Raw genomic sequence first — 72,089 nt, 5'->3', positions numbered from 1 at the left:
CCATCCAGATTACCAAAGATTAGAAACAGGTTACAATCCCGAAGCTGTTACAGTTTCCGAGCTTGCTGGTAGTTTTTCATCTGCCAGTGAAACAGGCGAAGAACCTGAAATTTCAGAACCTGTTACTCCAACTCCTAGTGTTCCTGATTCACCAAGAATAGAAAGAATAATCACCGAAAATCTTCCTGTTGGATTAATTGCTATAGAAGAACTTGTTCCAGAGGAAGAAATAGGCGTTTCTGATTCTGAAGATCTAATTACCCTTGATCTAAGGGAGCGTGAATCCATCTTTTACAGTCCTCCTAGAAGTGAGTCTTGGTACCTTGCATTAACCAATTTTTTAGACAACTCAGTAGGTTTTTCTACACCTCGTACTCCGGTTCCACCCAGAGGAATTCATTCTCCTGTAAATATGTCTGGTCAGTCGTCTGTGTTTTCGCAAAGTCCTGAATCATTTTTACATGGCGGTCCTTCTGTTCCTACTGGGTATCAGTCACTTTCTGGTACCTTTGCGGGAGCATCTCCTCAACCTGTTGATCATGGGTTATTAGTTGGAAACAGTGGTAATGTACCATTGAGTATAGGTGAAGTTTATATGATGTCAGGTTCAACTCCCATTAACCAACCTCAAGGTGGCCAATTACCGCCTGGGGGGCAACCTTCGTTAATGCCTGGGGGGCAACCTCAAGGTACTTCATTTGTGACTGGGGGGCAACCTCAAGGGTATCAACCCCAAGGGTATCAACCCCAGCCTCAATACGTACCCCAAAGTCAACCTCAGTATCAGTATCAACCTCAAGGATGGCAACCTCAAGGATGGCAACCCCAAGGGTATCAACCCCAAGGGTATCAACCTCAAGGATACCAACCTCAAGGTCAAGGTCAACCCCAGTATTCGTATTTACCTCAAGGTTATCAACCTACGGGTCAATACCCTGGTCAAGGTTATCAACCACCTCAAGGGCAATCATATGGGACTACACCTTACAGTTATCAACCCTATCCTCAATACGGCTATGGATCTCAGTATCCTCAACCTGTTACGAGTCAATACCCTGGAATGTTAACATGGGATCCGTCACAGGGTCAACAGATGTCGCAACCAAGTATACAGTCGGTACCTCAAGCAGGACAACCTGCAGTTCCTGGTCCACCCCAGCAACCGCAACTTGTCCAGTCAAGTGTTCAGACCCCTGTAACTTCTGTAGTTACTCAGCCGCCAATTGCACCGAGTACTCCACCTCACACGGCTGCAGCAGCTACCGCTTCATCTACCATGCTTACATCTGGAGTATCGGCAGCTCCGGTTTCTACTGTCCCTGTAACCGTTCCTCAGACATCTGTACCGTTGTCTGGACCCACGGTTCAAACCACAGTCCAGATGCCTGCAGGTCAACCTGGTACAAGTACGGTTGTTACTACTCAACCTCAATTTGTTCAACCTCCGTACCAGGGACAGTATCAACCTGGTCAAGCTGCCCAACAACCGGTTTACCAGTATCAACCGTATCCTGGGTACAATTATCAACCACCTCAGCAACCCCAGTACGGTCCGGTTAATCCTGGTTTTCCAGGAGGATATAATATCCCCAATGCGAATCCTGTTCCTAGTTATCCTGGATATCCTCCTCCTGGGGCTGGTATTGTGACTCAGAGTTTCCGAGATCCTAACCGGCAGTTACCATTTATTGCGACTTTAGATTTACCCGACTTGACGCGCCTAACGAACGATCCAATTCAATATCTTCCGTTCTGGCCGCCAATGCCAAATAAGTTGCCCAGCGATATACCCAAGTTCGAAGGTAAGTCTGGAGAGGATCCGTCTAATCACGTGATGACTTACCACCTCTGGTGTGCATCAAATTCCATCTCAGATGATTCTATCCGCTTACGTCTTTTCCAGCGTACACTCATTGGTCTCGCAGCCAAGTGGTACATTGAGTTGCCACGGGCTTCTTTTTACAACTTTAGCCAGTTAGCTACTTCATTCTTAACTCATTTTCAGTTACCAGTCAGATACGATAATGGTACGGAATTATTAACTTCGCTAAAACAATCGACATCCACGTACATTTCTGATCACATCCATGAGTGGAGACGTCGAAGGAGATTAGTGAAAGTTTTTATCCCGGACCAAATTTTAGCTGAATGGTTTGTAAAATCATTATTACCAAGAATTACTGAAGATGTAGCTAAGGCCGGCGTAGTTACTGAGGAGCAAGTCATTGCTCAGGCACAATACCTTGACTTAGTTTACACTCAGTCGGGTACGTTACACGAGAAAATTCCGGATCTTCCAAAGTCAAACCAAATCGCTGCTGCTCCTTCGGGATCTCATGCCGCTGATGGTATGATCGGTATCGTGACTACGAAGAGTAAGAAGAAGTCTTCCAAGACCTCCAATACTCCAATTATCACTTTGCCTGATTCTCCGACAGGAGAGTCTTCTCCTCCTGAACTTACCGCCGACATTCACGCTGTAGAGTCATCTACGGCCAAATCCAAAAACGGTGGAAAGAAGAAAGGAAAGAAGAAGGCTAAAGCAGACAAGGCTCCAAAGGAGAAAACGGAAAAGTCGGAAACTAATGACGAAAAGCGCAAACCTCGTTATCCTTGTCTTATTTGTGAAGAAGATCATTTTACGAGAGACTGCCCTCATCGGGCCGAGGTAGTGAAAATAGTTAAAGGTTCTCCGACTCCTGCTGTGTTAAAGAATCCATTCCCCGAGCAGGAAAATAAGATGATAGGTTCTTCTTCGAATGCCAGTGAAGAACCCATTTTGATGATGTCTCATGTCAGGATTGCGACTCGATCGCAAGATTATGGTAGTAAGGCTCCTGTTGATGGTAAAGAAGCAGAATCTTCTAACTCTAACCCATCAACCTCAGCTCCTGGTTCCGATCCACTACAGATCGAAAAACCTAACCCAGACTTAGTGATTAAGCCGCCCGCCAAGGGTGTACTTCGAAGGTCGCTTTCAATCCACATGCGAGAGCAGCCCAGAATTACAACATTGTTGAAGATTTAGCTGTTTCACCTTCAGCAATGTCGGCACTCGAAGTGCTGCAATCATGTCCAGCGCAACGAAAATTGCTTTTGTCGGCTATTGGAGCTGTCGATGTTCAGGACCCGAACCTAATGATCTTTGATCTAGAAAGTAGTACACCGCGTCTCCCCCATCAAATGGCTTTCCAAATTCCAGTGATAGTCAAAAACAGGCCTATTCATCGGACTGTGATTGATGAGGGAGCTTCTACGTGTATTATGTCGATTCAATGTTGGAGATCGCTTGGTTCTCCTTCGTTGAACCAATCCCCCACCATCCTTAAGGCCTTTGATGGCCGTGGGTTCCGTCCGTTTGGTATTCTACAAGAATTGCCTATAGGGGTCGAAGGTAAAACCGTTAGTCTGGATGTGGAAGTGGTTGATGCCCCTCTAGACTACAACCTTCTTTTGGGTCGAAGTTGGTCATATGCTATGACAGCGGTCGTTTCATCGGTCTTCAGAGTCATTAAGTTTCCACATAACGGTAAGATCGTGACTATTGATCAGCTGACATACTTTTCATCCGACCCAACCTCTTTAGAAACTATCCAGCATGTTGGTAAAACGACAATCCCTTATAGGGACATTGGTGTAGGTTTAGTTAAGGATTCCGGTTTACTGGGAACTTTTCCTCTCCCTCCACTCAATGCAGACCCTTCGTTCGCAACAATTCATATGATCACGTCAGAAAACATTATTTATGATGATCCTTGGTATGTTCCCTCTGACTCTGAGCTAGACTCACTCGGTGATGTTATGCCGTTGAGTCCGTATGAGATTGCTTATGAAGCTCTTATGTCTTTTACCGACTTTCATTCAACCGACCAAATGAATGTGGTCAGTGAAGAGTCACTTTTCACCTCACCCTTAGAACGGATAACGTTTCCCGAAGAAGTGTCATCTGACGAACAACTTCGCGAAATCCTAAGTGTAGATGATCTACCATGGGACGATCTCCATCACAGATCTTCGTTTTTACCTAAGGATGATGTCTTTGAAAATGATTTTTCATCTATCTTTACCGCTGAATATGTCAAAGACGCTCAGGATCCAACGAAACATTCTGATTCAGAGCTGAATTTAGGGAATATTTCTCGTACTATTCCCATTGATATTTCAGTGAAGCCCGGAATCAAGGAGAACATTCATATAGGTGCCGCATGTACTGACGAAGAAATTGAAACTTACAAGGCCCTATTCCAAGAATTCCGCGACGTGTTTGCCTGGTCCTACGAAGAAATGCCAGGAATCGATCCTGCCATTGTTGTTCATGAAATCAAAACCTACCCGGATGCTAAACCCATTCGGCAACGGTTGCGTCAGATTCACCCTCGAAAAGCAGCTGCAATCAAAGCCGAAGTCGAAAAGCTGTTGAAAGCAGGTTTCATTTATCCGATCCCGTTAACGGATTGGGTATCGAATATTGTTCCCGTCAATAAAAAACAAGGAACAATAAGAATCTGTATCGATTATAGGGATATCAATCGAGCTTGTCCAAAAGACAACTATCCTACGCCTTATATCGATCAAATTATTGATGATTGTGCCGGAAGTGAGATGTTTTCCTTCATGGATGGTTTCTCAGGTTATAATCAAATCAATATTCTACCTGCCGATCAACCAAAAACGGCATTCATTTGTCCATGGGGGACATTTGCTTATTGCAAATTACCTTTTGGCCTTAAGAATGCCGGTGCTACTTTTCAACGGGCCATGTCTTATGCATTTCATGACATCAAGCACATTGTGCAACCCTATCTCGATGATTTGCCTGCTCATTCTTTACACCGAGCTGATCACCTTGTCCATTTACGAGCAATCTTTATGAGGTGTAGGCATTATCGAATTCGGTTGAATCCCCACAAGTGTGTTTTCTGTATAGAAACAGGTCGATTGCTGGGATTTGTTGTTTCCAAAACCGGCATTCGCGTCGATCCCTCGAAAGTCGAGGCTATCATCCAATTGCCTCCTCCTTCGAGTTTGCGCCAACTCCAAAGTTTGCAAGGGAAAGCAAACTTTTTACGCCGATTCATCCCTAACTACGCCGAGGTCACTAAAGGTTTTACACGGTTGTTGAAACAGAATGTACAATTCTTTTGGGACGAGATTGCTCAACAATCTTTTGATGCACTAAAACACGCGTTGACCCATGCACCGTTATTGCATCCTCCCAACTACAACCAGGACTACTTCTTATACCTCGCAGCTTCGCATTCCACCATTGGAATGGTGTTAGTTCAAGAAGATGAATTCAAGGCAGAGCATGTGATATATTACCTTAGCAGAACCTTAAATCCAACTGAGTTAAAATATTCGCATGTGGAGAAATTGGCCCTGGCAGCCGTTCAAGCTGTCCAGCGTTTTCGTCACTACATTCTTCTCCGCAAAACTACTGTTATTTCGGATTGCAACCCTATGATTTATATCTTGACAAAACAACTGCTAGGGGGCAAGTACTCTAAATGGATCGTCATCCTGCAAGAGTTCGACTTGGAGTTTGAGAAGTCCAAGTCTAAGAAATCTTTAGTCTTCGCGGAATTGATGTGTGATTTCCCGAGTGCTGACACAGAGACTGTGGCAGAGGAGTCCATTGCGGACGAATCTTTGTTTCTTATTAGCACTGTAGATCCGTGGTATGGGGATATAATCATCTATCTCCAAACCCAAACCTTTCGGCCTGAAGCTTCCAAGGAAAACCGTCGAAAAATTCGGTTTCAATCCCAGCAATACAGAATTATTGGAGATACACTTTATCGCCTGGGGGCAGACTTAGTTTTTCGACGTTGTTTAACTCACGATGAGGCTGAGAGAGTTTTGAATGATTGTCACTCTGGAGCATGTGGCGGTCATATGTCTGGGTATGCCACAGCTCAGAAGGTGTTGCGCGCTGGCTATTTCTGGCCGTCTATGTTTAAAGATTGTATCCTTGCCGTCAGAAAATGCCACAACTGTCAAGTGTTTGATCGCAAGATGCGCGCTCCACCTGCTCCTCTCCACCCTATAATTGCCGCTGGTCCATTCGCCAAATGGGGCATTGACTTTATTACTTGTAACCCTCACTCGGCCGGGGGGCATGCGTATATCATCCTTGCGGTTGATTATTTTACTAAGTGGGCCGAGGCGATGCCTACATTCGACGCAAGCGGCAAGACAGCTGCACTTTTCGTATTCAATCATATCATAACTAGGTTTGGTGTCCCACAAGCAATCATTACGGACCATGGAAGCCATTTTCGAAATGTCATGATGACTGAACTTACAAGCCAGCTTGGTTTGCGCCACGATAGCTCTACACCTTATTATCCGCAAGCCAACGGTTTGGTTGAGTCAATCAACAAAGTTCTAGTCGTCATGATTCGACGGATCATTGGTATCCATCGAACGAATTGGCATAACATGTTATTTTCGGCACTATGGGCATATCGAACTTCAGTGAAAAATTCAACAGGTTTCACCCCTTTTCAGCTAGTTTATGGCTTAGAAGCTGTGTTACCTATTGAGTGCGAAATCCCATCACTTCAAATGGCTGTCGAATTACTTCCAGCTACTTCCGAAGAGGAGAAACGGTTGTTATACTTAGCTAAATTAGATGAGACTCGACGTGACGCTACTTTAGCTATCGAGACTCACGCGAAACGAATGAAAGCTCAGTACGATAAAAATGTAACCCCTCGAAGTTTTTCGGAAGGAGACCTAGTACTATTATATGATCAAGCAAACGATAAGCTAGGTGCTGGAAAATTCGTTCCCATGTGGCATGGGCCCTACATTGTAAAGCGAAAGCTAGCAAAAGGGGCTTATGAGTTAGTTGATTTTGATGGGGACTCTTTGGGCAAACCCAGAAATGGACTTTACCTAAAGAGGTATTATGCTTAAAATGGTGGATGGAGAAATTTTTAGATAGGTTAGATTTCCTTTCTAGCTAGCAAGTGTGTTAGTTTAGTCAGTGTGCTTAGCTTAGCAAGTGTGGTTTTTCGTCATTATTTTGGCTCATCTTGGTTTTACTCTTGATATTGTAGATGTCGACGCCTCTCCAAACATACATTGGATTTGCTGATGGTGCTTGTCGTAGTACACGGAATATCTCTTCCGCAGCTTGGGTTATCTATTCGCCCTCTGACGAGTTAGTTTCTATGCATGGGGTAAGCCTCGGTCAAACAACGAATAACATTGCAGAATACAGTGCAGTGGTTGAATTATTATCCGAATCTATTTCATTTGGAATTCGACGTTTGATAGTGAGGTTAGATTCTGAACTTGTTGTATTACAGCTTAATAGAGTTTATGCCATTAGAAATCCTGTGTTATTAAGGTTGTTTTTGAGAGTGCGTCTCTTGGAACGTGAATTTGATTACATTGAATATCAACATATTCCAAGGTCTTTGAATACATTAGCAGATGCAATTGCTTCTCAAGTGTTGGACAGACATTTATAATAATCATGCAAGTAAATTTAAAGACATTTCATCATACATGTTAAACAAGATAAGCCGATAATAGTGATATATAGATATAGATAGAAGTGTGTCCAAAAATATATACATCGTCTTCGATCATAGGTTTAACACACCTTATGATCGGCAAAATGATAGTGCAAAAAGTCAAAAATGTCACATGTGACTACAAAAGTGACTAGTCAATCACTGGTGGTGCTCTCTGTACGACACCACTGCGCGGGCTATCTTGCGCAGAAATCTCCTAAACGGTCCAGGGACTGCAACCACGAAGCGCTGAAGCCTCATTGGAATGTCATCCATAGTAGTCTCAGGTATATCTGCCGTGAGACGCTCTAGATCATGCTCCAAATCAGCTAGTACTTCTGCTGTCGCATCCTGTAAGGCCGGTGCCGGTGCAGCTGGATGTCGTCTGTCGTAAGGCCGGAGATTGGCTGGACGCTGTGGTCCAACATCTGCATTTTTAAAATTTTACTGTTACTTTGAGACGATATATATGAAAAATAAAAAATACATAATTAGAAAACTTGTGAAAATGAAAGTACCTCTGTCATCCCATTGTTCTCCCTGTGGAAGAACCATGTCCGGATCACCTCTGAAATCCATTCCGGCATATGGAAAGTCTTGTATCACAAAAAGCTGGCCCTCTAGCCAGTCGAAGTAACTGTCAGAGAATCGAACCACTGCAGCACCCTCGTCAGGATGCCGGGCCATCACCGCAACCCATCGAACAAGCTTTGGCTCCCGAGGACCCAAGTCATCAACAGTGAGTTGCTGAGGGATCAGCATAGGAACTCTCTCCAAGGCAAAGCTCACGACTAGGGCCCATATCCAAAAGTCTTTAGTCGTCCGTTCTTTGCCTTGGTTAGTTGGCTCTTCATATGAGCCGACACAGCTTCGCACCAGTTGAAGATGGTGCCTTGGTAACAGTCAACTGCCATCCGCATTTGGGATCCGGAAGCAATGTGCAAGGCGGCCGCGCCACAAATCCTAGTGACCGTAAATGCAATAACTCTAAGTTCCGCCAGAGCGATGTGCTTTATCTCCACGCCCTTTTTATGGCGAGTCCCTGGTCTGCACCACTCCTCGCGGAGATCATCAAGGGATTGGCCACCCGGCCTGGTCCCCGCAAGGTTGAGTTGCTCACCTCTGTTTGGCAAGCCAGTGAGAAAGTATACATCCGAGGGCTCTATCTCGAGCTGGTGCCCTCCAATGTAAAAGCATTGATCTTGAACGTTCCATCGCTCAACTAGCCATTCCAAAAATCTTACCTGGCCCCTCATGCCCGGTATGGTCCAATATTTGTACAATCCACATGTTCTTAAGGCATCCAGAGAGGGTTGGTGGTTAATCGCAGCTTCATCGTCTTCTACGTGCTCTCTCTCTCTCCAGTCTAACATGTTTTGGGCCCTGCACATCAAAAGAGTCAATTAGAAATTAATTTGAGAAAATTTGGTGGTTTTTTGAGAGAGTTAGGGTTTTGAAATGCGCCCTTTGCGGAAGACGCACCCCGGCTTTTTAGCACAGGGCGTCCGGACGCAGCTCGCCTGAAGGCGGACTGCGTCCCCAGACCTTTTTCCCGTGTGAGAAAAAGTCGGGGGACGCGGCTCACCCGAAGGGCACCTGCGTCCGCCGAGGGGCGCATTTTGAACCCAAAACCCCCCCAAAAAATGAAACAGAGACCAAAAACAAAAAACTAAACGGATAAAAATGAAGAGTGGGATGTGTAAAATACCTCGGTGAAGCGGCGTTCGATTCCGACGGTCAGATTTTCCGCAGCAACCACGGGAAGTTTCTTGTCAAAAGCTCCTTTTTCAACCTCAACAGTGAAACGGTAAAAATGACATGGTAAAAGGTCTTTTTATAGGTTTTTTGGATGAATTAGTTCATTTTTTACCATGAAAAGATGTTTTCAAATGTATTTTTGCCTATTTTAAACAGGTATGAGTAATGTGTCGCTTTTGTGCAGGACAAAGGGATTTCAAGGGAAATTGTAATTTTTCACAAACAAAATTTCAGAGTCATCTTTTAAGCCCTTTTCTGACTCCTAAAACATGAAAAGATCGCCGAGTGTTTCTTTTTCACTCGTTAAAACGGAATTAAAAGACGGTCCCCTTTTAGCTCTTTTCTGACCGTAAAATCAGGAAAAGATTGCCGGGTTTTTGTCGTTTCAAACTCGATAAGGAAATAAAACGACGTGTCTTTGATCGCTTTTTACTTTTCAGGTCAACGATACTATTATGAAAGTACTCCTTGGTCGCAAGATCAAGCGGTTCCCCCAGGTATTATTTTATACTTTTTCGGGCTTGAGGGACACAAATATACGAAAAAGTTCAACGTGGAGTTTCCTTAAGTTTTTCAGACTCTCTAAAATTGAAAAACGCCGAGTTTCTCCTATACTGGGCTCGTTAAACTTTTACAGTGAAGGACCTGTTCAATTACAAACAGGAACGAACCACTCCTTCCTAGGGTTCGCATTTAAACTAGGTTGGACTCGTCCGAAGGATGAGCTTATAATCAAGCATATGTTATCCTCCTCAAGCTTGTTAAAAATAAAGAGGTACTTGCCAGAAATGGTGGGGAAAAAAAGAGAAGAATGAACCTATTTGTCACCTTTTGCCTCAGAAGAAACTTTATTACCGCTCTTGAACACGACACTTTTCATTCACCTGGGTTGGGAAATCTTTTACCTCACAGTTGACTAAATCACTTTGAAAATCTTTAACCGGGTTCAGGGATCAACTTTGAGTTATTCGTCACCAAACCATCTGTTGTGTCGTTATGTGTTCAAGAGGTCTGCAAGCAAAACTTTCATCTGCAAAATACTTGTCATCCATTGACCATCCCTGAGTCAGTCCTTACAGCAACATTTCTTCAACTTGAACAATGATTTCGTGTTGCAGGCTTGCCTGCAACGGGTCGCTTTCTATCGACATCGACACATTATCTAGAAAGATGACTTAGGAATCGACAGTACCTTGAAGTCTGCATGCATCAATGGCAGGTTTCTCGCCTTTGACGTCAGTTTACATCATTGACTTTCGATCAGAGGATTCCGTGAAGTGTTCGACATCAAAACATCTATTCACATTTCACGGGTTGTGCTTGGTACTTTGAGAACCATTGACATTACTGGTGGTTTCTCTCACGCTTGTTAACAGTTTACATCATTGACTGGTAATCAAGTGGTTTCTACCATGTTCGACATCGAATCATTTAATCACATGGCTAGAATCGTACCAATTCGGGAAGTAGAAGTGAAGACCCTGGATCTAGTTTCTACCATCCAGGCTGCGAGGAGTTTTGTATTCATTATCTATGTAGACTAATCATAAACAGATGGCTGCGTCCATACTGTGTCTACAAAAGTCTATAAAAATGATGTACTGCAAGATCATTCCTGTATCAGAATAGTTAGTCCATTAGTTAAAGTTTTGAATCTGAGTATGGGAATGCCTACCTCAGTGATGATATAATCTTATCCATGTATTTTGTGTTGAAAATTGCAGGTTCCAACCAGGCCATCCACAAGGCAATCCTTGAAATGATAAAGCGCTTCACCCTTCCTAGAATTACAAAACCCTATTCTATTCCAGGCTTCGCACTTTAGGGGGCAATCTGTTACACTAAAAAATGTCACCTTGACTACTTACAGTTAGTATGGCTCAAATCAACAAGTCATGCTACCCTCTTAGGCAAGTCTCATGCCTCTGTTATCCATCTCAAACTCAAAGAAGAGAGAAAGTCTTGTAAAAATCATGTTTATCTCTGGGGTCGCAGGTTCTCTCTAGCCTTACCTGCGGGGACGCTGACCATGTTCACAAAATCTGCGTCCATGGACGCTCTGTATGTTAAGGGACAGGTGCGTCCCTCTGTAAAAGGCAAAATGCGCGAGTTTTATCTTGAAAAAGTTACTTGTGGTTACTTCTAGAACATTCTAGAGGTCGGTTTGATGAAATGGATGCGCCTCCAGTTGGTTCATGTATCTCTATTAAGGGGGAACTTATCCCATCAATAAGGGAGCTATCCCACCCATAGAGGGGGATGATCCCATTGATAGTGGACCTGAATAACCTCTTTACAGCACTATAAATGAAGGCATTGAGCCAGAAGGAGAGGAGGTTGGAGCTATACATTTTCTTTGGGTAAATGCTGCAGGATTTAGGTCTTCCATTAGAGCCTTTGTGAGGAGAGATTGTCTTCACTTGATTCTACTTGGGAGAGGGTGAGCTTTGTCAAAGTAGAGGAAAACCCTTGATGGACCCTGGGAGGAACTTGCACAACACCAAGGCCAGGTTGTAAGAGTTTCTTTGTTTCGTTATTAATACAAACTGGTTTATTTTTCTCAATAGCTTGTGTTAATGAGTTATTTCATGTGTTCCTTGGTCTGCATGTTGAATATATGTTTTATTATATGAAATGCAAGTGCTTGGTAATTGTTTGATTGTTTGTGGTTGCAGGAATTGACTTGAAGGAGGAGCTCATCCGGATCGTCAAGAACGGACTTCAACAACAGCGTTTTGGAATAAGGTAAGCCTAAACACTTGTAGTTTTCATGTTGTAAAAGGTGTATTTAGAGAAAGATCACTCCATTTTGTCTTGTTTGTCATTAGAATGTCTTAGACTTCTAGGAAGGTCAGTCGTGTCCGCACCCTTGACAGATTCCGTGTGACAAATTGGCGACTCCACTGGGGAATCCATTAATGAGAGAGTCTTTTCCTTTATATGAACTTTGCTTTGAGAAAATCATTTTTATTTTCTGGTTTTTGACTGTGAGAATTAGTATTTGGGTGGCTTAGCTGTAGCTTTAGTTGGCTTTAGTTTTTCTTCCTTTTTCCAGAAAGACGCAGTCTCTGTGTGCTGCACAGTGCGTCCTTGGACGCGCTGTTGTCGACTGCACAGTGCGGGGTCGCACCTGTGACAACTGCTGGCCTGCGTCTTCCTGTAAAAGTTAAGAAAATTCCATTTTTGCCTTAAATTACTTTTAGATTTTGTTTTTCTTAGTGTTTTCCGCCCAGATCCTTTAGTACCCTGTCAAGAATTCTCACCTGAACTTGTTTTGTGAGCTTTGAGTGTTTTAGTGGTTTTCAACGAAGTTTAGACCTAGGGTTTGATTTTTGGTAAGGCTTTGTAGTGACTTTGAGCTTAGAAAGTTGTCCAGCCTTAGATATCTCTGGTTAGTCAACCTTCTTAGAAGTTGAGCCTGCCGTAAAGTCTCCTTGTTTGAGCAACTTGTCATTTGAGTTGTTTTGGGTCAAATTTCGAATTGCTTGTTTTTAAAGTATTGATTTCCATTTTCAAAAAGGACAAAAAGATTAGAATTTTGTTTTGACTAGTTTTTGGTTCTGCAATAAGCTAGTCCTTGATTTGATTGTGATCAAGTAAAACACCTTAGAAATAATCATTGTTAGTTTTGGCCTCGTTAAGATTGCTTAGAGTAAATTTGCCTTTAGTTTGCTTATGAGTGCATTTTCATAGATTTTAAGAGTTGTTAAGATTGATTTTTGGTTATATTAGATTTATTTGCTTTATTAAAAGAAAAATACAAAAACATCTTCTTAAAAGTCTTGTTTCAAGTAGCTTTTTGTTTTCAAAAGAAGAAAAGAGTTTTTTCGTGCATGTAAAGAGAAGTTATGTTTTTATGCTTGGAAAAGAAAAACGAATTGTTTCTTTGATTGTCTTCAATTAAGAAGTTGCTTTTATAAGGATTGCATTCTCTCAACTTTTTAGTTAAGCAATTCATCGAAAAAGTAAAGTAGTGGATAAATCATTTTAGGTGCATTTTGTAGTGGTTTCGAGTCGAGTCAACATACCACTAGTTTCACTTCCATCACCTTTTGACTTAAGAAACAACCTTAAAAGTAACGCTTAAATTAAAATCAATCTAGTAATCTTTATTTTTCTAGGGCTCTGAAGCACCAACATAGCTTAGGCTAGGGTCTTGGAGTAGGTGAGTACTTAACTCTCCAAGACTACAAAACCAAACAGATAGTCTATCTTGAGTAGAACAAATCCAATTGTTTCAGTTACATTCTGGGAAAGCTCCTCTTAAAGGAGAAACACGAGCTCGTGTCCGAACCAGTGAGGGGATCATTCCTCCCTCGTTGGGAACGACGCCAGGCAGTACGTATTACAAACGGTAAACCTCGGATTAACCATTGTCGAGGAGCCAGGGGTCACTTATCGGTAAACCTTGGATTGTTGTCAAGGAGCCGGTAAGGGGATTGGAGCTTGCTACTCTGCCCTTGCGTGCTGTCGGAGTTTAGACTGTTCCCCCAGGTGTAATTGTTGTGATTGGTAACCTTAGTGGCCATAATATCTAGGATTCTACCCAAGGTGACGGTGGAGGGAAGGTCCCACTGTACCTGGAGCAGACGTCGGTTATACTCACTTGGATTTTCTGGGGGGTTCGCTTCACTTCGAGACGGTTAAAGTGGAGGAACTTGGTCCAGTCTATTCATTAAGCAGGTTGCCGGGGTAACTGTTCCACCCACTATTTCTGTACTGAATCCTGCGAGGTTGGGCCTAATCACCAACTAGCGCTTTTGGTCCGGAAGACTACTGTTTGTGTGTGGTTTGACGCTCTAGATTATTTAGGCGTGTGCTTCAAATTTGATTGGTTCTTTAGAAGACTTTAGGTGGTTTGATTTGAAATTTTTTACTTTGTTTTCGTGTGTTGTAGTTAAAATCTTTAATTGTGGCGGAATTACCGAGAAGGTCCCGTCGTATTGCGGGCCAGTCTCCTGAAGTTGTATCTGTGGCCGAATTGTTGAGAAGATCCCGTGAACTTAGGGGTTCACCTCCTCGAGACGACCCCAGTTATTTAGAGGGTTTAAAGGTCCTTGTAACTCCTAGTGGCAGTAAAGTAGGTTCACCTGAAGAAGGAGAATCTTCTTTGGTAGTCCATCCAGATTACCAAAGATTAGAAACAGGTTACAATCCCGAAGCTGTTACAGTTTCCGAGCTTGCTGGTAGTTTTTCATCTGCCAGTGAAACAGGCGAAGAACCTGAAATTTCAGAACCTGTTACTCCAACTCCTAGTGTTCCTGATTCACCAAGAATAGAAAGAATAATCACCGAAAATCTTCCTGTTGGATTAATTGCTATAGAAGAACTTGTTCCAGAGGAAGAAATAGGCGTTTCTGATTCTGAAGATCTAATTACCCTTGATCTAAGGGAGCGTGAATCCATCTTTTACAGTCCTCCTAGAAGTGAGTCTTGGTACCTTGCATTAACCAATTTTTTAGACAACTCAGTAGGTTTTTCTACACCTCGTACTCCGGTTCCACCCAGAGGAATTCATTCTCCTGTAAATATGTCTGGTCAGTCGTCTGTGTTTTCGCAAAGTCCTGAATCATTTTTACATGGCGGTCCTTCTGTTCCTACTGGGTATCAGTCACTTTCTGGTACCTTTGCGGGAGCATCTCCTCAACCTGTTGATCATGGGTTATTAGTTGGAAACAGTGGTAATGTACCATTGAGTATAGGTGAAGTTTATATGATGTCAGGTTCAACTCCCATTAACCAACCTCAAGGTGGCCAATTACCGCCTGGGGGGCAACCTTCGTTAATGCCTGGGGGGCAACCTCAAGGTACTTCATTTGTGACTGGGGGGCAACCTCAAGGGTATCAACCCCAAGGGTATCAACCCCAGCCTCAATACGTACCCCAAAGTCAACCTCAGTATCAGTATCAACCTCAAGGATGGCAACCTCAAGGATGGCAACCCCAAGGGTATCAACCCCAAGGGTATCAACCTCAAGGATACCAACCTCAAGGTCAAGGTCAACCCCAGTATTCGTATTTACCTCAAGGTTATCAACCTACGGGTCAATACCCTGGTCAAGGTTATCAACCACCTCAAGGGCAATCATATGGGACTACACCTTACAGTTATCAACCCTATCCTCAATACGGCTATGGATCTCAGTATCCTCAACCTGTTACGAGTCAATACCCTGGAATGTTAACATGGGATCCGTCACAGGGTCAACAGATGTCGCAACCAAGTATACAGTCGGTACCTCAAGCAGGACAACCTGCAGTTCCTGGTCCACCCCAGCAACCGCAACTTGTCCAGTCAAGTGTTCAGACCCCTGTAACTTCTGTAGTTACTCAGCCGCCAATTGCACCGAGTACTCCACCTCACACGGCTGCAGCAGCTACCGCTTCATCTACCATGCTTACATCTGGAGTATCGGCAGCTCCGGTTTCTACTGTCCCTGTAACCGTTCCTCAGACATCTGTACCGTTGTCTGGACCCACGGTTCAAACCACAGTCCAGATGCCTGCAGGTCAACCTGGTACAAGTACGGTTGTTACTACTCAACCTCAATTTGTTCAACCTCCGTACCAGGGACAGTATCAACCTGGTCAAACTGCCCAACAACCGGTTTACCAGTATCAACCGTATCCTGGGTACAATTATCAACCACCTCAGCAACCCCAGTACGGTCCGGTTAATCCTGGTTTTCCAGGAGGATATAATATCCCCAATGCGAATCCTGTTCCTAGTTATCCTGGATATCCTCCTCCTGGGGCTGGTATTGTGACTCAGAGTTTCCGAGATCCTAACCGGCAGTTACCATTTATTGCGACTTTAGATTTACCCGACTTGACGCGCCTAACGAACGATCCAATTCAATATCTTCCGTTCTGGCCGCCAATGCCAAATAAGTTGCCCAGCGATATACCTAAGTTCGAAGGTAAGTCTGGAGAGGATCCGTCTAATCACGTGATGACTTACCACCTCTGGTGTGCATCAAATTCCATCTCAGATGATTCTATCCGCTTACGTCTTTTCCAGCATACACTCATTGGTCTCGCAGCCAAGTGGTACATTGAGTTGCCACGGGCTTCTTTTTACAACTTTAGCCAGTTAGCTACTTCATTCTTAACTCATTTTCAGTTACCAGTCAGATACGATAATGGTACGGAATTATTAACTTCGCTAAAACAATCGACATCCACGTACATTTCTGATCACATCCATGAGTGGAGACGTCGAAGGAGATTAGTGAAAGTTTTTATCCCGGACCAAATTTTAGCTGAATGGTTTGTAAAATCATTATTACCAAGAATTACTGAAGATGTAGCTAAGGCCGGCGTAGTTACTGAGGAGCAAGTCATTGCTCAGGCACAATACCTTGACTTAGTTTACACTCAGTCGGGTACGTTACACGAGAAAATTCCGGATCTTCCAAAGTCAAACCAAATCGTTGCTGCTCCTTCGGGATCTCATGCCGCTGATGGTATGATCGGTATCGTGACTACGAAGAGTAAGAAGAAGTCTTCCAAGACCTCCAATACTCCAATTATCACTTTGCCTGATTCTCCGACAGGAGAGTCTTCTCCTCCTGAACTTACCGCCGACATTCACACTGTAGAGTCATCTACGGCCAAATCCAAAAACGGTGGAAAGAAGAAAGGAAAGAAGAAGACTAAAGCAGACAAGGCTCCAAAGGAGAAAACGGAAAAGTCGGAAACTAATGACGAAAAGCGCAAACCTCGTTATCCTTGTCTTATTTGTGAAGAAGATCATTTTACAAGAGACTGCCCTCATCGGGCCGAGGTAGTGAAAATAGTTAAAGGTTCTCCGACTCCTGCTGTGTTAAAGAATCCATTCCCCGAGCAGGAAAATAAGATGATAGGTTCTTCTTCGAATGCCAGTGAAGAACCCATTTTGATGATGTCTCATGTCAGGATTGCGACTCGATCGCAAGATTATGGTAGTAAGGCTCCTGTTGATGGTAAAGAAGCAGAATCTTCTAACTCTAACCCATCAACCTCAGCTCCCGGTTCCGATCCACTACAGATCGAAAAACCTAACCCAGACTTAGTGATTAAGCCGCCCGCCAAGGGTGTACTTCGAAGGTCCGCTTTCAATCCACATGCGAGAGCAGCCCAGAATTACAACATTGTTGAAGATTTCGCTGTTTCACCTTCAGCAATGTCGGCACTCGAAGTGCTGCAATCATGTCCAGCGCAACGAAAATTGCTTTTGTCGGCTATTGGAGCTGTCGATGTTCAGGACCCGAACCTAATGATCTTTGATCTAGAAAGTAGTACACCGCGTCTCCCCCATCAAATGGCTTTCCAAATTCCAGTGATAGTCAAAAACAGGCCTATTCATCGGACTGTGATTGATGAGGGAGCTTCTACGTGTATTATGTCGATTCAATGTTGGAGATCGCTTGGTTCTCCTTCGTTGAACCAATGAGGCCTATTCACGGGTTGTGCTTGGTACTTTGAGAACCATTGACATTACTGGTGGTTTCTCTCACGCTTGTTAACAGTTTACATCATTGACTGGTAATCAAGTGGTTTCTACCATGTTCGACATCGAATCATTTAAATCACATGGCTAGAATCGTACCAATTCGGGAAGTAGAAGTGAAGACCCTGGATCTAGTTTCTACCATCCAGGCTGCGAGGAGTTTTGTATTCATTATCTATGTAGACTAAATCATAAACAGATGGCTGCGTCCATACTGTGTCTACAAAAGTCTATAAAAATGATGTACTGCAAGATCATTCCTGTATCAGAATAGTTAGTCCATTAGTTAAAGTTTTGAATCTGAGTATGGGAATGCCTACCTCAGTGATGATATAATCTTATCCATGTATTTTGTGTTGAAAATGCAGGTTCCAACCAGGCCATCCACAAGGCAATCCTTGAAATGATAAAGCGCTTCACCCTTCCTAGAATTACAAAACCCTATTCTATTCCAGGCTTCGCACTTTAGGGGGCAATCTGTTACACTAAAAAATGTCACCTTGACTACTTACAGTTAGTATGGCTCCAATCAACAAGTCATGCTACCCTCTTAGGCAAGTCTCATGCCTCTGTTATCCATCTCAAACTCAAAGAAGAGAGAAAGTCTTGTAAAAATCATGTTTATCTCTGGGGTCGCAGGTTCTCTCTAGCCTTACCTGCGGGGACGCTGACCATGTTCACAAAATCTGCGTCCATGGACGCTCTGTATGTTAAAGGACAGGTGCGTCCCTCTGTAAAAGGCAAAATGCGCGAGTTTTATCTTGAAAAAGTTACTTGTGGTTACTTCTAGAACATTCTAGAGGTCGGTTTGATGAAATGGATGCGCCTCCAGTTGGTTCATGTATCTCTATTAAGGGGGAACTTATCCCATCAATAAGGGAGCTATCCCACCCATAGAGGGGGATGATCCCATTGATAGTGGACCTGAATAACCTCTTTACAGCACTATAAATGAAGGCATTGAGCCAGAAGGAGAGGAGGTTGGAGCTATACATTTTCTTTGGGTAAATGCTGCAGGATTTAGGTCTTCCATTAGAGCCTTTGTGAGGAGAGATTGTCTTCACTTGATTCTACTTGGGAGAGGGTGAGCTTTGTCAAAGTAGAGGAAAACCCTTGATGGACCCTGGGAGGAACTTGCACAACACCAAGGCCAGGTTGTAAGAGTTTCTTTGTTTCGTTATTAATACAAACTGGTTTATTTTTCTCAATAGCTTGTGTTAATGAGTTATTTCATGTGTTCCTTGGTCTGCATGTTGAATATATGTTTTATTATATGAAATGCAAGTGCTTGGTAATTGTTTGATTGTTTGTGGTTGCAGGAATTGACTTGAAGGAGGAGCTCATCCGGATCGTCAAGAACGGACTTCAACAACAGCGTTTTGGAATAAGGTAAGCCTAAACACTTGTAGTTTTCATGTTGTAAAAGGTGTATTTAGAGAAAGATCACTCCATTTTGTCTTGTTTGTCATTAGAATGTCTTAGACTTCTAGGAAGGTCAGTCGTGTCCGCACCCTTGACAGATTCCGTGTGACAGTCTCTACAGGTATTCTCTAAAGCGGGGCAAGTAAGAGAGGAGTTGCAAACTCTATCAAGGGAGAGAGAAATCAAGTAAGGAGCCAAGCGGAAGATCCAGGTTGGTCCCCTTTGCTTTTCTCTTATCTATCATACATAAAGGAAATCGCAAATTGCTTTGATTGTTTGTTTCTAAGATAGCCACCCATCTTAGTGGGACTAGTAGATCGAAAAGACACTAGTTTTCCCGGAAATAGTTGGTAATCAGATCGTGTCCTCACATGTTCGACTTTAGATCACATATTCACATGGTTAGACTCGTACTTGAGCAAACGAATGAGATAGAAGACCCCAGATCTAATTTCGTCCATATGGGCTTCGATTTAAGGAAATGTACCAAATCGTTCGTACAATGGCTTTACATTGATGGTCATTCTGATCATGGGTCTATATCTATAGATGATTGTCTACGTAATTGTAATGAAAGTTTATATGTTGAGCATGGGTATGCCTTCCCTCAGCAATTCACGAGAAAAAATCAAAATATCATGATATATGTATTGTAATTGATGCAGGTCACCATCCACTTCGGAACCTCCTCATCACATCGTAAAGAATTTCACTCGACATTAACATTTTTCGACTTCATGATTTAGGGGGTAGCTGTTACAAATCCATTTGGGCACATCGCTACCATCATCTAGATTAGTGTTTTGGGGCTCATCAAACCCTAATTTCAATTGCTACATGCCCTAAACAAGTCAACCTTTTGAATGCCTCCTTCCCAGACAGTTTCATGGCCTAAAGACATCCTGAAATGACCTCTAGAGGGACCAGTGTAGGTAGGCCCATGCAAGGGTGTGCTGCAAAGCAATTAAGTCCATGCCAGGGTGCTCTGCAGAGCACTTAGGCCCTCTTTTACCTTCATTGGACGAGTTTGAGCGAAATTCACATAGGGTTTGGGGAATATTCTTATCTTCTGGAGCCTTCTAGAAGATTCCCACACTTATCATCTCCTATGAGCTCAAAAAGGGATGAGGAATGAGTTAAGATACATCTTATCCTCTCATACCTTCCTCCATGGCACTAATTCTAAGCATGGAAGGCCATTCGATAACCTCATTGATGAAAAAACCTCCTCCATCTTCCTATAAATTGAGCACTCATCTAAGTGATGAGGGGCTGGACTTTGATGAATTTTAAGGAGATAATGTTAGTTTTAGAATTGAGACTATTGTAAGTGTTGTTATGCTGCCAGAATGTCATGCTTATGATGTGATGTGGATGGAACCAAAGCTGGAGGAATGACTTCGAATCAAGCTTCATGGTTGTAATTCTTCCTTTTATTCAATAAAGTATTTACACCTTTTTCCATATGCTTATCTTGATATATGATGCTTATATGTGTGAATGTATCTGATTCCATTTACTTGTAATCAATAGAATTTTTGCTTTGATTGGTTCTTTGTCTTCTGTTGATGTTTACAGGTACTTATCAAGCGTGTTAAGTACGGGAAGGAGCGATGATATTGATACAAAGGAGACAAGAGGAAAGGGAAAGTACAAGTAGGTCCTCTCATTCTCTTTGTCTTGTATATTGTTTATAGAAAAAGTTCAAAGTGCTTTAAACTGTTGTTCTAGATATGGCTACTTATCTAGGAAATTAGTATTTATCTATAGATACCAAATTCTTCATAACAGAGCTTGAGCATCAACACTCAGTGAAGGATAACTCCCTTCCATCTAAGCCCCATTTCTTCTTTCCTGACATCTTTGGTGAACCTACCATCCATGATTTTGCATGTGTATCTTCATCCATGGATGTACCCATTGTTGATCACTCACCAAACACACCGGATGTCAGTCCATCATTCGACAATGAAGAGGATGAGTTATTCATTGAAAATCCACTTAATCTTTCATCTGTCTTTTCCGGAAACACAGAGGATGAATTTGATCGCTTTTAATATACCCCACAGTTTGATTCATCTGATCATGAGGATGTCGATGAAATCATTGATTTTTATGATCATGGCTGTCGTGATCCATTTTCTCCCATATTCGATCATGATCATGTTTCCATCATAGTTGATTTTTCAAAGCCACTGGTTTATGATGATCTATTTGATGATGAATTTGAAACACCCAAGACTATCGAGGCACTTCAGCATGAGCTGATGGTTATGTCAGTCCATCACTCTCTTGGGGTTAGTTTCACTTCTGATTAGGAAACTGTTTAATCACGCGAGACTCCTCATCACTCATCTGTATTCATTGAAGATCAATCTCACACACAAATCATGCTTCCACCACTCGAACTGCACAATCCCATCGCTCATGCATTGGAGGAATCTTACATTGCAAGCACACATGCATGATGCAAGTTTTCTTTGTTTCTTTTGTTTGCTTGCATCTGTCAAGAGTGTGCATGTGCTTCAAAGCTACACGCAGTGTCGCACAACATCGTGGTAAGTCCACAGATTGCTCTTCATACACTTGCACTCACTTATGTCCCATGGGCATCTTGGAGCACGAAGTGTGGTTCTCTTCATTTTTATATCTTTCTTGCTTGCTGGTTCGCATAACTGGGTTTCTCGCGAACCAAGCCTTCACCAACATGGGTCAACCAATGCCCCAGTGGCTGCATTAGAAATATCACTTCATGTGATCAGGCCCATGCACCATTAGTTTAGGAGTAGGAGTAGTAGTGTTTGCTTTCGGTTGGTTTGCTCACATGCTTGTTTACTTATTTCTTTTATTCGCTTGCTTGTTTTCCTTCTTGTTTACTCACTTTGCTTTCACTTTTACTTATGCTTCTACTTTGCTTTATTGTTTGTTTGCTTGTTTTCGTTTGTAGGTTAGTTTCACATAAAATAATGTATGGCTTTTGAAACAAGTTGGGTAAAATACAAGAGGCCTTGTGCAGCTATCACTACTTGGTTATCTGTCATCTTGCCTCTGTATGAATATCTTGTTACTTTTAGTCCATGATACGTCGAAGGAAAATACGTACTATTCAAAGTGAACCTTGGTGAAAACACAATGCTTGTGCTCTAACCAGTGTCACCTACTCTAGTCAGTTGTTTTTAGGTTAACCCTTGTCAGCTTAGTCAAGTAGAGTAAGGTGATGGGAAAACCTTAACAAGCACGTCAAAGATATAAAAAACTACTTCTTTGTTGGAAAAACCTTTTCTGCTCTCAATAAGTCAGGATCCCTCTTCTACCTCTAAAATTAATAATTGTTATTCACAGTTGAAAGTATGAAAAATGAAAAAATGAAAGTGAAAAAATTCAAAATGAAAATGAATAAGGCAAAAGAAGAAAAAGGCTTCCTACGCAGAGAGGTGATGCAAGTAACTTTGTCGAGGTACTAACTAGGCTCACTGGCAATGGAGCAAAGATTGTGTTCCTATGTGACTCTAGTGGGGTATTGTCTAGGCCTGCTGGCAGCAGAGCAACACCAAAGATGAAACTAAGACTCTAACGACTATATTGTGTGTGCACCAATATACCTCTCAACCCCAATCGAAACAATTTTGTATCCTTGGCTTGGAATGTCTGTCAATTGACCAAGATTTTGGCAGATGCTACATCTTACAATCAAGCTAGTGTGAAACCAAGACGAACTGAGAACTGAACAATACTTCTAGAGGTGTTAGACTTTCTTTTCATGAACAAGGTCCATTCAGAGAGCTGGAGTTCTATCAGTGTGTTGTCAAGTCTTGTAGCGGCTACAACCACCCTCCAAAATTTTTCCTTAGCTTCGTTTTGGAGCCTCCCTACCAACCTTTCACAATACCATGTCTTTCTTCGTCAAGTACACAAGCTTCAGTGTTTTTATTGCATAAAGATAGCCTGTTGATCAAAACTTGATGCATTCCCCTCATAGGCTGATCACCTGGACTTGGTCCAGCAACAGGCTGAGCAGATCCCCCAAGTAATTGCGCAATTCTATAAGGAAACTAGCCTTCCCTCCAGAAATTGTGCAATTCTATCTGGCAGCCTGCTGGGTTGTAGAATTGCGCAATCCTGCAAGTTAGGCTTCACCCAGAAAACTACGCAATCCTTCCCAGCATGCCTTCTCAACCCAGGAATCGCACAACCCTGGGCAGGAGTCAGGTGCTCTACCTAGAAATTGCACAAATCTCTTGGGCAACTAGCCTAGCTCCCATCCATAAATGCGCATTTTCTCCCAGCAGTTGAGCGGCCTCATGCATGAGCAGTTGAGTTAACCAATTCAACCTGGGACCAAGGAAACTTGACTTTCTTTTTCCAGGAATAGAAAAAGGAAGCATGCAAAAAGAATCCCTTGATTCATGGAGCTATTTCTAGCAGCCAGAGGTTACATGCAAAGTTTGTTCTAGAAACTTTCCTAGATTTGTGGCATGTGCATCATAAGCTCAAACTTATTTATTCAACACATCAAATCTCATTCTTTCACATTGATCTTGGAGCTCTGACATACCACAGCACATCCAAGACTCTTCGACAATCCAGCTCAATTATTCACGAGTAATTGTTCTCAACCTGTATTTTTCAGCATTTTTTTCGCTTTTTGTGTTTTTGCTTGTCCGAGTGTTGTTTTCTTGATTTATTTGAACGCTTGCTATCATTTACATTAATTCTATATTATACTAGCACTGTTTCAGTTTTCATTGCTATATCACTATTGTCGCATGCATGAATATATTTTGTACGAACAGACGTCGATTCAGCGACTCGCTTCACCAACATGCATGTTAATATTTTTACTGAATCTTTCATTCAATGTTTGCATGTGCAATCAATCACTTATGCTTTCACTTATTTTCACCATGCATTCACTTTCATATTTTCTTTCACTTTCCTTTCAGCGAGTCTGGGCAGCCTTGGCTTGGACTCTGCCTCACCCAGACAGCATTGAGAAATCTGGAGAAGGAAGGCTCTATCTTCCTCTCCATAAATACACATTTATTCCTAGGTGCTATCCTCCAAGATTTATTTGTGCATTTCTGAGGAACAGTGACTGTAGGCCTAGCAAATTGCAGAATGCATTCCCTGAGCATGCAGTCATTACCAATTGGAATTGTGCATTGCGCAATCCCAGCAGTCAGCCTCGATTGCGCATTGTGAAAATTCAACAGCCAGTCTTGCTTCCCAGATAGCCCACACTTCCTTTTGTGCAGTTTTGGCAACCAGTCACCTAGTCTCCTAGAAGAAATTGCACAATCTTTGCCTATCATTCCCTAGGTATGTGTTAAGTCATTCCCTGAATTTGTTTTGGATTTCGCTTACAGATTTTTTGCCATGCATGTTGCTTTTTCTCCAGATCTTTCAGGTGTCCATCCGCCTCTCAGTAGTATAGGATTAATGACCTCCAAGGGAGCAGGATCAAAGGACACTCACGGAAGTGCAACTAGAGAAGTAGTTGAGTAGGTGTCTACATGTCTACCGATCTATGAAGATACCAAGTACTTGTGGACAAGGAAATCAAGCTGAAATGGAAAGAGGTCAATGAATCATTTGCAGGAACGTTTGGGGACAACCTCAAAGACTATCAGGTGTATGTGAACATTCACGAGTCCAGCTTGTACCATATTGCATGCAGGTATCCTACGTTCCCATGCGTGGACATGATACATTGGATTGTCTCACACACTGCTCCCGAGACGATGACTCTGAGCAGTGTCAGCAGGACGAATCTTTCCACCTTATGGGCATAGGATTATGATGAGATGTATTAGATGTTGAAGCCCCTGTCTATCATGGAGATTCCTTTCAACGTACCCAGCAACATCGCCAACTCCAGATACATTCTAAAGAACTCGGTAAAGGAGTCAGTTAGATTCAGGATGACACCCAACCAGATCTATAAGACGAAGATACTACGGAATGCATATCAACACTTGGTCATATTTTCATGTCGACTATGTGGCCAAGAAAGCACAGAAAACTTCCCACAAAGTTGGCTAATTGCGCTGGACCAACTAGACAAAGATGGTAAACCATGTAACTAGTCTATCATGTTGGCTCATCAGCTGAAGGAACAGGTAACGAAGGCTCGACAGTCACCCATAGGTATGCAAGTAGATATATACATGTCCGCCTACATCTTAGATGCAACCTGTGCCCGACAGACGTTCTCGGGCTTGGAGTGGGCATGGTCACCGGTGAAGACTATTGTGAACACATATTGTAAGTTATTGTCTGAATGTAGCTTCAGAGCAATAATTACACAGTCGTCTGATCATTTTGTCACCCCAGTTTACAAGATGATATTCGAACAGGATTCACCTTACATGTCAAAAGAAGCAGTGGAGGCACTAATAGACATTTCTTATTGGTATGCCTCACCGTTCAACACCTTCATACGAATGTTCAGCGCGAAGACGAATCTGCATGTTCTACCAAAGTTTTCCTTGGACATACTCATCATGTAGGAAGTAGCATATCACATCTTGGCAGGATTGACAGCTAGACTACACTAGAAGAAGAAGGCCCCTTAGCCCGCCCTTCCGTTGTGGATTGGGTTATATGATATCTGGAGTTTCAAGCAAGCGAATGTTGAATCAGAACTAATGAAGAAGTATCCATTCGACATCTAAAGCTATAATCCATATGACCCACATTGTATTGTGAAATGTCACTACATGAGAGTATAGTTCAACTAGATCACGTGGCATTTCATTGGGTGGAGGAGGACCCATGGAGATATTGCTACAGTTTATCCAAACCCAATGAACAGGTCGACTTCGATGTGGAGTGGTTAGTGAAGCAACATGAAGCAGCATCACGGAGAGCACAAGCACCAACACCAGTAGCAGCAGAGGCAAGCATACCAGTGCGCAACAAGGGTAAGAGGAAGCTTTTCGATCACATGGAGGAAGAGAAAATCTGCAAGTTCTAAGCAGATCCACTAGTAGAGAAAGCAGTTATGGCTATAGAGGCAAAGAGGCAACAACGCGACAAGTGAATCGTGCAAAGGCATAGGGATAAGAGGAGAATGGAAAAAGAAGAGAAGGAGTTGCATGAGTTGAAGGAGCAACTCCGGAAGGAACAAGAGTTGTGCAAATAGGAGAGGGAAGTGTAGCAACAACATGTACAATAGGGGGCACAACATGTGAAAATAGATGAAACAACGCCTGTACAGGTAGTGGATTCATCAGAACAACTAGCATCATGCAGACAGGGTGAACCATCGCAGGAGCAGGACTTCATTCATGATATAGAGCAAGTACTTCAACAGTTGGATACAGATATGGAGCAATGGTGATTGGAACAGGACATCAACCTTATGCCTCACCACCAAGAGGTCATCTTACCTACTTCAATGCATCCAGATGATGAGAAAGTCTCAAGTGGCTAAGGAGGTACTGAAATCCTCAGAGATCAGCCAGAAGGAGAGATGCACAACATCTCATTCAACAAGTCTCAACATAGAGTTGTATAGTCTCATAGAGTGTCAACTCTGGATGATCATACATCTCTTGTCCAAGTTGAAGAACAAGTGATCGTGTCTGACATGCGCAAACATTAAGTAGCCTTGGCCGATGCAACCAGAGTGTATGACGAAGCCACTAGCTCAAGTGTTTGCTTTCTTATAGCTGAAAATGAGTGAATGGCTAAAGAACTTTAGACAAGCAAGCAAGGAGGAGAATTGGTGACAGGGTCCGCCTGAGCTAAACTGAAGAAGGAAATACTAGATGAAGTATTGTCCCTTGATGCAATTATGTGAGCATTGTACTCCAAGTTTGGCATCATGCATAAGGCAGTCTTCCATCTTAATGGATGAGAGCAACGATGTGCTAGAATACCATGTATCTTGATGAAGTTGCATGTTGTTGTTAATTACATGCAAACATGAACAATGAGATACAAGGGAGCCCCGCTTCACTTGCCTAAGATGATGAAGACCAGTGCAGTCGAGCTAAAGGCATGTATCCGGAGTCAAATCAGGAACTATGAAGAGCTCCCACAGCTCATCACTAGTATACAGGCTTCCCATGCATGTGTGTTCAAGAGTATGGATGTTGTGGTGCGCGCACATGCGATCCCATCTATTGGTACTCTCACCCAAGCGAATACAAAGTCACAAGTCCAACTAGAGCTTGACTCGTACTTCGACGAGTTGATGTGCATTGCCACCAGCCCATACTTGCCCATCAGTGCAGACATCATGCATAAGTATGTTGCTGGTCCAACACATTGAAGACAATGATGTGCATGCTTACAAACGAGTTGGACATAGGAACCCAAGCAGTGTACCTGAATAATATGGAGGCAAGAGTCAGGTTCCAGAAAGATGTCACCTTGGATCACATGGACGCCATCGTGGACTACCGATCTTGGCATAAGTATGTTACTGTTGATCAGCGCGAGGATGTTGAGGAGTTGGACTTCCATGGTTGTCTAGGTCATAGTGATGTCTAGCATGGCTTGCTCAAGCCATTTCTCTCACATGGGTACATGTGCATTGTAATGTAATGTCTTCTCAAGTGTAAGTCAAGTTGTGATAGTTGGTTGTAACAGTCATAGAGTAGATGAAGAGTCATGAGGGTAGTTGAACTGTCACAAAGGGGAATGTCAAAGGCCACCCCTGCCATTTTCTATAAATAGTTCGTCATAACTCATTGTAAGGGCTTTTGGTCAGCTAATATTCCAATAAGACTATCTTGGAGAGAGCTTGGACAGTATTGTAATGAGCCTTGGCTTCTCCACTATGCAGAGCTAGTACATCTCTTTGGAGGAGCAGGTGGTTGTGGCTATAACGTTCCACTATCGGAGCTAATGGTTGGACATGGATGTATTGTGTGACTGGAACTTACACTTCTTAATATAACAAGATCCAGCATGTTTCATGCAAATGTTGTATTGTATTCTGTGTTATCTGGTTTACTCTAAATGATATATGTATTGGTTTACTTACGCATGCATGTATAGCTATATGTGTATGTATGTATGAATCTTTCTAAAATGTGTTGTTGGTTTAACCATCACTTTGGATTGCTTGCTAACTTGCCTTCCATGTTGTGATGTATCTTTTCTCGTGTGTTCCCTTTTTAACTGTGTGCTATCACAGGTTTCCAAGCGACGCACTCATCTCAACCCCCCATGTGTTAGAACCTCTCATGCACCTTCCTTGGCTTGTTGCAGCTGTCACACCATTGCTACCAATAGAGTTATCTTACTTGCCTCTATGTGAAATTGCGGTCAAGGCATTACCATACGACCCACTGCTGGGACTCCTACACCAAACGGTCTGAGGTCTAATTGGGACTTATTACCAGGGAGATCCCCTGACATGTTGGTGGTTCCAGCACCATCAACAGTTCCAAAGATCAATACATCATGTATATTAATTTGAATTCAACCTTTACCAAGTCTAACAACCATGTCATACTCAAAAAGAAACTCACATTCATCAGTCATAATACATAATGTTACACTAAAGTACATATGATATGTCTCAACACATATGTATTAGTACAACCATCTTAAAACAAGATCATTTCGGAAAGACATATTATAGACATATAATCATATTATTCAAGTAATAAAGCATTCAGACAAGAGATAGATGAAATAATAGACACCAAATGCTCAAGCACTAAGTAAACGACATAGTCAAACATTCAAACACCAAATAGACGACATAAGAAAACTCATACCTTAATGTATCTTAAGGGAGGATATCTTATTTGCACAATAAATCCAAATTAACATGATATAACTTCTCAACATATCAACTCAAACATAAATAATGTCATGACATCCATAGCATTAACTAGCTAACATGTTCACAACATAAGTTCATAAACATTTGTCATTCATGCATAACAATCACATATGCATAGTCAGCCTAGATTAGTATGAAATAATATCATGACATATTAACTCATTCCTGAATATCATAACCCTAACCATTTTCATAGACCAATCCAACTTAGTATGATACATATAACATCAAGATCTTAATCTAATAACCCTAATCATCAAGTTACTATCATATAACAACAACAAGTTATATATCATGCTCATCAAAAACATATAACATAATCATCAAGTTAACTATCATATAAAAACAACAATTTAACCTATAACATACTCATCAACAACATATAACATAATCATCAAGTTATCTAACCTAAAACAACAATAGCAATGCATACAACCACGGGTTACTATCATTCATGACTATCTGACACATGTGCATATGACTACACTAATCAACTAGCATCTATCATGTATGTAACTATAACTTCAATAGAATGAAAGGCATACCCATAACCATAATGCATATAACAATCCTTAACCTACATACCTGCATGCCCAACATACAAATCGGTATGATAACATGCTATTGTCTTGAGGTCCAATGTTGCAACTTTGCTTTGATGGTATGCATCTCCTACTTTATCTCAACCAACTCATTGGCATCATAACATACCAATAACATCATGATGACCTAATTGTATGCAATGACCTCACAATTCATGTCTAATCTATCATACATGCATAACCATAACCATGATAATACATGCATAAAAACATATAGACATTGACATGCATAACAAATGCATATACAACCAACATGAATTAATGACAAATGCATCCCAACAACAACATCACCAACTCCTACTTGGAAACGTAATGACATCACTACAACCATGATCAACACCATGCAAATGAAACAAGCACATGGACTACAAGCATAAGGAACACATACGCAACGGATATGAATGCATGACCAACATACCGCCATCCATTTTTAGGGGTGAACCATGCTCCGATACCACTCTGTAACACCCTCCCCCTACATCTACCCATAACTGGCCAACCAAGGTAAATATGTGATGAGAAGTTACTATGACATGATTTGATGTCCTAATTCACCTTAAAGAAGTGGAACCGGTAGAAGCACACCTTACAGACCTTCCACATCAGCAGTAGGACTCCCAGGAACCATCCCATCCACTCAGGTAACCATACCCTAAGTCCCACTAAGTTTTTAGACCATTAAACCCACATACGCTCCCTTGATATGGACAAGCATGCGTCTAGGAGGCTCTAGATGCTCCCACAGCATGAGTATGCATGCGTCTAGGGAATTTTCTGCCCAATGTTGTGCCTGCGTCTCTGGGATTTGAGAGACTTTTTTAGGACCATAACTCAATGACACCTTCGGAGTTGCAAGATAACAACAGAATAATGATACATATACAATTACTTGAACAAGGACTTTACTGGACCCCTACTAACCATGACAGGCATTTCATCAAACATGCCACAATTATGTAATCTATGGGTTTAAACAATAGATATGAGCATAGGGGTCTCATACTCATATGAGAATCACTAAGAAGCATTGGTGCCTCAACACATTAGCTGCAGTTTCATCTATTAGGCCATATATACATTGTTCATTTATTTACAAGTAAAAACATAATGAGAGCCATACATGGCCATTGTCATAATACATATTCATAACCATCATAATAACAACAGAAATACCAAGGAAACAACGGCCATATAATCCACATATAAACTAGTATAATACTCATGAATTCACAAGGAGAAATAACCTCATATTAATGATGCAAAGGCTACCATGGTTCGGGACTTCCATGAACCACCTAACAGTAGACATGCCTAAGCCAAATATCTCTTTGTCCACTTACCTCTGTGGCATATTCCAAGCATGAATGTGGGATCTCATAAAATGCGTCAATCAAAAACCATCCAAGGTTTCCAGAGTTCAAACCACCTCAACCCATCAAACAGTGATTCCACCTCATGGTCAGACATCACAATAAAATCTCGGATTGGTCTCAACCCAATCCTTTTAGGGCTTCAAATAATTTGTTCCAACCAAGGCTTCTAGGACTAGTAACTCAACCTGTAGTTGTCATCGAGCTTCTAGAGCACTTTTCCAACTAGGGCTTCCAAGACTAGTAACTCAACCGACCAATGGCTTCCAGAGTGTTAGTCTAACCAAGGATTCCAGGACTAGTAACTCAACCCAAGCTATTACAGGGCTTCTGGGAACTAGTAACGCAACCCAAGCTAAAGGAAACATGAGAACCAACCAGAAAACAAAGAAATAAACCCACAACACCATGGCTATCTAGGAAATGACAAGGCTAGGCAAATCCACTATTATTCCAGGCAATAATCCATGCCAATGACAGATCATGACCAATAAACCACATGCATATGCCATGCATGCCAAAACTAGTGAGGAAAACATACATGCAACTCGGTATCTGAGGAAAAACCTGTTGTAGTTGCTGATCCCAATGTCTTACACTTTCTGTAGAAATTCCCATGTAGATCACCTGATAATGCAATAGACTAAAGAAAAATACTTGATCTACTTCTACAACCAATTTAGCGGAAGCTTAATCGAACATGAGCAACATCAATAAGAGCACATATAACTGATAAGAAGGAATCAATCACACATAACATAGAAGATATAACCCAGGGAAAGCCTCAGCCTAAAACCCCAACTCTGTATTATCATACAAGTGGAAATATAGCCAGTATTACAAAAAGAATCAGCTCAAAAGCTATCCTGCTCTCTCTGCAATACCTCTACTACTCATAGATAGTCAAAGGCCTCTATCTAACCTCTGGTCTACCCTCCAAACCTCCTATTTCTTTGCGCAATTTTGATTGGGGTCCAGTGCAGCCACTTGTGTGAATTAGCCTCTTCACACACTCACTAACCTCTGATCCAACTACGCAGTCCTGAAGGAGATAAATCCTCAACATGGATGACCTTCCTTTATAGGAAAAATATTCATCCAACTGATAGTACATTGTCCCTTCTTTGATCTCAACTGGGTCTCTGTCTGAACTGACATGCATGAGTTATTCATGAGAGAATCTTCAGTTGTTGAATTGAGGCTTCTGTAATCCATATCAAGTTTAAGAGAAATTCTTCGGCGTAAATCACAAAATAAATCATTTGTCGACACGTTTCGAACCAACAAGTGTGGTTCATCGTCAGGACAAGTTATATGAAGTGCAGCAGTTATATGCAAGCATGCATTAACTAACTAAACTTACTTAATTTAAACAAATTGTTTAAATCAATTATAACTCGACTTGAATTAGTTAAATGAGCCAACTAATTACTACTCAAATTAGAACTCCCCCTTATCTCTTTAACTGATGGATAAATTCCTCAATTAATAGATAAATTGTTGCATGTCCTCACATAGACTTCATGTTTGATTTTTCACAATTAATTAACTCATGGATAATTAATTTATTTATTTTCAAACAGCGGTTAAGTTCAAATTCAAATTTTACTTCCTATTTTAGTCCAAGGACTAACTAAAATTGGAATCCATCATGAACTACTAAAAATAGCAATTCTATTTTTAGCACTTCCATTTTTCATTCCCTGTTGTTCAATCCAGCACTGGTACCCAAACTGCTATTTTTAGTAGTGCTACTTTTAGCATTTCTTGTTGCTATTTTCAACACTCCCTCTCAACAAGAAAGGCATTCAACTTGAACCCAATCTTGTACCTTTGGCATGTTCTGCATGCAACACTTCTACCAAGTGTGGTTGCTCCAGCAACACTAGAAACAAAAAAAAACTCCCCACTAACCTCTCTATTGGGCTAGAAACATACTCTGATGTTGAAGCTCTACCTGCTACTGACAAGTGCTCCCTCTCTGACCTCTGAGCTGCTACAACACTCCATGCATCTCGCACCGTTGCACACCTCTCTATGCCATCCTGCACTGGTGTAACACTCTTGTTCCTCTCGCATTGTTTTTGCCTGCTAGCTCTACACAATCCTGGGACTCCTGCACTGTAGCTCTCTCTGCCACTCCATCCACATCTATCTCTACCCAATCAACCAGTCCCACTACTCCTCGTCGAGGCTCCTGTAGCAAAGTCGAATCAAAGAGGTTGTGTACCTCAAGGATCCTGCCTCAATTTCCAGTCTTCTTGGGACGATCACTCCACATCACCCCACCTCCTACCTAGAGGTATGGGTGCATGTGATCCCTCCGCCCACTTGGCTTGAAATTTAACCCTTCTGGAGGTCTCTACATGAGTGGATGCCTCCACTCGATCTCCTCTCGGCATCTCCAATTGTGGCTCCTCCACAATTGTCTGAGACTTCTTCTAGGTATGCATGTTGAGAGGTAATTAACTCTCCCTCTCAACCACCAAGTCTCTAACCTTTGCCTTGCTCCTTAAGGTTGTGGATGCATCTTGAACCTCAAGAGCATACAAATTCTTGGCTAGAACACCAATTTGTTTCATCTTTCCCGCTGTCACGGAATTTTCTAGAAAAAGAGCTGATTTTAAATTAGCGATATCTCCCTCATCTGAACTCCAATTCAGCGGATTTTTTTTTGAATTTGGGTAGTTTTCCGCAAGGAATCTAGATCTGCTAACTTTTTATGAAAAATTTGCACAAAAAAATTCAGATCTACTCTGAAAAATCGTGGCCCAAAACTCAAAACTTTGAAATCTCCTCTAGTATATTGTTCACTGCTTTGATCACCTTTGCTCTGATACCATGTAGAAATTCCCACTATAGATCACCTGATAATGCAATATGCTAAAGAAAAATACTTTATCTACTTCTACAACCAACTTAGCGGAAGCTTAATCGAACATGAGCAACATCAATAAGAACACATATAACTGATAAAAAGGAATCAATCACACATAACACGGAAGATATAACCTAGGGAAAGCCTCAGCCTAAAACCCCAACTATGTATTATCATACAAGTGGAAATATAGCCAGTATTACAAAAAGAATCAGCTTAAACGCTATCCTGCTCTCTCTGCAATACCTTTGTTGCTCATAGACAATAAAAGGCCTCTATCTAACCTCTGGTCTACCCTCCAAGCCTCTTATTTCTTTGCGCAATTTTGACTGGGATCCAGTGAAGCCACTTGTGTGAATTGGCCTCTTCACACACTCACTAACCTCTTATCCAACTACGTAGTCTTGAAGGAGATAAATCCTCATCATGGATGAGCTTCCTTTATAGGAAAAATATTCATCCAGGTAATAGTACATTGTCCCTTCTTTGATCTCAACTGGGTCTCTGTCTAAACTGACATGCATGAGTTATTCATGAGAGAATCTTCAGTTATCTGAAGTACAGAAGTTATATGCAAGCATGCATTAACTAACTGAACTTACTTAATTTAAACAAACTGTTTAAATCAATTATAACTAGACTTGACTCAGTTAACTGAGCCAACTAATTACTACTCAAATTAGAACTCTTCCTTATCTCTTTAATTGATGGATAAATTCCTCAATTAATAGATAAATTGTTGCATGTCCTCACATAGACTTCATGTTTGATTTTTCACAACTAGTTAACTCATGGAGAATTAATTAATTTATTTTCAAACAGTTGTTAAGTTCAAATTCGAATTTTACTTCCTATTTTAGTCTGGGGACTGACTAAAATTGGAATCCATCACGAACTGCTAAAAATAAAAATTCTATTTTTAGCACTTCCATTTTTCATTCCCTGTTGCTCAATCCAACACTGGTACCCAAACTGCTATTTTTAACATTTCTTGTTGCTATTTTCAACACTTTCCTACTCTTCCTTTTCCTTCTTGATCCAAGCATCCAAGTATGCCACATTCTCCAAAAGTGCTCCAAGAAAACTCTAAGTGTCCAAGAGTATGAGAGAGAGAGAATAGAATGAGAGCTCCAAAACTAAACTGACAAAAAGATACACTAACCAAGCCTGCCCACTCATCCTTAGAACCATTTTTATCAATCAGGCCTTTATTTCCTTTAATTTCCATTATTTTCCTTCAATTTCCTCCTCACATGCAACTTGTGACCTTTCACCTTCCATTTCTCCTAATTTCCTTTATTTTCATAAAAAACAAATGCCAATAAATGCCTCATGCCTTTCCAAAGCATTTTCCATTGCCTTTTCCAATTTCCTTAGCCATAATAAACTGAATGAACACCCACTAGGATGTTTTTCCCACCATTCAACTTGGAATATGTGTCCCATGACTGTGGCCTTAAATATTTTTACATGGATTTTTTACCAGGGTTGTTACATGTCCATCTACAAGCTTCCTCCAAGATTAGCACACGAAGATCTTGATAACAACATGCCAAAGTTTGGTGGAATGTTTTTAACAACTATATCCAATACTATGATTTTCACATTGATTTGAGCAAGTGTAACAACCAAATCATTGATTAATCCCAATCAAGGTACTTTCTTTGAACCAAATGTGTATAGATCATGATATGGTCTGGTAATTTGCAACTAAAGTTGTTCCATGATAACTTTAGGCATCAGATTATGGGAAGCACCAAAATCTAACATACAGTTCTACAAAAGAAAATCATGAAATTTTAATGTGACATAGAAAGGTGGAACACTTTCATCAATAATATCTTAACTAGGCCCAAAAACAACTGAAGGCTTATATCTTGTAGGATGACCACATCCCCTTCAGCATCTACACTTGAAGATTGTATCCATTTGGAGACTTGTTGTTTATAACCTGGGTTTCTAGAAAGTTCAAATAAGGGAATAGGAATTTTAACCCTTTCTAATTCTCTTTCAACATTAAAAACAGTTGGAACAGGTTTCTCAGTAGAGGACTATTCTTGTAACTGATTTTTTGGTTGGACAGATGGTATTTCAGTAGATTTCACTTGAGGTTCATTAAAGGTAACCTTTTTTACAGGTATACCAGGACCTTGTCTAGGTCTTAGGTCATATCTTCTATTCAGTTCAGCAATGAGAAATTCATAAAAAGCTTGATATTGGAAATCTTGGAGGACTCTTGATTTTGAGCTAGCGGTTGGTCTTGACTGATTGGGACAATAACATTTTGAGATGATGGATCTTCAAAATAATTGATATCATGTGTAACAATAGGGATAGCTTCTTTATGGTCTTGATAATCAATCATTAATGGATGTTGAATTTATTGATCAGTATTTGGTCTTTGCAAAATCTGAGGTTGGAAAGGTCTTCTATATTGAACTAGAGGTCTATTAGCAACTTGTTGGGTTACTCTAGGCTGAGTTTCCATTCTTGAAATTCAATTAGACATATTTCTTAATAAAGAGGTTATTTCATCAATTTTGTGTTCTTCATATTTGGTCTTTGATGAAGAAGTACTTTCCTCTCTGGCTTTCATTTTCCTTTCATCTTTTTCTACCTTTGCTTTTAATTTACTAGATGTTAACTTGTTAGCTTCCACCTTAATTGCATTAGTTTGCATGTCTACTAAGGTTTTAGCTTTTCTCTTTCTTAGCATTACGGAAAAATCATCATCAAATGATTTAGAAAATTTAACTTTAGCTGCAATGACTGGAGGTTTACAATCTGGTGGCATCTTGTTATAAATCTTATTGAATCTTTTGATAAAGTCTGTGATAAGTTCACCAAGGTTTCTTCTCAAATATTAAAAGTATGTTAAATAGTAAACAGGATCCTTTTTAATTCCTCGTTGATTCTTGAAGATGTTGGTTAATTCAACCCATGAATTTATAGAAATTGCTTGTAATTCTCTAAACCATATCCTGACATTTCCCTCTAATCATTGAAAACATAGTCTTGCATAAACATCTTCATCTCCAATGTTCATATAGTCTGCAAAATCAAGAAATGCAGCCAAATGATCTTCTCTAGATGGCCCTATTTCTCCATTGAATCTAAGCAAATGTTTCAAATACCCTTCGGGAAAATCATGAAGTTGGGTTGTCGGTGGAAGTACTAATGTTTCATATTGAACTGTTACAATTGGCCTAAATCCATCCATTTGGTGTTGTAATGGTATTGTTTGTTTTGAAGAGAAAACGTTTCTTGAAGATGGTTGGGATGGAGGTTTAGGTTTCTTGAAAAACTGAGGATAAAAAACTAAATTCTAAACTTCACGTAAGATTTTCTCTTGATATTCAAAGGCTATAAGATTGGTATAAATGCTAAGTTCTTCTTCAGGCTTGGCAGAAAGTGAAGGATAAGTATGTATGAGAGAGGAAATGAAATCAGTTGGTTTCAATTTGGGAAATTGAAGTTCAAAGTTTGCTTCAGTATCAGATGGTTCTAAATAGGAAGAAGGAAACTCAAAGGTCTCAAGTTGATGAACTAACAATGGAGATAGAAGATCTACTCCTTTAGAAAGGAGTTCTAAAACTTTAGGTGGAAGATATGATAATTCAACAGGTATTAGGATTGATTGAAAAGGCTCAGCTTGTGAGGGTATCTCAGGTGGAAGAGAGGAAGAAGAAGAAGTGGAAGCTTCTAATCTACATCTGATATATGAAATTCTCACAAGTCTCTATGGATCTGATAAAGGAGAGAAAATATCTGGATCTGAATGAGATCTGGTATGCCTCTGTGAAGCTAGATTTAACCATTGAAGCCGTCAAGTGAAAGATGTTAGCCTACTAACCTCTTTTTCACAGTTAAGAGGAAATTTTGATAGTTGTTCCAGGGAAAAAATTCAAACTTCGTTCCTCGACAACGACGCCAATCTGATGTTGTATCTTTCTAGATGGTTCTAGGTTGGGGAATTGTGCCAAAGAATCTAAGGGTTTAATTGAATTGGATGACCAAGGTATTAAACCTTTAACACATGTACAATCTAAATATTTCTGAAAAGTTCAAAGGGATGATTTTCATTCATAACAGAATAAATCTTTACGTTGAGTTTGAAAGTGGAAAATAAGAAGATATATGATAATCAAACATCCATATTGAATATTTAATTAATTAAATACAGTGGATGTGTGCAGAATAATTCTAAAGCCAAACAATATATGTTCAAGAAATGACAGAAGGAAACAATTAAAATATGTAGAGGAACTAACTTAAACAAACTGTGTAGTTAATTAATCTCTATAATGATTATAACTTTGCAGCAAGATGTAAGGGAGATTGATACTCAATCTAGCCTTTCCAGAACTCCTATGTTACCTTGAACATATGCAGAAATAGATTATGAAAAACATAAATGAATACACAAGGAAAACTCACATGAACACAAAAGTTTTTAAGAATGAAGCCAAAATCCTTTGATTATCAGAAATATTTCAAAGTATTACAATAGTGTCACTACATCATCAAAAGGGTTCAACCCTTCTTTCTTCGAATTACAAAATAACTATAGAGCATAATTCAAAAATATCTATATCTAATAAAATTTATTACAAAATAGAATATTATCCCAAATTTATTTGGATATGACAAAAATAGAACATAAAAAATAGCTTTTCTGAACTAATTTAAGTAATCATCACACGATGCGAGGGTGTTGTTTGATGACTACTGCTTCAAACTGAATTTTTTGCTTTCTTCTCTTGTTATCCTGCTTTCTACTCCTTTCCCTGCAATTAGTTGTTGAATTTTCGCATTATGCTTTACTGTTATAGACATTTTTGTGCCTTACAGCATGAAGCATGAAATGTCCATAATCTAAGGGATCCAAAGTCCCTAAACATGTTGTTCCTACCCCTAGAGGAACAAGGTCAGCAAACCACAGCACTGAATAAAAGTTCTCCACCTGAAAACACTCAAAAACAAGGCAATTTTGGATCATGTCAACTGCTCCACTGAGCATCTGTGCTGAATGTCAACTGCTCCACTGTCTACCTGCGCTGAATGTCAACTGCAAAGAAGGATACCTGCGCTGGGCGAGTTGGGACATGTGGCACAGTCATTCCTCAAGGTGTCAATGCCCAGGAAGCTTCCAAAATGACACTTGGATCAAGGAATTCGACTGGTGATGAGTAAGAGGGTCTAGATCTCCAAGTGGAAGCAAGAACCTCCAAGTGGACTCAAGAACTGAAGAATAACTGAAGTGAGAGAGGACACTAGTCAGCTTCATGCCAGCCTCAAGCTGACTCATCCTTTCTCCAAAACTCCTATATATAGATCTCTCTCATGAGGTCTAGGGAGGCTGGAATCTTTTGAATGTAAGGAAGTGTTGTTGGTTTGAGTTTAGAACTATTGGGTGATTTTCTTTGAAGGAGGTGAAGAGGAGATTTCTTTCTGCTGGGAAGGTGATGCTGGATTGGGCCTCTTATGGTTGTATCACTTCCTGAACTTTACTTCTTCCATTAATAAAGCATTTGAGGTTCTTCTATATGCATGTGTTTCAATGGTGTATTGTTATACTTGTGTATTTGATTTATTCTAATCCTTGAATCAGTTATGAATGTATGCTTCTTGTAGTTTCCCTCTCTTGCCATTTTGCGGGATCTTGGTGTAGCTGGGCCAGTGAAAGAGCAAGGAGCTGGGAGCAAGCAGCAAGGAGAGAAGATTGGATCAACCATTAGCGAAAGACATCGGTTAGTGGATCTCTTTCTCCCCTATTTTACTTTCATAAAGAAGAAATCTTAGATAGCTTTGCTTCGATTGTTGCTGAGGTACTATCACCCTTAGAGTGGGATAGGGTCATTCCGTATTGGATACTTTTCCCAACAACAAATTGGCGACTCCACTGGGGACCGTATCTTGTTGGTTGTTTGTGTTTTTGCTATTCATTTCCTAAACACAGGGAGTACCGAATCGAACTGCATTTGGACCTTTCAAATGCAAAGTAGAGGGCAGCTACTCTAGCTCAGTTTCTGGGCATGTTTATGATTTGAAGAGCTGATCCACAAGGACTCTAAATAGCTCTTAGTGATAGCTTTTCATCCTCCTAATTATCCTTTAGTGTGTACTTGATTGATAGCTTTTGATTTGGCCAAAAACTGTGGATTTTTGAGCAATCTGTGACCCAGAACCTGAGAAAAACGAAAGTTTATCTCTTCATTGCAGGCACTGTGAAGGCAGTCTGCATTTCATCGCAGGTCCCGAAGGGGCTACCTGCGCTGAATGTCAAACTGACAGTGTACTACCTGCGTTGAACCAGTTAGGCCTTGTGCAACTGGGGTTCTCTGCTTTCTGTTGCCCTGTTTTCATCCTTGTTTTTGTAGCCTGTTATCAGTCAATGTACCTATCTGAAACCACCTTTCTTTGCCACTATTCTGCCTCAGTTGTATAAAGAAACTGTATTTTTTCTTTGTGTATTTCTTACATCATTTGCAGTTTCCCATAACGAGAGTAAACTAGTCTTGCTGTGGCCTCTTAGATCTAGACCTGTGATAAGTGTCGTTCTGATCTTAAGAGTTAGTTTGTTTGTTGTTCATAGCTGATTGAGCTTTTTCTTTCGTCATATGGTTTGAATTTATGTATTTCTAGTGTTGAAACAAGTAAATCTTAAGGTGTCTTTTGATTTTGAAAAAAAAAGCTTGTTTTCTTTCACTTGAAATTGAATTCAAAGTTATACAACAGCTTTCTTTTTGTAGTACATCAACATTAAGAAAGAGAAAAGAAATACCTGCATTGTACATTTTGCATTTGATAAGTTTGCATGTTGATTTAGGAAAAAGTGCATTAGTGTATGCTCTATGATCTGTGTGAAAAGATGACGTCTTTCTTTTCCCTCAGTAGTTAAGATTTTCATAAGTCGAAAAGATTGAAAAAGCTTGCTTATCATCTTAGACTGCATTTAGGAATTTGTATCATACATCTCGTGGTGAACCTTGAAAGGAAAAAATTAAAAAGATCAACTTAAAATATATTGAATGAACCTAACAACGCTTTGAAACATAACGCAAACACATAGAGGTCTAAGCTAGAGACGTGTTCCGGCGTCGTTAAACGTAGTGACTGTCGATCTCGAAGAAGGTGGGTGATTCCTCCTGAGAGTCGCTGGCACTAATACGGACTTGTGCTCCCACGTACCGTCGCATATATATTGGGAGACCCCTATAGGCATATATCTTTTATCCTTAGGAAGCCGTTTCGACCGCCCTACTGATCGCAATGCAGTGAACACAGCATTCACGAAGATCGACCACCCGTACCGTAAAACGTATTCTGTGGTTTTGCGAAAGGTTTGGCACACCCTCTGCCTAGATCTCCAGAGCAGTTTCTTTTGGCCTTTTTCAAACTCTATAACTGAAAAAGTCCATCCGAGCATTTGTCACTTCGGGCTCGTTAAAACATCGAAGGAGACTAGAGTCATCTTTAGCTTTTTCTCGAATCTTAAAAAGTGAAAAAGCAAGTTGTGTCTAAAAGCGTCTAATAAAATTCATTCAATTCGGAAACACAAATTTCCCCTTTTAATATTTTGGTTGATCGAGTAATCCGCAATCGTGGAAGAAAGTCAATTGAAACCCCGTCGTTCGCGGAGGCTTACGATTCAACCGTCTTTGTCTCTGGAATCGAAAACAGTACGGACAAAGCGAACTCGTTTAACCGGTTCAAAATCTCCTATAAAAGTTAGAACAAGTGTTCCAACTACATCTGAGGTTCCGGTTACTCCAAACATTTCTGGAAACCCTGCCTCTATAGAAGAAGTTCAACAGCCACAGAAGGACAGTAATACTGATCCTAGTCTGGAGGCAAATACTTGTATAACTGAACCAGTTCCATCTGTAACCGGTCCAGAGAGTTTTGTTCCTCAAACAACTGTCGCTGTCGAAACAATCACTTCTTCGGCACCAGAAATATATTACGGACCTGACGGTCTTCCTCTTCCACCGAGTTTGTTTGCGATAGAGGAAATTACAGAGGATCCGCAAGCAAGTACTCCAACCCGTTTTGGAGTCGGGGTCACTCTATTTCCTTCATCAGAAGTTAATCCACCACAAGTGGAGGTTCCTGTAGAATCGCTAGGCAATCTATTGGATAGACTTAAAATGTCTAAACTACCGTCATCATCTAGGACTGTGTCAAATGACACAGCGACAGCAGAAGCCCCTGCCGTCACTCCGACAATGTTTGCCGGCATACCAGCTGTCCCGACTAGCTCACAACAGCTAGAAGGAGTCCACCAAGGGACTATTTCGACAGTATGGTCTGTTCCAGTTTGTTCATCCGGAGTAATATCTGGCAACTCTTATGTTGAGACTCGCCAAATTGATCCATTTGGAGGTCAATTTGGGCAATCCAGTCCCCAAGGACAATCAATCCCCTTGAGTTCCGGATTGCTACCGTATGGGGGGCAGTATGCCCTTTCGTTACCCCCTCCGGGAGGGTACCCGTACGTGAGTTCACAACCGTATTCAGGTTATACTGGAATTGCATCAAGTAGTTGGGTACCTATGCTACCTCAACAACCAAGGATTGTATATTCTATGCAACAGTGTGTACCTATGACGAACATCCCAACCACACCGGCTATTGTAACAGTGTCACAAGTTCAAGCGATGCCTGTTGCATGTCAACCTCAGATTTCTCAGGTTGTAGTGCAACAACCATTTGAACATGGGTCACAACCACAATCGCCAACTGGTGGGGCGACACAGGTCCAAACGGGTACAATTACCCCACACCTTGGTCCGACGGTTAGCATAGCACAGCAGAACATGGCTTCACAACCGTGGCTAGTGCAATACCAACAACCGCAATTCCAGCAAGTGTACCAAGGTTCTGAGCAGCAGATCTTTGCGGACAGTGGACAACCGTATATCCAAAACGGTCAAAACCAACCACTTTACAGTGGTCAAGTCCACCAACCGTATCAGTCATACCAACATCAATTACATTATGGTGGTATGCAAAGGCCCACTGCTCAAGCGATTCCATCGTACCCTGGTTACGCTTTGCCTAACCTGAATCAGCAGTTACCATTCGTGGCAACTTTAGAGTTACCCGATCTACACCGGTTAACCAACGATCCGATTGCTTATGCCCCTTGGTGGCCAGCGATTCCTCATAAAATTCTATCTGACATTCCTAAATTCAATGGAAATCCAGGTGAAGGCCCATCGAATCACATGATGACTTTTCATCTGTGGTGTTCGTCGAACACCCTAAACGACGATTCGATAAGGCTTCGCCTTTTTCAGAGGACATTGACAGGTCCAGCGGCTAAATGGTATATTGAATTACCTAGAGCCTCTTTCAACAATTTTAGTTCCCTAGCCACGACTTTCTTAACCCATTTTCAATTACCAATAAGGTATGAAACGGGAACAGAAATATTAACCAACTTCAAGTAGACAACTGCCACCCATATATCTGATCATATACATGAGTGGCGTCGTCGTCGTAGGATGGTGAAAACATACGTTCCTGATCAGCTGTTAGCTGAATGGTTTATAAAGTCATTACTTCCTGCTATAACGGAAGATGTGGCAAAGGGGGGAGTCGTAACAGAGGAGCAAGTTATCGCTCGTGCACAGTATTTGGACTTAGTTTATACTCAGTCTGGCACGCTCTACGATAAAATACCTGACGCTCCTAGACCGGAATTTTCAATTCCTCCTCCTCCTAAATCCAATAGTGACTCTCATGCCGGTGATGGCGTGATTGGCACGGAAAACGCGAAATCAATAAAGGCTTCGTCAAAGAAAGCCCGTAAGAATTCGGATCAAAATGCAAAAGAAGAAATTCTTGCTTCGGAAGTAAATGCTGTATCAGCAGATAAGGGCAAAGAAACCAATCAACCAGGAAGCAAGAAGAAGCAAAACAAAGGGAAGAAGAATAAACAGGGTGAATCATCTCCTCGAAAAAATTCTTCAAACCCTCCTGGGAAAGGGAAACAAAATTTTCCATGTCAAATATGTGACGAGGAGGATCACTGGACAAAGAATTGTCCATTCAAAGCTGAGTTAAAGAGGTTCTTTAAAAGTTCCCAAACCTCAGCTGTGTTGACTGATCCGTTCCCCAACCCAGGTCAAAATCTGGTTGATAGTGGAAGTGCTTCCCCGTGCCAGGTGCTAATGTTGTCGACCTCCAAGCAACAGAATGATGCTTTGATTTCGACAAGGAACAAAGATTACGGGAATCCGCAGTTGTCGAACAACAAGGAAAAAGATCAACCAAGCAGTTCGACGACAACTTCGACAGAAGTTGTGCCACCATTTACTACGGGAAGCATTCCAATGATCCATGGAAGCAATCATTCTCTCCAAAATATCGGAGTAATTTTCCTAAAAGACCCCACTTTAATGGGTACTTTGGCCCTACCGCCTCCGAGTAATCTGGCGGAAATGGCCACAGTGGAATATGAAACCTTCTATTTCTAATGGATCTAAAACTTCGAGGATAGTTCTTATCTCATGTCAACCTCGTTAAAAAATGAAGAGCCGAGGACAGTTCTTATCTTGTGTCAACCTCATTAAAAAATGAAACAAATCCCCGAGGTAAACCTTCATTCCAACCACCGAGTTGATTGCAATGAAGCTTGGGGGGCGTGCACCTCGATTTGCGTTATTACGCTGATTTGCGTTATTATGCTGGGGGCATGCAAACTTATCATCGAGCAGTTTTAGCATAAAGTTCATGCTCGTTAAAAAATAAATGCAAGAATCGAGCAGTTTTAGCATAAAGTTCATGCTCGTTAAAAAATAAACGCAAGATCCGAGCAGTTTTAACGCGGTCTTCATGCTCGTTAAAAAATAAATAAAAGCAGTGAGCAATGTTTCCCCCAGAGTTTAAGCTCATTTTTAAATAAAAAATGAACCTATTCCAGTAAATAACCTCTGTGATCGTAAATTTATCAGCCATAAAAAGCCTTGGTCGTGTTTTGCACCTGCCACCTCCACCGTCATTTGGCCGATCGTTCACCTCCATATGATTGTTTACCTATTTTGAGGAACAGCTGCGAAGAGTGATTTCACCTAGCCATCCTTGTGACACTGCCGTGATTGGAAAATTCCAACCTGTACCTAGAATCAGTTGCTATCCCTGTTTATCACTCGTTCCTCAAAAGACGAGTCTTCTTTAAACTCTTTTCATCTGACTCGTAAAAATATGAAAATTTTGCCAAGTTTTGGCCTTCCAGCTCGTTAAAGTGACCGGAAGAGCTATCCCTCCTCTAGATTTTAATCTTTTTGGACCTGAGGGATTATTGCACAAAAAGGTCGAGCGCTTGTTTTATTCGGCTCGTTAAAGTTATCGAAAACTCATCCCTTCTGTATTGTTTTATACTTTTTCGGACTTAAGGGATTAGATGACGAAAAAGGAATTTTGGAGTTAACTTTCTGTACCTTTTCAGACTCTCTAAAAATGAAAAGGATCGAGTTTTCCTTGTCGTTAAACTCGTTAAAATGATTAAATAGCGACAAACTTGTCTTTAGACGAGAACGAGTTTCCCTATCGCTAGGCTCGTTAAAACATAGCGATGGGCTTGCCCGAAGGGTGGGTTATAGAACAAGCATATGTTATCCTCCTCAAGCTTGACAAAAATAAAGAGGTACTGGTCAGAAATGACTTGGGAAAAATTGGGAGAACCTCAAAGCTGTAATGGTAGCAAGTCGCTCTTGAACATGACACTTTTCCTCCGTACCACATCGGGTTGGGTTGTTTCATTCACCGGTCTCATCACCATGGTCTCGCCAAACCATCCACATTTGGGGTAATGCTACCGATCCATCGCATCAGTGTCATTATATGTTCAAGAGATGTTGTTCAGAAAGAGTCAACCGTGTCCCATCCACTGCCATACATTATCCTTCATCCATCCATGATCGCCACCCTGAATCATATGTCACAGATTGTTTTCACCTCCATTAAAATCATTAGCTCTGTTCCGCGTCACTGATGTGGGATTCATTAAGGCCCTCCTTTGACGGATCACTTCTTGTCGACTTCAGCTCATTATCCAAGAAGTTGATCTAGGAACAACCCCCCCAGTACTTTGAATCTTGCATGCCTCAATGGCAAGTTTCTCACTTCCGGCGACAGGTATACATCAATGACCTTCGACCGAAAGATTTTGCGTGGTGTTCGACGCCAAGTCCTTTATTCACACCACGTTAATTGTACTGCAGTACCTTGAGGGTCATTATCATTATTGGTGATTCCTCTCGCGCTTGTTAACGGTTTACATCATTGACCGGTAATCAAGCGATGTCTTTCCGTGTTTGACTTCAGCGCAATTCTCACATGGATCGACTTGTACTTAGAGTGAAGATCAAACGAGTTTGAAGACCCCGGATCTAGTTTCATCCATCCGGGCTGCGATATATGTTCAGGAAATATAAAGACATTTGACATGTACATCATTGCAACAGATGATCATCCTACTCAAAGGATGATAATTTCAGCAGAGGATTATCAGTCTACCATCAGACGATCGTCTGTTATATGTACCAAAATGAATTTATAAAGCTGAGCATGGGAATGCCTGCCTCAGCTAGATCATGAAAGCAGAATGAAAAATAATGTATTGTATTGTATTGTATTACAGGTCACCTCTCAGTGATTGAATGAACTTCGGATCCTCCTGATAAAGCATTTCACCCGATGAACGACCTCATACTTTAGGGGGCAACTGTTATAGACATTTTTGTGCCTTACAGCATGAAGCATGAAATGTCCATAATCTAAGGGATCCAAAGTCCCTAAACATGTTGTTCCTACCCCTAGAGGAACAAGGTCAGCAAACCACAGCACTGAATAAAAGTTCTCCACCTGAAAACACTCAAAAACAAGGCAATTCTGGATCATGTCAACTGCTCCACTGAGCATCTGCGCTGAATGTCAACTGCTCCACTGTCTACCTGCACTGAATGTCAACTGCAAAGAAGGCTACCTGCGCTGGGCGAGTTGGGACATGTGGCACAGTCATTCCTCAAGGTGTCAATGCCCAGGAAGCTTCCAAAATGACACTTGGATCAAGGAATTCGACTGGTGATGAGTAAGAGCGTCTAGATCTCCAAGTGGAAGCAAGAACCTCCAAGTGGACTCAAGAACTGAAGAATAACTGAAGTGAGAGAGGACACTAGTCAGCTTCATGCCAGCCTCAAGCTGACTCATCCTTTCTCCAAAACTCCTATATATAGATCTCTCTCATGAGGTCTAGGGAGGCTGGAATCTTGTGAATGTAAGGAAGTGCTGTTGGTTTGAGTTTAGAACTATTGGGTGATTTTCTTTGAAGGAGGTGAAGAGGAGATTTCTTTCTGCTGGGAAGGTGATGCTAGATTGGGCCTCTTATGGTTGTATCACTTCCTGAACTTTACTTCTTCCATTAATAAAGCATTTTAGGTTCTTCTATATGCATGTGTTTCAATGATGTATTGTTATACTTGTGTATTTGATTTATTCTAATCCTTGAATCAGTTATGAATGTATGCTTCTTGTAGTTTCCCTCTCTTGCCATTTTGCAGGATCTTGGTGTAGCTGGGCCAGTGAAAGAGCAAGGAGCTGGGAGCAAGCAGCAAGGAGAGAAGATTGGATCAACCATTAGTGAAAGACATCGGTTAGTGGATCTCTTTCTCCCCTATTTTACTTTCATAAAGAAGAAATCTTAGATAGCTTTGCTTCGATTGTTGCTGAGATACTATCACCCTTAGAGTGGGATAGGGTCATTCCGTATTGGATACTTTTCCCAACAACATTTACTCAATGAGTTCGAGTAATTTATCCCATATTTTGTCATCTGGAATAGAAAAATTGGTTACTTTTCTATATGCCTCATTGACTTTTGTATACTTCTTAAAGGTTGGCCTAGTAATGAACAAATCTTCAACTTCATGTTGGATAAAAGATCATATTCTAGGCCTGCAATGAATTATTTACCACCGAGTATCCCTTTGACTTTAGAAAACTTTGTTCTATATGTTGTCACCTCATAAAATTTGTGCTAGTAATTTTCTAGTGGAGCTAATTGGCCACTAGAATCTCGTAGAGTTGGAAGTCCTTTCTGGCGTAAAACATTAAACTTTGTATGAAATTTTTTAACCTGTGCTTCTAAGTTTTGATATTTATTTTCTAACTGTAACGTTAAGTTTCTTTTTTTCAAAACTCTTCTTACTTATAGGAATGTATTAGCCTTGTCTTTAATTCCAAATTCCTCTAGTTCTTCTTTTGTTTTATAATTCAGCACTTTGATTATTTTGGTTGCTTGCCCTGGCTTTTGATCTTAATCTTCTTTAATTTCTGTAATGGTTGCCTTTGACCTTTTCACAAGTTCCTCCTCTTCAAAAATGATTTCAATAAATTTCCAGAGTTAAGTTATGGTTGAATTTATACCAATCCATATTTTTTCTTTAGCTTCAGACATTATCTAACGAATCAATGATTCATTTTCATATTTTTCAAGTGGCTTGATTAATCTGAAGTTTTTCTGTACTTCGGAAAGATATGCATTATCATCCTTTATTTTTTTATCTTGGGTCTCCTCCAACTGAAATCTAAGCTTCTCAATCTCCATATCTTTTAATGACAGGTCTCCCATAGCTTTTGATAATTGCTCTACTGGATTTTGGCTAGTAGACTTTGTTTTTGTTGTTGACTTTGATGTTTTAGATGTCCCTACTCCAGTGTTGATTTGAATTTCTCTTTCCCTGATTAATTTTTCCATCTCTGCCTCCATTTTCTGAATCTGCACATTTTGTTCCATAATCATTCGAAGCATATTTTCCTTCGTTGGGAATCATGATTTCTGTTAGACCAAAACCCGCAGGCAGGGTTGGAATTTCAAAAAAAGACTAGCCCGTCAAATTTGATGTTTTTCAGAGTTTCCAATCTGTTTTCATATTTTCAAGGCAGATTTTTTACGGTTTTGTAATTTTTTAACCTGTATTTGAAGGGAAAACCATCCCATAACAAGCAATTTTCCGGTCAAATTCCAACCCTGCCCACAAGTGTTATTCAAAAATCGCATCGTCTGAGATAAGGATCCATGAGAGGTGGTTATTCCATGTCACGAAACACACAGGGAGCATTAGTTTATCCAATGTCTAACAATCTCCTCCCCATCGCGAGTCGGGTGTGTATTGAACTCGTGACCTATGGTCTGATACCACTTTTTAGGAATCACAATTTTTGTTATACCAAAACCCGTAGGTGTTAGTCAACAATTGCATCAATAGAGATAAGGATCCACGAGAGGCAGTTAGTCCATGTCACGAAACACACGATGAGGGTCAGTTTATCCAATGTCCAACATCCTTTTCCTTCTCTGGATCACCTACTTCTTTTTCTTGGGGATGTTCAGTTGTTGGTAATATCAATTGTTTCCTTAGTGCCTGAATGTATTCATTTCTTCTTTAACTATTTCCTCATCTACCTTTACATATTTAGGATTCAATCCTAACTTTAAAATCATATATTCCAGCTCCTTAATTTTGGTATCCTTGGCTAGAGAAGACATCTTTTATAGCTTCAACTGAGAGTGAATATTGTTAATGGATGCTTGTAGCTTGGATGTTTCCATGGAAGAACTTATCAAGGATGTGTATATCATTTCTCTTGCTTGTGTAGGTTTTAACCCCATACAAAAATTACCTGCATATGAATTCTAAAAACAAAAAATAAACAATAGTGAGAGGATAACACATAAAACAAATATACACAGATATTTTCCCCTGGATCCCAAAATCGAGACTACCACATCATTATGTCTTTTCAATGTTACAATACATATATATACATGCTGAAGCATCCAATATCATGGACCGAAAACCATTGCACCCAAAACCATATGCAAAAACCATGGGTCCAAAAAAAAAATATTCCCCGGGGCACTACCCCAAACCCCGTAGAGGGGGCAAACCGCCCCCCTCAAACCCCCATGTGACCCCCCCGCTGTGTAGTTGGTACAATGAGGGGGGGGGGGGGGGGGGGGAAGTTTGCCCCCCCATCTAACCCCCCGATTCAGCTAGGAGGCCTAGTCATGGAAAGAATATAACACAAACCAACATTCTCCCACTTGTTGTTTTCTTTCCAGAGGGGGCCACAAGAGATCTTAGTCATTTATCTAGCCCTACAACACCCATTGTTTCTCTACACCAAGAGAACTTCTTAGAGCTCACGGATTTTTTCAATGCATCTACAGTATTCTTCAAAGTGTCCACCTTTACCAGCAACACCTTTTCTTCTTCTATCATATCCCTCACAAAGTGATACTAAACATCTATGTGCTTTGTCTTTGAATGGTTAGCAGGGTTCTTTGCTAAGAAAATTGCACTTTGGCTATCACAGTTTATCCTTATAGCTCCCTGTACTAACCCCATACTTGAACACAATCTTTGCAACCGAACTGCTTCCTTTCTTGCATGAGTGGTTACCATGTATTCTGCCTCTATAGTTGATAGTGCCACTACAAATTGTTTCTTACTCATCCAACTGACTACACCTCCAAATAGGTTAAACACATAGCCACTTGTAGATATTCTCTGATGCAGATCTCCAACCCAGTCTACATCAACAAAGCCATGAATATCCAAAACTTTCTCCAATCCTGGTCTTCCTTGGTAGCACAAACCATAATCGCTAGTGCCACAAAAATACCTAAAAACCCGCTTCACTATTGTACAATTCTCCTTCCCTAGTTTTGACATAAACCTGCTCAATACTCCCATTGCATGTGCAATGACTGGTCTAGTACAGACCATCACATACATCAGGCTACCAACTACACTTGCATATGGAACATGAGACATGTCCTCTTCCTCTTCTTGTGTCTTGGGACATTGTTCAGTAGATAATTTTACACCTATAGGAATAGGAAACTTCACCGGTTTACTATCTTGCATATTAAACCTTTGTAGTATTGTCTCGACATACTTCCTTTGGTTTAACCAGAGCTTCCTCTTGGCCTGATCTCTTTTAATTTCCATGCCCAAAATATATTTTGCAGCACCAAGGTCTTTCATGTCGAATTTGGAGGACAATTGGGTCTTCAAATCCTGGATAATTTATTTGTCATTTCCAACCAGCAACATATAATCCACATACAAGACCAAATAAATAACATGGTCACCAATTAATTTAAAATACACACAATGTTCTGCTTTGCTTCTGGTGAAGCCAAGTCCCCATATAAGTGTATAAAATATCTGATACCACATCCTTAGTGACTGTTTTAACCCATACAAAGACTTTTTTTACTTGCATACCAATTCTTTTGTAGTATACCTAGGGGGAATAATATGGGGTACAAAGGGAGGTACCCAAGAGAATAATGTAATAATGGGATGGGCCATAGTAATAAATACGGTGGTTAACCTATATCATGTAAGGGACCACAAGTAGATGTAATAATGTAATAAGCCCATGGTATTAGATAGATGGTATACCTAGGGGGGATAACAAGTGGTATCAGAGCACTTTCCAGGGCTAGTGGCATCTCCATTTTTAGTAGAATTTTTTTATTGGCTAGAGATGTGTTCCGGTGTCTTTAAACCATGGGATCTGTCGTTGAGTGCATAACCTGCGGATTTGGGGAGGCATGCACACAGAAAATACAAGAGGTGGTCATGCTTGTTGGACTCCCTTGTAACCCCTATGGGTACCCCTTCGAGTAGTAGCGAACGACCCGCCCGAACGAGTTCACGCGGGCGCCCTCAAACGACCCGCCCGAACGACCGAAACGAAGCGACAAGGGAGAGCCGGGCAAACGAGCTGCACGAGCGTGCACAAAGCCAACCTCGGGTCACAACTTAGCATTTTTGATACGGGCTCGTTCGCCCGGGCGCGCCCTCGCCCGAACGACCCGCCCGAACGAGTTCACGCGGGCGCCCTCAAACGACCCGCCCGAACGACCGAAACGAAGCGACAAGGGAGAGCCGGGCAAACGAGCTGCACGAGCGTGCACAAAGCCAACCTCGGGTCACAACTTAGCATTTTTGATACGGGCGCGCCCTCGCCCGAACGACCCGCCCGAACGAGTTCACGCGGGCGCCCTCAAACGACCCGCCCGAACGACCGAAACGAAGCGACAAGGGAGAGCCGGGCAAACGAGCTGCACGAGCGTGCACAAAGCCAACCTCGGGTCACAACTTAGCATTTTTGATACGGGCTCGTCCGCCCGCGCACCCTCGCCCGAACGACCCGCCCGAACGAGTTCACGCGGGCGCCCTCAAACGACCTGCACGCACGGACTATCTTCCAAGTACCCTCTGGGTATATCGGAAGCCCCCTAGGCTCTCTTGAAACCTCGCCATGGATAAACCGTTGGCTGTCTTGCTACTACAATACACCGAAAACAGCACTCGAGGAGATTACTCGCGCATATGATAGGGTAGTCAGGTTGTACGGCTAAGGGTACGATTGATCCTCCTTGGTTAGTGCCCTGAAAGATTGGGTTGAGTACTACTGTCGGACCCTTATGTATATTGCGATCTTTAGCACCTAAGACTCCTTGAGACCATAGTTCCCTTGCCTCTCTCTAGATCATGCATCATCTTTTCCAAATCAGATCTAGCAAGTTGGGTTATGTCGCAACTGCAACAATCAGTTCCGCCATTCAGATCTATTAGATCCGCCATTTAGATCTGTCAGATCTGCCAATCAGATCTATCAGATCCGCCATTTAGATCCAGCAGTTTGGGTTCTGTAGCAGTCGCAACAATCAGAAAAACCATTCAGATCTAGCAACAGGGGTTCGATCACTACCACATTCCTACTCATACTCTGCAGTTGAGAGTTTCACCGACAGATCTGACTATTTTTCTAGCTCCTATACCTGGGTGTGATTATCCTAGGACATTGGGAAAAGTTAGCTTTTCTGGGAATCGGCTACTACAGTATTCCTAAGTGAGGAGTAAAACTCCTTTCGGAGTAACAAAAAAAAATCGGCCAAATAGGGGTTCAGATGAGGGAGATATCATTGATTTAAAAATCAGTTGTGTTGTAGACATTTTTCGAGGTGGCGAGTTTGCAGATCAGATCTGTACATGTTGGGTCAACATTTGTAGAATCTAATTCCAGATCTGGGTTCTTTGCAAAAAAATACCCAATTTCAGAAGAAAAAAAAATCAGTCGAATCGGAGTCTGGATGAGGGAGATCTCGTTGATTTAAAATCAACTCCTTTTTTTAGAAATTTTTATGACGGCGAAACAGTTGTAGTGCGAATCAAAAATTCGAGTGCCTAGATCAGGATTTCTATCACATGGGAAAATGCAGAATGGTTGTTCCATTTCCGAAAATAGGTCATAATAGGGATTCTGAGCAATATTGACTAAATTGTGACCATTTCAAATTTTCGCCAAGTAAGTGATTTTTTTTCCCAAACCCTCTTCATGGTAGTTCTATATTTTACAAGAAAAGATAATGGTCCTACTATTGAAGAATACATAAAAGAAAAAAAGTCATTATGGGAAAAACATTGGAGATTTTGGGTAGTGGCTAATTTTACAGATGAGGTGGCCACATGGTGGGAATTACTTAACAAAAAGAAGTGTTCCAACCTACCCGATGAAGAATTTGAAAAATTCCTTTTAGACAGATGGTCTCATGCTAGAAAACAAGATAATGAGAAACATGTGGGGTTATTTTCTACTGGTATCTACTTATTACAGGTTCATGGATATATTTAGAAGGAGAAGATCATTGTGTCTATAAATCTAGTTGTAAGAAAAATCTTATAAATGTCAATTGGGCAAAAAAATTGCAAGTTCTAGCAAAACAAATGGAGCACACACAGGTTAATAATGAGGAGGTGCAAGTTTATAAAGATTTGAAGATTTCTATGGACAAGTATGTATTGCATTCTGATTTTTATGCTTCAGATATGGCTAATGTGGATGTTTTTTTGGGATACCCTTGGATGGAATCAGTGGGTACTATCAATATTAATGTGCAGAAGAAATTCCTGAAGCTCTGGTATAAAAAGAAGAAAATTACATTACGGGATATTTCCATAAATAAACAGGTAGATTCCAAGGAGGCTGAAGCAGAATATTTTCCAGGGGCTGACACATCAGATGATGAGCCCTTAATGGTCAACAATCAAACAGAAACATTAGACCAGGTACTAGAAAAAAAGGTAGTGTCTGAGGAGGTTGAAGAAGAAAATGTTACAGTTACTGATACATCAGATGAGGACTCAGTGGTTGAAGTAATATTGGAAGATAAGAAACAAAAGCAGGCACCACAACATGTACCAGCTACCAATCAGGTGCCATTAGGTGGTGAATTAAAGAAAGATACATCATTGGTTAAAACTTCATCATATCACCACCCACATCACCCCACAAGAAAACAACCAACAAAATGGCAATGAATTAGCCACAAGGACAAAAACCCTCGCATGAAAAATAGAGAGGGGCACCAATCCACCTACTGCACATCAACACAAAAGAGCCGTTAGGGTCAACTTCCATCTCAAGTGAGCGAGGCACCAGCTAGATCGAGGGTTCACCTTTCTCTGGGATGGCTAGATGCACATGCATGGTACCAGTGGACTACTCTTTTGAGTGGATCTTATTATTTGTGTTCTTCTTATGTTTCGGGGATGAAACATGTTAAGGGGGGTGGAATGTAGTATACCTAGGGGGGATAATATGGGGTACAGAGGGAGGTACCCAAGGGAATAATGTAATAATGGGATGGGCCATAGTAATAAATAAGGTGGTTAACCTGTATCATGTAAGGGACCACAAGTAGATGTAATAATGTAATAAGCCCATGGTATTAGATAGATGGTATTGAGGGAAACATGGTAATGACCCCTGGTACTGCAGTATGAGGCCTATATAGAGGCTAGAGACTCCCCATTGAGAGATGTCAAGGATTATTGTATGAACAGGTGTATGGCTTGTGGAGTGTTTTCCTTCCTTAAGGAGTGAATGTATGGTGTTTCCCTACCTTAAGGGTGTGATTAATAAAGTGAATCATTTCTATATTCAGATCTTGTTATTTCTTGGGTTTATTTTTATTATCATATATTTTTAGATCAGATCTATAACAAGTGGTATCAAAGCTATAACATCTTTCTTACCCTTCACCGCAAAGCCTTCAGGTTGCTTCATGTAGATCTCCTCTTCCAGATCCCTATGAAGAAATGTTACCTTCACATCCATTTGTTCTACCTCAAAATCAAAAGTAGCAGCAACAGATAAAAGTAATATAATAGAAGCTACCTTGGAAACAGGAGAAAAATTATCACCAAAATCAATTCCTGGCACTTGGGAATAACCTTTTGCTACCAACTGAGCTTTTTATTTCTCCACCTTTCCTTCTGCATTTGTCTTCTTCTTGAACAGCCATTTTCTTCCAATGGGTTTCCTTCCAGCCGGCAACTCCACCAGATCCCAAGCCTCATTTTTGTCCAAAGATGTCATTTCATCAACCATGGTCTCGTTTCAGAGTTTTCCATCCTCTGAATCTACTGCTTCCTTGATAGTTCTTGGATCATCATCAGTAATAGATAAAGAAAAATTTGAACAGAAATCAGATGGACGATACCTCTCTGACTGCCTTCTTTCTTGGACTAATTTTCTCACAACCAGAGTTTGTGGCTCTTCATCTTCTGATTCCTCTTATGTTGTAGAGTTTGATTCTTCCTCCTTAAGCTCAAACTCTATCTTTTCAGGTTCCTTTGGTTGGACTTCATGTTTAATAACATCTTTCACTTCTCTGAACACCACATATCGGTTGTACGCAACCTTCCTTGTTACTGGGTTCTAAAGCTTATAACCCTTTAAACCATCCTTATACCTAATAACAATGCACTTTTCAGATTTAGTATCCAACTTTGTTCTTTTCTCCTTTGGAACATGTACATGCATCACATCCAAATACCCTTAGATGTGAAAGAGAGGGTTTCTTACCAGTCCATACCTCTTCTGGAGTCTTATCCTACAATGCTGATGAAGGTGATCTGTTGACCAGATAACATGTAGTCTCCACTGCCTCTACCCATAATTCTTGTCCTAACTTGACACCACTGAGCTTCTTGCCCTTTCCATCAATGTCTTGTTCATTCTTTCTGCAACTCCATTTTTCTCAGGTGTGTATGGAGTAGTATTTTGTCATGCTATACCACACTTCTTATAGAATTTTTCAAATTCCCTCTTGCAAAACTCTCCACCATTATTTTTCCTCAGCACCTTTATCTTCTTCTCTGTTTGGTCCACCAGAACCTTAAATTCTTTAAACTTGTCAAAGACTTCAGATTTCTTCTTAAGGAAATATATCCTTGTATTCTTTGAGAAGTCATGTATAAATGATACATAATACACAGACTTACCCAGTGATGGAACCTTCACTATTCCAAACACATCACTGTGCAGAAGCTCTAATATCTGCTTTGCCCTCTTACCACCAGAGGGGAAACTCCCCGATTTTGTTTCCCATATACACAATTTTCACAGAAATCAAAATCCAGAGAGCTATTAGTCATACCTTCTACCATACCTTTACCATGAAGTATTCGAAGGCCCGTCTCTCCAATATGTCCAAGCCTTTGATGTCATAGCATGGTCTTTTCTCCAAAGACCACTAGATTTTTTGCTCCACTTTCAGGAACCACGGAACTATTACACCCATCAACAATAGTGCTACCTTGCATCTTGTATAGAGTTCCAATCCAGACTCCCTGCATCAATACCAGTGCTCCCAAAACCATCTAGCGGGTATCTTTCTCAAACTTTGTTTTTACACCTGCATCATCCAATTTCCTTACAAAAATCAGATTTCTGGCCAATGCAGGAATATGCAGAACACCCAGAAGTGTTCTAATCCTCCCACCTTGCAACCTCAACTTTAATTTTCCCCGACCAACAATTATAGCCTTCCTATCATCCCCTAAGAAGACATCACCAACATCGTATTTCTCATACTCGTAGAACCACTCTCTATGGGAAGTGAAGTGAAAGGATGCACCTGATTCAATCAACCATGCCTCATGATCTACATGTGTATTTGAAGAAGAAGCCAAGTACACATCCCCATCTTCATCTGAGGTTGTTTTTGCCTCTGCAGAAGGGGCATCATCAGATCCCTTTCCTTTGTCAGGAGCTTTAGATTTACAGTCCATTTTATAGTTCCCTTCCTTTCCACATTTCCAGCACACCTTCACAGGTTTTCCTGGAGATTTAGATCTCCCTATAGGTTTAGATCTCCCACTCGATGACTTATTTTTGTTTATGTTCTAGGACCGTCCTTATACAGGCAAAGCTTCACCATTCTGGCTCTCCATATTTTTCCGTCGCATCTCCTTTGTCAGCAAGGATGAGACTATTTCATCAAATTGCAAGGAAGTTTCATTGCTACCTATTGCAATAACTAGACTATCCCACGAATCTGGTAGAGAACACAACAAACCGATCCACTTATCTTCATCTCAACTTTTAGTATCAATGGATAATAATTGACTTACCACAATATTAAATGCATTTAGATGCTTTTTCACTGAGTCTCCATCTTTCATCCTCAGGTTATAAAGCTTTTTCTGTAGGAACAGTTTATTCACCATAGACTTATATTGGTACAAAGTCCCTAAATTGTCCCACAAAGCCTTTGTAGTAGCTTCCCCTGATACATTCATCAATACTGAATCTGACACACACAATCATATTGTGCTATTTTCCTTCCAATCCAACTTTTTCCATTCTTCATCGGACACTCTCGTTGGTTTAGTACCTAGATCTACCGCAATCCACTGATCTTTGTCCACCAGCAGATCCTCCATATTGAGTTTCCACAACTCAAAACTTTGACCATTAAATTTCTCGATCTCTATATTTCCATTGTTGTCCATCTTCTTTCACCACCAGAATCGATCCCACAAATCTCCCACTGAACAGGGTCTACCACAGGCCCGAGTAAAACTCCTCGGCAACAAAGGCGTCTCCTTGGAGCCAAAACAACTCCGATACCAAATGTAGGTTTTAACCCCGTACAAAAATTACCTGCACATGAATTCTAAAAACAGAAAAGAAACAATAGTGAGAGCATAACTCACAAAACAAATATACATAGAGATTTTCCCCTAGATCCCAAAACCGAGACTACCAAATTGATTTTTCATTACGTTCCTTTCAATTTTACAATACATATATATACATGATGAAACATCCAATACCATGGAACGAAAACCATCGTGCCCAAAACCATGTGTCCAAAAAAAAAAATCCCCGGGGCGCTGCCCTAGACCCCGTAGAGGGGGGGTAACTGCCCCCCTGTGACCCCCCCCCCCCCCCCCCACTACGCATTCAGTGCAAATAGGGGTAGGGTGGGGGGGGGCTGACTAACCTCCTGGTTCAGCTAGGGGGGCTAGTCGTGGAAAGAATATAACACAACCCAACGGCTTGCTTATGAAGATCAATTTGATTTATAGGATGTATCTGTTTAGTATCAAATGAAAATATAGAGGTTTTGTAATATTCAACACTCTTAGGCACAGGGACCTTTACTTCCAAAAATGATAATTGAAATTGTCCTCTTTCATTATCTAAGGCAGAAAATAGCCTAGTCTAATTTGTGGAAGATTGCTTCCAGAACTTTTCATATGTAGTAGTTTTTAGTGCCTCATTTCTCTTTGTCATATATAAGAATTTTGTCATATATATGACCAACTGAAACTCAATCTAAACTTCATATGTTTTAACAAATCATTGACTTCTTTTTCTGCAACTCTAGTGTTGGCTATGGATGGGCCAACCTATGCCTTTAGTCTAAATTGAGATTTTTATTTCCTAGAAAAAAATGAACATCATCCATTTTTATCATCTATTTGATATATTCTAGTGCAAAAATCCTCATTGTGAGGAACATTGGTAGTTTGTAAGGTGGAAGCTCGCAACCATAAATTCTAATCTCTGTAAAATTTTGGTATAAATACCAATCTCCAACTTTAGACTGCTCACTCAAATGTAGAATCCTTTTGATCTCTGTAGAAACTCTGGGAACTACATCACTACTTAAAAAACAAATTTCCATATATAAAAATTGATTGACAAAGTCACTGAAAGAGAATTTTTCAGAAGTTTTCCTCACTAATGAGGTCCAATGAATCACTGATTGTGGATTGCCTTCAACATCCAATTTATGTAGATGAAACTTGAAACTTTTTTACTGATGATATAAAAATAAGTAAACCAAAATTGGTTAGCACTTGAATGACCCTTCAACACTAAACTTTTGCAACTGACCATGAATTGCACCTGACATAAATTGATTGTAATTGAACATGATTGAAGGTTTTTTACCAGAAGAAAACACTGATAAGAACCCCAAAATAAATTCATCTACCCACTGATCATTGGGATATCCTAACATATAAGAAACTAAGGAAATAACCTGTCTAGACATCTCAGGGAACATTACAGAGGGATAAGGTGGATTTGTTTTAGGTAATTCTGAAATTTTTGGTAAAAAAGACTCAAAGATATGCGCTCTTTCTGAAAAAAGAAATTTTCTGATAAATATCCATAAGGGAATTAGTGGAAAAACGGTGAAGGGAATCCTGAAGGTTTAACTATAGGGCCTGATAAATTGACTCAGAGGTTATGTAGAAAAGAGTCTCATTATTTTGAGCAATTACAACTCTCTGACTAGGAAGGTATCGAGCTCCACACTAGGTGACAAATTCTGGAAAATGGTATGTCTGAGGGAAACAAAACTAAGGAAGTAAGGATTCCCAGAAAGAAAATTTGTCACTGGCATATTCATATTTCTGAAACGCCCAATTGTGAAGCTTGTACAAGTTAAATTCACAATTGGTTTCAATAATGTTGAAATGGGTGTCAATAAGGGGAATTTCATCTAAATTGATCATAGGCGATAATAGAGAATTGTATATATACTTTAGATTTTCCTTTATGGCTGGCCATTTGGGAAAAATAAAATTATTGAGAACAATTGAAAAATTACCCAGAAGTAACGATGATTGGAAGTTGTTATTCATTGAAATTCACCTATGGTGTCGTTCTAGAAGCTCTGGCTGTAGGTAGAATGGCAAAAGAATCTGGTTTGGCAGGGATAATAGATTTTTCAAGGCAATCATAACGGTTATTTTTTAATTAACGGTTAATGGAACATAATATTTAATGCATTTGAACGTTAGTGGGAGATATAAATGATATAATGGTTACTTGTTAAATTTAGCAAGAGAAATAGTCATGGCTAAACGTAGAGGGAGGTTGGCGAAAGGTGAGAATGGAAGAAATATTGGCGGAGTGCGGGTGGAAGGAGATAAATGGTTTGAAAGTGGGTGTTGGCAATTTATGGTTTCAAGCGGGGGGTACCGCAATGCACGAGGAGTGGACACGTACAAAAAGTGGGATTGGTGGAAACCACTTTGTGGACCCCCCCCCCAATCAAATTTTGGAAATGCGTAGGGTCCCGCAATGCATATGATGTCGTTGATCTCGGCGCGTTTGATAATAGTTGTTAGAAACTACAATAAAAATATTTTTTGGTTGTCGGCAATCAAATCAACTTTATTACAATAAAACAATTATTTAAATTGCTAAATAAATTAAAAATATAAAGAGCAACATTTCAACGTGCTCGCTTATTCTAGGGATAAAATATTTTTCTTCTTCTTTTCTTTATTTCCCCTTTTTTTATTTTTCATTTCTTTCTTTTGATTTTTTTATTTTTCTATTCTTTTTCTTTTTTTCTATTTTTCTTATCTTTTTCTCTGTTTTTATTTTTTGAAAATACAAAGAAATTTGCAAATTATTGTAAGGGTAAAAATAAGTTACAACACATCAATACAAACAGCGAGAAATATCCTCTATCTCTCCACATATCAAAAGTAGTAAGCAACAAATATATCCAAGCACTTTTCAGAGAAACATATCCAAAAAACACCTCTAATATCAAGCAACAGCATGCCAACATAAGGCAACCATAATCAACATATGCATCATCAACATAATAGTAATCGTGAGAAGCATCAAGTATATGTATCAATATGCACATGAGCACTAATTCATCACTCCTCATAGAAACATCATATGAGCATCGTCATAAAATGTAGCAACATCTGCATGAGGCAACCACAAACAATCTCCCCCATAACTACATAGCACCAACTACCAAAATATATCATCACATTTGGTCATAAACCCCAACTTTCATGGCATAGCAGAGACACATCATGAACACCTCCAAGAGGATCATAATGCCAACAATGTATGGCTGAAGTAATAAGAGAAAATAATGCCCCCCCTGAACACATGCCATTTGCAAGCTATAGAGATACCAACTGTTAGGCTGAAATGACTACTTTTGCTACAAACAGTGCTTCCTTTGACAAATAGAAGCATCATATGGACTAAGAATCCACATGAACATGACTCAAGTGACATATACATGATAAATACATGGTTTTAGCAGTGATATATAACCTCATACATGATTATTACATGACCCTATGACTCATGGCATGTTATGAAACCAGCTCAAGAAAAGATAGAAAAGATAGATCAACACCTTAGAATTCAGCCTCTTCGAGGGGGCAACCTCCTTTACATTACATAAATGAACAATTCTTGGATGATACAAATGAAAATACCTCCTTTCTATATATAGGAGTCTAAGGGGTCATAACATAATCAGAGCCGACATAACAATAATAATGTAAGGGCACAATAGTAACAATAGTGGGCTTCTATGTGGCACAATAGTAACACTATGGGCACTACATGGGTATTTCAATATAATAAGTGGTTTGTACTAATAACAATAAGGGGTTACACTAGTAGTATAGGGTCCTAACATGCCCCTCTCCTTCAAAAAGCATTGTCCTCAACACTTGAGTAGTTCTTGATGCTTCTGTATAAAATTCTTGTCCTCCCATGTGGAATCTTCATTGGGTAAGTTCTTCCACTTGATGAGATACTCTGAAATTGATCGATTTCGTAGCTGTCGGGTTCTTGTTTCTATGACTACTCTAGGTTCCAATATGATTTTTCCTTCCTCTTCAATTTCTGCCAATATTGTTTGAATTGGGATTTTTTGCAACTTTTGAATAAGTGGTCATACTTCTTCATCCTTCTTCCATTCATCCCTTGCTTCATTTATCCAATCTAGTTGGATAATAGAAATAGCACAAAACAATGCTTCCACATCCTCATCCTTGAAGAGTCTTCCCATTCGGTAAGCTCGCCATTTTTTAAGTGCATGTAGTATTGCCAACATTTCCTTCTCATAAATAGCTTGCTTGAGATGTAGCAGTAAAAATACGCAATCACCTACATCAAAACATTTTTCACTACAATGTTGATCTACCTGTTGTTTCGTTTGATTTTGCACTGAAGTGGCATTATCCTTTAAAAGTTGGAGAACTTGTTGTTGATGCTCGATGTGATCTTTCTTTGCTTGAACCTTTTTCTTCTTGATATGTCCTTCTATCTCTAGAGTTTAAGGAGTGGTAATTTCTTCCAATCCTTTACAAGATATGGTCGGATTCATTTCTTGATGCTCGATGTGATCTTTCACTTCTTGAACATTTTTCTTCTTGATATGTCCTTCTATCTTGATAGTTTGAGGAGTGGTAATTTCGACCAATGAATTACAAGATATGGTTGGATTCATTTCTTCTTTCTCGATGTGATCTTTCACTTCTTGCACCTTTTTCTTCTTGATATGTCCTTCTATCTTGAGAGTTTGAGGAGTGGTAATTCTTGCCAATGTTTTACAAGATATGGTCTGATTCATTTCTTCTTTCTCTGGGGTGGGGTCCCGACATATATCCTCTTCTTTTGATGTTTCTTGGTCATTTTCTTCCTCCTCTTCATATTCTATGTAAAATAATTTCTTCTCAGCACACTTATGACCTTTAGTTCATTTTCTATCACAATTGTAACAAAGCCCTTTTTCTCTTTTTTCTTCCAATTGTTGTGGTGTAACCCTTGTAGGTTGTGGAAGGCTGGGAGAAACAACACTTCCATCTTTATAGTTGTGAGCTGTATGCTTCCTGGTTTCCATAAATTTGGTTTCCACTATGTCACAAAGCCCTCTTACTCTTTCCAATTGTTGTGGTGTTGCTCTAAAGAAGGTGTTGCTCTTTGTATCCTCATAATGTGCTATCATTTCCTCCGTGAAAATTGACCACATAACAAGTTGTTTACGAGAACAAAGCCCTTCATACCATAAAAATTGATTCGGTTCTAAATATGAAGATGCAATACATACCTTTTGTAACAGTGATACACCATGTAGATCAAAATATTGCTCCATCTGAAGTATCCAATTTACCAGATCCTTGCCATCAAACTTCCTCATCTTGCTTTTTCTTGATTTTAGGAGCTCGATCTTGAAATGACTGTAACTCTGTACTTTCAGATCTTTAAGTTCTGAAATTGCAACTTGTAGTATCCCTCTGCATCCTCTTTCTAATGCCACTAGTCTGATCCAAATTGGATTCCCCAAGAAAGCGTTATGCACAATCTCCCAAGATGACCTGATTATAGACCTTTCTAGAAGAGAAAACTTTTATGAAGTGCCACGTGTCACTGTTTCAACCTTTGGATCTAAAAAATGCATACAAGAAACTATAGTCCGTCCTCTTTTTGTACCTTCTTACAAAATTTCAATCTGATCCCCAGAGAGAAAGTTATGACGATTTTCCCCAGGTCACCTGTTTGGAATGTAATTCAGGAATCTGCAAAAAGACCAACTTCCTCAGATCATATCTCCGCAAATACAGTTCGAAAAGCTCTGAAATTTGGACCCAAGGTTCAGCGCGATTGCTTCTCAAATGGGTTTTGTTTTCAATTTCTGAAACATCATAGAAAAAAATTTATAGCGAGAATGCCACGATTACCTGTTTTGAGCATCGAAACCCTAGAATCCAAAGCTCTGATACCAAATGTTATGAAACCAACTCAAGAAAAGATAGAAAAGATAGATCAACGCCTTAGAATTCAGCCTCTTCGAGGGGGAAACCTCCTTTACATTACATAAATGAACAATTCTTGGATGATACAAATGAAAAGACCTCCTTTCTATATATAGGAGTCTAAGGGGTCATAACATAATCAGAGCCGACATAACAATAATAATGTAAGGGCACAATAATAACAATAGTGGGCTTCTATGTGGCACAATAGTAACAATATGGGCACTACATGGGTATTTCAATATAATAAGTGGGTTTTACTAATAACAATAAGGGGTTACACTAGTAGTATAGGGGCCTAACATGGCAATATGATCGAAAGATAGTACAACACAAGTACATGGCTCCATGAGCATTATACATAGATTTTCAAGGAATACATGATTGCTATAATCATCTCCTATGGACCAATGTCTCAAATACATAATACATCATGAATATTACATCATCATTAGCTCATACATGTGGCTGCAAAGTAGACTCCATAAGACTTCTCCAAAACAAGCCTACACCATGATGACTCAACAACTATTGAATGGACTCTCAACCAATACATAATGATGAAACAATATAAAATACATGGTTGTAGTAATCATCATAAAATAGCTCACACATGTTGGTGCATGTCACTTGTCATCCCAATGCATCTGGAGGTAATGATCATAATGTATGCATGGTTGCACATCTTTTCAACCAGTTGTTAGTGGAAACCAAAAACATATACATGACTGAAAAATGTACTCTTTTTCAGTCATGAAAACACATATAAATATACCATAAATGATTGAGTGAAAACCAATAAAGAAAATGCTAAATATCACATGTAAATCCATAGCATACATATCTCCCCCTGAGCTCAAAATATCTCCAATAGATAGCCTGATCCTGTGGACTTGAATGTGCATGTGACTGAAATGAACTCATCATAACTACTACTGCAATAATCGCATACTCACTAAGCTACCAAATGCTCCCCCTGAGGTTATGCACCTCTCATGATCTGCAGTCCACTATAAATATGAATGAATAATCATGGACTGCATGAGGGAATGATATTCACTAGTTGAAGAGTTGTTACTCCTTCTTCCTCCATATTGTCTTGGACTCCTTTTTATCCTCCTTCATCTGCTTCTTCTCTTCCTTGATCTGCTTCCTTTCTTGCTTCACTGTTTTTTTGATAGATCCTCTTGGTTTTTGCTGCCTTTGATGGGTTTTTCTTGAGTAACAGGGCCGCAAACAATCTCTTTCCATATGGCCAAATATATGGAAAATATAGCACTCCACATGGCCAAGAGGATCAACTCTTCTTATGCCCATGCCAGATCTAAACCTTGCATGAAATGTATCTCCCCTCCAACGGTTAGACCTGCAATATATTTCCTTATGGACAACCAGATGACATAAGTTACAATAACCATAAAAATCACAAGTATACTTGTTAGCCATTATCCTTAGTTGTTGATATTGCTGGAATCTCTGCTGACGTGGTCTATACATTCTGCTCCAGCAATTTGTTACAATATGCCCAAACTTGTGACAGCTATAGCATTGTAAATAATGCATCAAAGGAATAAAAGGACTTTGCTTCCTTTGAAATCTAATGGAACTACCATGATCATCTATAGGAGAAAAAGGCTTTCTGAATGTAGGAGCTCCTTGAGATTTTCTTCTCTATTGTTGGTTTTGTTGCTTGATCTGTTGTTCATTCTAATTGCTTTTCTACTGTTGGTTCTTTTTTTTGCTAACTGGTTATTGGATCTACTTCTTATTTCCTTGGATCTCACTTTTTTTATGGTATTGTTTGCTACATATTTCTTGGGTACTTCTTTGATATTTTCTCTTGCATGAAAACTAGACTCACCCTTTTGAAATACAATACCATATTTATCCAATGGTGATATTTGGATCTCAAGCAAATTATCCAAGGCTATGGTACACTTCTCCATCTTCTGTTGTTTTCTCAAGGAAACCACTTTAGCTTCTAATTTCTCATCCTCTTCTACCTTCACTTGGTATTGCTTCCACATACCTTCCTCAACTTTTTAAAATTTAGCCAACTTAATCTTTAAGCTAAATATCTCTTCCTTGAGCATGACCTCCTTATCATCACAAATCTACAATACCCTTTTTATCCTTGCATGTAGTTGTTAGCATTTAAATATCAACTCTAAGAACCTTACTATTATCCTTATCTTCACTAAGAAATTCAACATCATCAAAATTGCAGCTCAAAAGAAAATCATTAACAAATACACCTTTGGACTCATTTTGTTGCAAAACTTTTCATTCTTGATCTTTTGATTTTTGCACTTTATTTGTTGAACCGCTTGCACTAGGAAGATGAGACTCTTATGGTTGAGCTTCCTTATTTTTAATTCCACTTATTTTATGAAATTTTTTCCTCTCCTATGAAATTTTTTCCTTTTATCAAGCTGCAACCAAGAGCCCCGCTATGATACCAATTATTAGAAACCTTTGAGCACTACTAAGAGGGGGGGTGAATCAGTAGTGTGATCTATATATGATTTTTACCAATTTTAACTTTACTTATTGAATCACGCATATGTTAGCAGTAACTCATTAAACATGTGCATCACATAAGCATAACTGAAAACCATAAGCAGCAATATAAATAATAAGCAACGCACACAATCACATCATCAAACATAAAACTCAAGATTTCTAGTGGAAACCATTCCTGGAGAAAAACCACCCTTGTTGTTGTTTCTCTGCGCTAAATTTATATTATGTCAAGCAATTTTTCTTTTAAATGGATTGCTGACTCCCATCAACATGGAGACTCGACCTCATATACAATATGCCAACATCGATTGGCTAGGAAACTTGATTCTACCGATAATATCAGAAGCCTTGGTTCTCACACAAATCTATGGACTACCATCTACTAAAGGACACCATAATCAACAATCCTCTCCCAACTCTAATTGGACTACCCAACTACCATTGGATGGAGAAATGGTTCCTTTCGTTGAAGCTTCGATATCATTGCTTCACTCTCATGAAGTCACTGCTTCTCTCCACTATGCAGACTTCCTTTCATCTATTTTCAAACTAGATCCAAGAATCTCTGCTCAAGAAGAATTCATCTTTTCATACATGCTCTCAGTAGCAAGATCTCGTCATCAAATCAAAAATAAAATCCATAAAATATATGCTCTCCAAATATCAAAATTGTGGCCACATCAAATCTAAATACAATCATACCCTCACAACAAGATAGTGTTGTATGATACAAATAACATCATAAAACACTATGGTTATGTTCCAAATGCATCAGCAACTCCTACAGAAAAGAAACAAAACAAAACAAAAAAGTGTAGGATCGCCAACATATACTCCAACAGTAAACAAAAACTTCTCCAAATTATCTCTACTCCAGTCATCAAATCTGATCTATTCTGCAGTATGCTTTAGATCTTCTCACTATTCAGTCATTAACACTCATAGACGAATGCATCTATTCTCTACTCAAGTTATAAAACATAATCACTCTATGTAGTCTTCTCTCCACACATACGCTCAACATTTAACACCATCATTAGCCACAAAGCTCACAAGTAAAGAATATAACACTTGTAGGTAGAAATTGATCTTGGGGCCAGGATCGAAGGTGCACAAATTGGACCAAATAAATCCACTAACACCACAACTTATGCACTAAATGCATTCACATAGGAGGGCCATTTCAAACCATTTACGACTTTTACAAATAGTTATGGAAGCCTCTAGTAATTTCTTTGATAATTTTCTTCTGAATAGCACGAGGAATGCGAAGAAACACTCTTCAAAACAAGGTAACGCTCCTCTTTAAGAGCTGGCCCATATTAATATCAGGACTACCACTTTTCTAATGAAGGAAACCTGAGTTATAATGCTTGTCTCCTTTGGTGGACCTGAGTTACCCTTTATTTAGCCCCAAAACCTGGTTGAAACTTCTCCATAGCCCCCTGAACTTGACCATATGCTTTGCTAAGTATCTTCCAATGTTGTAGACCAATGTAAGCTCATCTAAAGCCTCTAAAACATCACATCAGATCCTCCAACCTTGTCTACCTGACCAGCGTACCAAGATCTCTCAAACTAGTTGACATAAGTGACAACATGACCTCTACTCTCCTTTGACACTTGCACAAGCTGCAACACATCTAAAAAGACTTACAAATGCATTTATAGAACCATCATCAAGCCATCACATCACTACAACAAATCATCCTCATAAGCATAGACATGAAGACCCAATGAAGACCTAGTTGACAACTTAACTAGTGTGCCATCTACCATCACTTTTAGATTTTATTAGCATCCATAAATTCCATCATCTGATACCATGTCATCAAGTGTTTCATCATCAATGGGATCAATCATTAAATACAACACAATACTAACACACACACCAGCTGCTCCATCAATCTACATCCTCATGAGGTTGAAATAAGTGTATGACCTCATAAGGTTGACATCTATGCCAACACAATTATCCCAATGCCGACACAACTAGCTACAACCATGCTACAATGAATGCCATCTACACATAAGCTAGGCTACAAGTGGTTTACAACAATTCCAACATGAGCTAGTTGTTATCATGAACCAATGTCAACATCAGCTAGTTGTCATCATGAACCAATGCCAACATTAGCTAGTTGGATCCCTAAACACCATCATGCCAACAATATCCCCATGGACGCCAACACCTTCCACTAAATCATACTCAAAACTCTTAGTTTGGGGAGGTGTGCTTGAAGAAGAAGAATATTTTTCCAGTGTTTGTGCTTTTTAGAAGGATTGGGAGTAATAGTAGTTGTTGGAGTAGGAACTAGATTTTGTGCTATGGTCCTAATCTGTACAACATTAACTTCAGTCTCATCTTCTTCATTATCATTATTGATCAATCCTCCTTAGGAAACATCCCATAAAACATTAACTGACTTATTTGGTTTATCTTCTTTTTACTAATTTCAGGTATTTTTTCTTCTTCTTCTTCACATATAAGAGCTTTAAACATATTTACAAATTTTATACATGTTTTCTCTAAATGATTGGCATTATGGGCTCTACAGTAATCGTATTGAGTGTAATGAACAATATTCAATTCTTCAACATGAGTTTGATTGGGGTTGGGAGATGGATTTCATCTAAATGGTCTCTGAGGCTTCTTAGTTGGAGGTCTTTTTACAAGAATCCTTTTGAAATCAGTGGTTTCATTGGATATTTATTTATAATTTTCTGAATGGACTCTAAATACACAACTTGATCCTTTTTCTCATTAGCAATTTTACTATTTATTGGTTTCTTTAAATTATATAGAGCTCTATTTTTCTCTTGAACGATTGCTTGTTTAGTAGCTATTCTCTAGATTTTTTTCAACATTTAAAGATTCCTCAAAGTTTTGAACTAAAATTTTCTTGTTTGATTTTATTACAATTAATGCAATCGATGGAGGTATAGTAGTGGTGTAATTTTTAAGTAAAACATTATTAGCAAGTTTAGATAGATTGGGAATCTATTTAGGAGAAAAATAAATATTTGATTAAAATACTTAATAAACTCTCTAGGACTCATTTTAATATTTGAAAGTTCCAAAATTAAATATTATGTGGAATCTACGACTGCGGACAGAAGTATCTTCCTTAGGCCTAGTGGATTGACCTAGAACAATAGAAAGACAATAATGTTTTCCTTAAAGTAAATAGATAATGGGATGAAGCCTACCTAGAATCTGTCATATGCTTCACTCTTTCCTTGGCTTGAATGCTCCAATCCTAGCTCCAGTTTCTATTATTATAACCTACACTGTCAGATAACACAAGCCAATGATCAATGGAATTTATGCAGCATCATCTAATCACTTTATTCAATAGATCAATATGGTATTGAAATACATGAAACCATAACATCATATATAGGAAAACAAAGAACTCTTTGCATTAATAGAAATGGAGTGAGTTACAACCAAAAATAGGTGTTGATCTTGTAGAAGATCTCCTCCAAGTTGACTTGTCCTTTCCTTGTCACAAAGTGCACCTCTAATCACCTTAATGCATGGAAAGATATCTCTCACAACAGAAACATAAGGGTAGAATCATTATCCAAAATCCAACCCCTTGCCTATGGATGGTAGTAAATATATAGGTGAAGGAGGTAGTTCATGAATTCTTATCCTTTTACCAATCTGGGCTTGAGATCCACTCTTGATGGGAGGATGAGTGTTTGGTGTGGAGCATGATTATCTTCTATATTCAAAGGTTTCAGACAAATTTATACCCCAGGAAGATTGTACACCCCTCCACGTGGGGGTGTGCGAGGGGGACTTGTCCCCCCCACGGGGGTTTGGCAGGGCCCATCCCCCTCGGCTGGGGGGTCCGGGGGCCAGTGGTCCCTCGGCGGGGTATAGGGGCAACGCCCCCGAAGCTAAAAATGGATGTAAAATTGCCTTGTAAAACGTTGTATTTTCGTAGTCAATCTGGGCCGTTTATTAGGCAGAGATCTGACGGTAGAAGTTATGTTTAATTTAGGGTTTTTTCCCTAGAAGGCAACCCCTCGCTATATATGAGGGAATTGTATTGCTTCTATGTATATCTGAAGCTTTGTATTCTGAGTGAGGAAGAGAGAGGAGATTGAGATCAAAGAGGGAGTTACAGCGGATCTGTTGTAGGTTGTATATCTTCAGGTTGTTGGATAATATAAAAAGAAGGACTGGCTATTTCTCCATGGACATAGCCCAAACTGGGTGAACCACGTATATCTGTGTCTCTCTTGTTTTATGCATTTTGTGCGTTTATATTTCTGCAAAATTTTATGTGTTCCATCGCTCTGTAATATATAATTTTCTAACAATGAGCTCAAGGGATAAGGGATGAAAACTCCAAGGTAGGATAGGATAGGATTTGAGACTTTTAGCTTAGGTAAATGGTTACAAAAGAACCTGGAAGCTTTTGGAAGAGGAAGATTTGGGATTCTTTCTCTTTTTCCTATATTTCTAGAATCAGTGCACCCCCAACACTGAGAAACCTACTGGTGATTAGCGTGGGTGTAGAGTAAGGAAACCCGGTAATCAACGCTGGTAAGTAAGAGAAAAGGGTGTGTTGGTCCTTAAAATGACTAAAACAAGGTTCTTTTAGGCAGAAACTCATGGATTAGAATGATTCATTCTTAGGTCTTTGTGCAAGGATGATGAAAAGGAGGTCAAAGGATGTTGATTGATCTAGTTGAAGGCATATTGACCAAATGTGAAAAAATGGCCTATAACGGATTGCCCACTTGATCTGATTTAGAATATTAGTTTTTAGTGCTAAGATCTTCCTCAAATTATAAACAAAATGCTTTCATTGTGCTTAAGGATTCATCAATTTTTTTTGCAATTAAAATGAAGAGTTTTTATGTTAATTTTATGAGAAATTTAACATAAACCATAAACTGAACAGTAGCATAAACATGTACAGAACATCATCAAAAAAAAATTACAACAAGCACATGATAAAGGAGTTCACCCCTCATGGGCTACGTCTCCTTGGTCCAGCTTCCAATGGCTTGGACCTCTCTATTATGCTCAAAAGTGTAAAAATATGTGTTTAAAATGCTCAAATGCTTCTAAAAACTACTCCAATCAATTCAGAATACTAAAAAATGGCTATCTAGCCTCTTTTTGCCACTAATTTGGCGGAAAAATGAAGAATTTATGACTTCCCTTTGTTTTCCCACTACTTGTTCCACAAATTGCTCCACATCCGATAGGAACCCACAATTTCACTCCAAAATCTACTAACTGAGCTAGAATTTTTCCATGCAACAGGCCATAATCCATCGGCGCCGACTGTCCATTGCAAATTGTAATTGGCGGAGTCCTACGGTCTTATGCACTGTGAACCAGGCAAGCAATATGCAATTGCGATTCGATGGACCCGACGGAACTCTTAACTGGAGATTATAAATGTATCATGTATGGGATCCTTTTGCAATCGGCGGAGTACCGAGGTCTTGTATATGTGGGACTTTTCACCATGTTGTGATTTGCAATTGTGATATCGCATCGCAACCCAAACCTGTCAGGGCCGATTTTGTAGTGTCGTGCGATATGCGCGATTGCATCACAAATCGGTACCTCCCGAGGGTCGATTCTGTAACGCCAACTTGCTTCCCTATTATGATGTGTGATATGTGATTATCGCATCGCAAACATGATCTTGTCGGAGGCCGATTCTGTAACACCTCCCTTCGCCGATGTGTGATTTG

This window comes from Pinus tabuliformis, chromosome 5_1 (assembly GCF_031772625.1).
Source record: "Pinus tabuliformis cultivar Carrire ecotype Pingquan chromosome 5_1, CPIR1, whole genome shotgun sequence".
Lineage (NCBI taxonomy): Eukaryota > Viridiplantae > Streptophyta > Pinopsida > Pinales > Pinaceae > Pinus > Pinus tabuliformis.
The sequence above is the reverse complement of the archived record's forward strand: the minus strand, read 5'-3'. Positions refer to the sequence as shown.